The 60,948-nt window shown below is 39.5% G+C and overlaps 2 protein-coding genes across 2 annotated transcripts; both read right to left on the reverse strand.

Annotated features, from left to right (window-relative positions):
• Positions 1 to 32,843: 32,843 nt before the first annotated feature.
• On the reverse strand, positions 32,844 to 40,528 carry LOC124282249 (phospholipase A(2)-like). Its single transcript, XM_046718200.1, has 5 exons — positions 40,317 to 40,528; positions 37,424 to 37,578; positions 35,611 to 35,770; positions 35,071 to 35,214; positions 32,844 to 32,934 (listed from the first exon to the last, which is right to left on the reverse strand). Exons 1-5 carry the CDS (start codon positions 40,496 to 40,498, stop codon positions 32,856 to 32,858), a joined length of 720 nt encoding a protein of 239 aa, XP_046574156.1. The 5' UTR covers positions 40,499 to 40,528; the 3' UTR covers positions 32,844 to 32,855.
• Positions 40,529 to 53,550: 13,022 nt separating this feature from the next.
• On the reverse strand, positions 53,551 to 54,231 carry LOC124282209 (ras-related protein Rap-1A-like). The gene has a single exon (XM_046718168.1). It carries the CDS (start codon positions 54,229 to 54,231, stop codon positions 53,551 to 53,553), a length of 681 nt encoding a protein of 226 aa, XP_046574124.1.
• Positions 54,232 to 60,948: the final 6,717 nt, after the last annotated feature.

A 60,948-nucleotide genomic window follows, 5' to 3' on the forward strand; every position in this document is an offset into this window, starting at 1 on the left:
TACGTCAACCCAGTGAGCTCTAAAGATTTGATTTAGTTTGATGGAATTGTTAACTCCTTAATTGTGACATTTTGGTCATAATAATATCCAAGTTCATTGAAAAATGTGAACTTTTAAGTATTGTAATGTTTGAATAAATTCCTTGACGGTTTCGTAACGCTTTGACTATAACCTGGTGGATTGGTGTAGATACGGACATGATCATCCATTCTTGCAGTTCCAGGGAGACGCACAGACCTGCGGTGCCTTCCCGTGCGACGACCAGGACGTGTGTATAGCCAATCATAACCGACGTTTAGTGTGTGTCGGTAAGTTGTTGAAATACTGTAATTGTTATGGACTATGTTTGAGATAGTCGTAAGATCGTGGTTGTGTGGTGCCGTTTGGGGGTTTCATTTGTGGATGGCAGTTAAAACGTTACGGTGGAGAGTCACTTCAATGTACAACAATGTTGCGCGCACGTGAGTGGAATGGAGTTTGCGGAGAACGAAACGTCGAAAGTGTGTGTTTTTGATATGTGACAAGGAATGTTTTGTGATCATATTTATACGAACATTATTTATATGTGGAACGTAGCAGTTTATACGAAATCACACAAGGCCTCATGTGTGCCAGAAGTTCCAGTATTAAATATACCATGCTCATGCTGTCAATGTGTCATCGGACGAATAAGAACTAAACTATGAAATATGCCTGATTCTCAGCGGTCAAACGCTACAGTAATCGAGACAATATTACACTTTAAAATTGTGTTGAAGTCCCAGAATCATACTAGTTTGAAACGATGTATTTGTAGGGTGCCATTTGAGCTACATTGCATTTGTTTCAAATCGACATGGGTACGTTGGTTTTGCGACACACCTGTTGAATAACATTTTCATTCGTCGTCCGTTTCCGCCGGTCGAGCTGGTCATTGCAACATACATGCGTTGCCAGATGGTTTGCTTCAAACTTGTAAGGTCACGTCGTGTTTGCTTTAGACCATGTATTTGCGAGGGAAAAAGAAGAGACAATGAATTAATTAATTAATTAACGTGATTAAAAGCAGACAAACATTATTGTGTTCAATTAATATCTTTCACAGTGTAAAGCGGTATTGTCATAACTATGAAACAGGTAACCACACATTGCTAGCCTAATGATAAACTAAGAACATGTATATTCATCATATTATTTCAGATCCAACGCACATTAAGAGCTTCGAACAGAAAAAACTTGAACGTAAGTAGTATTCTCTTTGTTTGCACATTATGGGGAAACATTGGAAAAGAGGTGAGATAAGGTGAGGTGAAATGGAGTTTAACGTCGTACTAGAGAATATTTCGCTCAAATGACGTCGTGCGTGTGTATGTGTGGCTGCTTGTACTAGCCTAGACTTAAGCTGGTTTATAGTGCCAGCTCACTGAGAAGCATGAATACCCCACTCAAACACATTGTACTGGCTCCGATTCGACCAGTCCCTGTTGTATCCATTAATGCCGAGCGCCAGGCAGAGACCAACAAGTACCATATTTACACGTCTTTTGGTATGACGCGGTCGGGGATCGAACCCGCAGGGATCCGGACGGACGCTCTAACCACTACACCACGAGGCGGTTATTGGAAAAGAGACCTCAGTACCAAGTTCAATTGTATACAGGAATATATACTCTCTCAAAAAAGAAACGCATACAGGAATTTCTATATTTTTATGTTTATTTTGAAGCATCTTGTGGGCTTTATGAGTCAGTGAAATATAGCGAAATTGCACACTGGGAATGTAGACTTATCCGAGGAAAGCCAGTTTGAGTGTCACATGGAGACGTGTGACCACCGTGCAGTTCTGGATCTAATAAATGCCATGCACCTATGAAGAACCGGGTCAGAAGTAGTCTTCAGTAAGCCATGCTTGTCGTGAGAGGCGACTATCGGGATCGGGTGACTACCCAATCCCGTCGATTCTTACGACACGCGGGGCGGTGGGGTAGCCTGGTGGTCAAAGCGTTTGCTCGTCAAGCTGAAAACCCGAGTTCGATTCCCCACGTGGGTACTATGTGTGAAGCTCATCTCTGGTGTCCCCCGCCGAGATATTGCTGGAATATTGCTAAAAGCGGCGTACAACTAAACTCACTCACTCACTCTTACGACACGCATCGGATCTTCACGGCTACCGTGACAGTGTCTACTAAATCATATGGCAACTATGCAGAGAACTACAGTTGGTTGCAACTCCTTGAGCTGTGGCCTTCCAGACTCGGTGTTACAGTCTCTTAAATAATCAGTGCAAAATAATATAATGGCAGGAAAAAAATAATACACGCTTCCAAAAATTCTAACCAATTCTAGCCCCGATCTTCAAGGGTCATTGTATCTGACATGGAAGTTATGATGAGGTAATGTTAGACATTTGCAACGTGACACTGCGCAACAAAATCTTCAGCGACTTAGCCAACTACTTGCAAGCAGTCTGCGTTATGCTGTTTATTTTGTTGACAGTTACATAGACAGATTCTTTAATACAAATGCATAAAATCGGTGATTTACAATGTGATTAGGTTGTCTGACAAAACATCCACTTGCACAGTTTGAGATCAATTGGATCATTGGATGAAGAGATATTTACAAAAAAACGGGTCCACATGCATTTCATGCCAAACTATAGGTGTAATAGGTAAAAGGGTGATAACAATGGGGTAGGACCTTACTGAAATTGTTTTCCTGAAATATAACCTCATTTGAATTCACCGCTGACGATCCTCACTAGATTTGCAAGAATTTGCAATTAGTGAGTCATACAGCGAGACACTGATACGTCTGACTGGATGAATGAGTTTAGTTTTACGGCGCTGTTAGCAATATTCCAGCAATATCACGGCGGCCTACACCAAAAATGGGCTTCACCCATTATACCCTTGTGGGGAATCGAACCCGGACCTTCGGCGTGACGAGCGACCGCTTTAACCACTAGGCTACCCCACCGCCCCAATAAGTCTGAATTTCATTGTATCTTTTTATAAATGAAATGGTGTATGCTGTATACTCTTTCAGGTCCAGCTGTAAAATTCAGCAAGTACAAAACTGAAAGCTGCACTGTGCTTGAAAAGAAGTTCTACTATGACAACAGTGGCAGTGAGAGCAGTTGTCTTGTGTGCACTAGTGGAGGTTTCAACGATGAGGGTAATTACTACTGGACCATATCTTTCAAAGTAGGGAGAGCTGCAGTAAATCACAGTGTCGGGGAAACCAAGAAGTGTCATTTTCAGATAGGTCAGCTGAACAGCACCGTTGGAAACGGATTTAGTTTCCTGTTTGAAAAAATGAATGAAACGTCCAATAAGGTCAGGTTGTTTCACTTTCGCTCGAATACATTCCTTCTGTCTTACGAAACATCAACGGAACGGGTATACCTCGGATTTTACATCGATGTGGCGGGTAGGCAGTTCTTTGTGGTTGACCCACAAAGGAATAAAATCACAGGGTCTGTGGATGTACCCACGTCTACGGACATTCACTTCACGGGGGATATGACTTTTCCTTCTGTGGAATCATGTGAGCTTTTGACAGGGACACATGCTTTAAATAAGCCACCACCGGCTCTGTTGAAAAGGACACATCTAACGCTTGAAAAAGAAGTCTGACTGACTGACTGAGTTTGGTTTTACGCCGCTTTTAGCAATATTCCAGCAACATCACGGCGGGGCTTGAATAAGAAGAAGCTTTAAGGCATGCCGACTACACCGAGCTCATGTGGGTGAGTAGGGGCGATGGGGTAGCCTAGTGGTTAAAGCGTTCGCTTGTCAAGCCAAAGACCCAGGTTCGATTCCCCACATGGGTACAATGTGTGAAGCCCATTTCTGGTGTGCCCCGCCGTGATATTGCTGGAATATTGATAAAGGCGGCTTAAAACTAAAACTCACTTCTGTGGGTTATGTCAAACGATGGGAAAGAAGAAATAATGTATACAAAATGAGAATATACACGCAGGTTGTAGTCCCATAAGTGGTTTTATCTTTTACCTTTTTGACAGCCTCCGGGAGTTACAGGTTGGTTGTTGCAATATTACATCTATATGGCTGTAGGCAGTTAATGAAGAAAAGAGAAGCAGCCCAATCGTTTCCGATATTGTGTTGGTTTGGTACAGGAAACATATGTCCAATGCAATGCTGCTCGCGTATGATGTATCGACGTTCATGTCATCTCCTAACACCGGATATTGTGGTCGAGCCCCAGATTACCCACCATTAATATTCTCCTAAGAATCTTTAAATTGTGATGTATGGCTCAGCTCCTACACATTGGAATAATTTAAAGCCGTTCTGTCTTCTCAAATGAATGACTGACTGACTAAGTTTGGTTTTACGCCGCTTTTAGCAATATTCCAGCAACATCACGGCGGGAACACCAGAATTAGGCTTCTCATATTGTACCCATGTGGGGATTCGAACCCGGGTCTTCGGTCTTCAAGCCAACGCTTTAACCATTAGGCTACCCCACCGCCCCTCAAATGCATGAAGAAATGTAACTACAATAATGTTGTATTCTTGTACGTACGTCACTGCCTCGCTGTGCAGATGTGTGATCCTACATTCAGCACCAAAACCCCTTAAATGCCTCTGATAACAGGCATTTTATTGAATAAATGAACCTTACAAGAATGAGTTGGGTTTTACACCGCGTTTAGCAATATTCCAGCAACATCACGGCGAGGGACACAAGTAATGGGCTTCACACAGCGTACCCATGTGGGGAATCGAACCCGGGCCTTAGCGCAGGGGCTTATGTAGCAAAAATGCTTTCCTTGGGAAGTATATGTAAATTTTTGGAACCACTGATAATTGTAATGAGTATTGCATATGGATCCAGAAAATCCATGGTTCCATTTTTCCTGATGATTATAAGTGTCATTCTGGGGTAACTGAACATCGGTACCCATAATCGAGCTGCAACACCAATGTGAGAAAAACATATTTTTATAAACCTGTCACAACATAGGCATGTAGTATATCAAAATGTACCTTGTGATGGGTGTTTTACAACTACCATTATATTCCATGAATCTCAATATATGTATGCATAATAATCAATATGATCACAATTCCTTCTGCCAAAACGGAAGGTTTATTTTAGTTGCAGAGGGTATGCATTCAACCCTGTTTGTGTTTGTGTATGTGTTAGCATCTTTACCCAAACACTACAAGATGGATTTCAATGAAACTTACTGGATCTCTTGGGTATGTCCCCAGGACAAATCGATTAGATGTTAAAGAAAGTATACTCTTCAAAAAAAAGAAACGCAAAAGCAAAATATTATTCAGCTATGTGAATTAACGAAATTAAACGGTACAACACTGGAATTATGTAGAGTAATACACTGGTATCTCGTGCAAATTTCACAAGACTGATAGTAATCATAGTCGTTACTGCTGTCCATGAGGTGACGCTGACGTTACTACCTTGTATGACCACCTCTTACTGCTAGAACTGCACGACACCTCCATGACACAGATGTTGGATGTTTCGTTGTGGAATCCTTCTCCATTCCCCCTGCAGCATGTGCTCTGTAGACACGTTGTCTTCTATCACGTCGCTTGAGGGGATACCGCGATTCATCACTGAACCATATGTGCCTCCAGTTTCCAATGTGCCATGGCTGCACCGCGTTACACCTTACTCGCGGACGTTGATGTAATCACTCCAGAGAGGTGGCAACTTTTGGACGTCTGGCACGCAGGAACCGTCTCCTACCTCTCGGAGACGGTTCCTGATTGTCTTGTTGGACATTCTCCGAGCTCCAAACCGTTCTTGTGCTGTGTCCCAGGCGGAACGATGGCAGTTACGTAGGTGGGTTACCCGGATGTAGCGATCCTGGGCTGGTGTGGTGACTCACGGTCTTGCTGGTTTGGGATGGTAATTTGTCGAAATGGAACGATCTGACAAACGAGTTAATGTGCTGGGATGAATGCTGAATGTCCTCGCCACGACACTCTTGGATCCACCAGCTTGTAATTGTACAATAGCAATATTTCCGCGGGCACCGTTGAGACGTCCCATTTTTTTCATCCAGTATTTGCAAGGGTCTTGGATGAATTGCGAGATGCATTTGAGTCTTTTACAGTCATAGGTTGTACTCATGCTTTGCACGTGAAAAGCAATAATTGTGACTTTTGGTTGTGTTTCATAACAGTCAAGCTCATCATGACAATCATGATCGATACAACCATTCCAAATCAATCGTTTATGTGCTTGATTGGCATTTTAGAAGATGCTTTTTGATGAACATGGAGATTTTTCTGGGTTACATGTTCTTTTTATTCTTCAGTACAACGTTTCAGGGCTTGTTCTGGCCCCATGTTCAGTTTTTCCTGATGATTGGGCCAGAACGAGCCCTGCTGTTCAGTTTTACCTGATGATGGGGCCACAACAAACCCTGAAACGTTGTACTCAAGAATAGAAGGAAGATGTAACCCAGAAAATTCTCTATGTTCATCAGTCGTTTATGGTTGCATTCGCTCACGCATGTTCTTCTAAACCATACCAACAACAATATTCAACCCTCAAAGCATGCTTAATGTGACATATGTGTACAAACTTTCGATCATTATTTTCAAATTTTGTTTTGGGTTTCCTTTTTTGAAGAGAGTATGTTAAAGCACATATACAAAGAAGTACGTTGAAGATAGTCACAATGTTAAATAGATGGATAATATGAATAATATCTCAAAACGTTATGGATGGATTTGAATGAATCTTGGTGGTTATGTTAGGTATGACACAAGGACCATCTGCGTACGGTTTGGTGAAAGTACAAGTACAAGTACACAGTAGTACTTTAAAATATATAATAGTGAAAGGAGATTGCTGTGTAGGGCGGAGGCATGCTCTATAACGAGGGCCCATCTAGTTTCCAAATTAAGAAAAACATATGCGTAGAATTCATAATAATGTCGCAGCTTGTATTTCAACAGCATATTTTGTTCTTGCAGGTTAATGTCGGATTGATCGATTATGTAAGTTACTTAACAATGGGAAAGTTAAAATAAATATACTAGTGCACATTATATACTACCCATCAAAAGGTTAGACTCACTTAAAATACTCTGTGTGTGTGTATGTGTCTGTCTGTGTGTCTGTGTGTGTGTCTATCTGTGTGTGTGTCTCTCTCTCTCTCTGTGTGTGTGTGTGTGTGTGTGTGCAGCGAATATGAATTTCTCCACTTACTTTGGGGAACCACTTGCAAACGTTATGCAGATAAATCGCACGAGAATCATGATGCATCAAATTGTTGTAAGGCATGTGCAAATATAGTACAAGTGAACAGCTGCGTTTTGGTGTAAAGGTTTGTTAAGAATTTGCCAATTTCCACTGAGTTTCATCTTTTATTGAACTCATCACAATAATCTTTTCAACGTTGCGAATTTGTTTGACAATACATCAGTTCATGTGTAAACAGTACCTTTAAAAAGTATTGACTATTTTGCCAAATCTTATTTAGAACAGTTGACTGAAGTAAGTGGCTACATTTATACTAGTGAGTCTAAACTTTCGATGGGTAGGATGTATTGCACTTGCATACCCCACTTGTAATATGTAGGTATCTGTTCACTGTGATATAATTTGCGAATTCTGTTTTAAAACATTCAGTTTATATTGACTGCAGATTTGGCTTTATGTCATTTGTCATTTAATTACCCAGACACGAGTGTCAGTGTGTCAATTCTGACTGTACTGGTAGGCATGATTTGACACTTGTACATGATTATATGATAGTCACAATAACCTTACCTGGGTACTATTATTACTACATAAGTGTGTCATGGTAGTATATATTACGGAATGGGAGAATACATTAATTGAATAAATGGTTTCCATTAATACAGGTCAATACTTACAGTGTTGGAGTTGATGAAGGAAAGGCAATATTTGATTAATTTATGTGATTATGTTATATTTTGGAACCATGTTTTTCCTGAGTCCATGCACAATAGTGATTACAATTAGTATTGGTTCCAAAAATTAACATGAAATTCCCACGGAATTACACAAGCCCCTGCACTACCTTCGCGAACGCTTAAACCACGAGGCTACCCCTCCGCCCCGAACCTTACAAGAAATGATATCAAATATATTTGGTGTATTCTTGTACGTAATTCGCCAATGGCCTTGCCTCGATGTGCATATGTGTGATCCTTCATTCAGCAGATGTTAACTTTGGAAATGAAGCCATGTATTTGTCACTAAAGCTGTCTCTGACGGCAAGTGAGTGAGAGAGTTGAGATTTTATGTCACATGGGCAATATGTCAGCCATATCGTGACTAGATCAGTTTTTAGATTTATAATGATTACAAATAAATCATCAACACCTGCCAACGAAGGACAGTAAAACAACTACATTATTACCGATATTAATTTAAAACTAGTAATTAGATTAAAACACTTCAACTATACAGTCCGTTTGAGTCAGAAACGGACCGATGAATTGCAAATTTTATCATTGTACAAAATTGCCACATAAATATCAATAGTACACATGTTTATCATTTACTAATACCCAACAGCTTTCTCATATTTGAAAATTTTCCGGACTCCACCAAAAAAGTTGTTTAAGAAACTATCATTAAAATATTGACAAAGTTCACTATTTGTTACGAGGGAGGAGTGCAGAGAAAGGGACAGCCAGGTGTGCGAGAAAGGATGGAGACGGCACAGCACAGGTTAATGAATCAATAACTTTGTGGGCACTTGTGCACGTGCTTCGCGAACACCTGGCTGGATCCTTTTCACTGCACTCCTCCCTCGTAACAAATAGTGAACTGTGTCAAAATTTTAATGATAGTTTCTTAAACAACTTTTTTAATTTTAGGACAGAAATTCTGTAAACAAATCACAGAGTTGGTCTGATGTTTTGATTATGATCAGCTTTTCATTGAGTATTATATGTTTATTAGTTTTCGAGTTAGATTGCAATTCATCGGTCCGCTTTTGAGCCAAACGGACTATAGATGACAATACAATATAATAGATTGCCACCAACTGAAGATAGATCACGATACTAGGAACCACGGGGACTTACAGTACATTTGTTTCCTGCGTGGACCCTAGCTGGATTTACACTATCCCTTCAGCCGTTAGCAATTTTTTGACAATCCGGCCATATACGGTTAGAATTGTAGTAGGTTTGAACTCTGACACCAAGGATTTTCCTGGATGAATGAACTTTATAAACACATTCTTGTATTTTGTTGATATCCACTTTGTCCCATAAGGATATTCCCCTATTTAAATACATCCCTGTTTTAACACTTGTAGACATTGAAAAAATATATACTAGTATTCTTTGCATCCTGTGTTTGTTTTGTGTGATTTTTGATGCACATACACGCACGCAAGCACGCACAAACACATACACGTTTATCTAACGCGCCATATCTATACTACTCACACTTTGCTAAGGATCACAAAAATTCACAACTTTACTCATGCAACGAGTAATTGACAAATAAACAACACCTGTCAATAGGTGCATTGACATACTGAAACCTAGGATCCATGCTTCCAAAAAAGCTTAGGTATTTAAACCAAATTTGACCCTACATAATAGTTTTCTGTTGAATCCATGATTTGATTCTCAGCAAAGTGTGAATAGTATACATTCAAAAGCATGCTCATAGCATTACAATGTTACGCGAGTTAATTGGTCAATGTGCTTTCGTTTTAAATCAATTCCGCAAGCAATAGTTTCGATGAACAAGCAACATGTGTTCTAGCACCGTCAGCAAGGATGCCCCATCCATCAACTAAAGATCTTCCAAACCACATAAATGGTAACGTTTCAGATTATTGTTTAACGATGGGGAGAGTGAGTGAGTGAGTTAATAGTCACATTGGCAATATTTCAGCCATATCGTGAAGTTAAAAAGTTATCATAAACGCAATTAAATTGCAAAAACCTGTCCACGAAGGACAGTAAAACCAACTAGAATTTCACAGTATCAAGAATTAAAACTAAAATTCAAATTTGGACAATACAGTGTACAAATGGGCTATAGATTGCCATAAAATGAAGGTAGATCACCATATAGGGACCCGATGGAGAGAGGTATGCTATTAGCAACTGCAATTTCCTATTGCTCAACCCCTCGTTTCAAATCTGCCATCCATTTCCTTTCGCGTCGGTAATTTGGATGCTGTTTTAACTTTTCATGACACTGTAGCTGAAAACCTTGGAAATACGTTCAGAATCGCATTACGGGCGTTACGGCCTGAATGTCGATATTGGTGATTTCACCTACACACGTGTGTGAGAACTATGTTTAACATACCGCAACAGCGATAATCTAGTACTGCCAAATGTATGCTTTTTATCACTATAACATTGCCTGATATAGTCCGTTTGAATTCATTTTGGACCGATGAATTGCTCACTAAGACAAAATCTAATAATTATTTTGTTGTCACTTTTCGCTATTTCATACGAGGGAGAAACACTTGCTAGTAGAACAGCCAAGTGTGCGAGATGTACATTGAAAATTGAAATTGCACTGCACACCCTTGTTGATTGCCTGGCTGTTCTACCAGCAATTGGTCCTCCCTCGTAAGAAATAGCGAAAAGGAACAACAAAATAATGATCGTTTGTAAAACAACTTTTTTATTCGGGTGTCCAAAATTATGAGACAAATCATCAGAGTTGGAATGTCGATTTCATGTGACCATGGCCGGATACAGCTTATTGAGAAGGGGGGTGGGGGTGGGTGGTGGTGGTGGTGCACCCCTGCACCCCCCTTTCTCAAAAAGCTGTATCCGGCCATGTGTGACTGTGCAAAATTCGGTTTTGTTACAAGTATTATATTTTGTGTTAGTGAGCAAATTATCGGTCCAAAATGAAGTCAAAGGGACTATAACATAGATGACACTACAGCGATATTTACTGACAGTTAATATTTAACACATCGGCAATATATCAGCCATATCGTGACGAAAACAATTTATACAATAAAAATGAAAACATTTTGAATTGAAAACATTTTGACGATGGACAGTAAATATATAAAACAAGCCTGTAAATCGAAAACATCTTAATTGAAGAAGACAATACCATATAAAACACGGGTTATAGATCGCCACAAGTGAAGGTAGATCACCATGCCGAATGTATGAAGAATATGTGGACCATCCCAAGAGTGTGTGAGTGAGTGAGTTGGGTTTTACATTTACGCCGCTTTTATCAATATTCCAGCACGGCGGGGGATACCAGAAATGGGTTTCACACATTGTACCCACGTGGGGAATCGAACCCGGGTCTTCAGCGTGACAAGCGAACGCTTTAACCATTATGCTACCCCACCGCCCCTGGACAATACCAAGATGTCATATGTATTTGCATATATGCAGTTATTGATAACAATCATATTGCAAACATATGTGCACAATATATACAATTTTGCGTCATGTACGACCCTAATATTTGATTACATAAGTACTCTGCAGGGAAAGACACATTTGGTCCTATGCAAGAAGTCTGCAGTCCCGTTAGACTTGTGTATTAATATACTAGCCTGTCTACACTTTCAATCACAGTATATGGTGTGAATGTACACCGCCAATGCAGAACAATACATGTATTCCGTAACCATTATTTTAGGTTGTGTTTACCGTAATTGTCTTATTGTTATTGCAACGGTAAATGCGTATTCCTCTCTTCTCAAACATTCATCATTAACACCTTTTTTCTATAGAACATGCACATGCTTCACCATTTAATACATCACTGCCTTTCTGTAATTTACAAGTGAACACCCATGCAGTTAAATGTCACTCCCAATATAAAAACCTTTACATGAAAACATATGCAGTGGAGACCTTTCACTGACACATAGTTGTTAAGGCATAAGAAAATTGGTGAAAATTACCTAAGTTTCAAATCGCTAAATCACCATATACATACAGATTTTGTTTAATCAGATCATTGGTACATGAATATAATTGAACACCCTTATCACAACATTCCAAAGGGCCATATCATATTTGAGAAATGAACTAAGGAATTGGTGAAGACGAGCACGATCCAGGTGAAGTGTCAGCAAGATGATGAAGTGAACACCCTTATCACAACATTCCAAAGGGCCATATCATATTTGAGAAATGAACTAAGGAATTGGTGAAGACGAGCACGATCCAGGTGAAGTGTCAGCAAGATGATGAAGTGAACACCCTTATCACAACATTCCAAAGGGCCATATCATATTTGAGAAATAAACTAAGGAATTGGTGAAGACCAGCACGATCCAGGTGAAATGTCAGCAAGACACGAAATAAAATCCAAGTCATGTTGAAGTTCATTGAATTGTTGTTTTAATTGTTTGATTTCAGTTTGAGCTGTTCATTAGATTGTTGAAGTTCTTTTGCAGATGAGGAAGCAAGACGTTTTGATAGAGAAGGATCAGCCGATGATGCAAATGATAAAACTGTAAAGGTGTCAATGTCCTTTTTTATGATTTTTATTTTTTCTGTTTGGATTTTATGAACACTATGAAGATGATGCAAGCAAAGCTGTGGAGAAATTTAATTTCCCTCAGATTTACATATTTATGGACAGTGTCACATGTGAGGGATCCTTTTGATGCATGATAGTGCAGTTCCATGCCTATTTGAGTTCTTAATGTCATGCTTTGAATTTGCTAAATTTTGTTTTGATGAGAAAATCCAATTCCTTTCAGTTTAAAGGCATTTCCAATGATGTCTGGATCTTGTGGTTCAGTGAACCATTCAACTGCTTTGGGATGTTTTTTAATTTTTTTTATCTTGCTTTTTATGTTTGTGATGCCTATTCCCAAACTTTAAAATGTATTTATCTTAATTTATAAATTGTTCTCGTCATGGTATTCCTGAAATATTGCCGATGTGACGATAAATAGTAACTAATTCAACTCACTCACTCACTCACTCACTCACTCACTCACTCACTCACACTGAATTAGTTACTATTTATCGTCACATCGGCAATATTTCAGGCATACTATGACGAGAACAATTTATAAATTAAGATAAATACATTTTAAAGTTTAAAACATGACAGCGATGGACAGTAAAACGGCTAGAGTATCACAGATTGTATTTTAAAACAAGCATGTTATTGTAGGAAAATGTTGTTTTTTTCATGTGTTTCCAAGTGTTATTTTCCATGTTATCGGGCGTCAGCTTCGTAATGTAAACTTAGTGGGAAGTTTGAAGTGTCAGTTACCGGAACTAACTGATTTCTGAAAGAGGTTGCTTGTTGTTATGCCCATTCGTGACTAACTCCTGTTATTCCGGGACAAGCCGAATAGCGATCTTCTCATTCGTCACCACTCGCCCCTTTCCGTAACCTCCAAGGAGATTCGTCCCCGCCTCGGTGCTATGTGGGGAAATACGACAAACCAATCAGAAGTTGTTTAATGACTGCGGTGCTTTGATTAAAATAAGCCCGACTACTTAAATCGTTTATGGCAATATGTTATATCTTTGATGGGCATTTTAGAAGTTGAGTTGATGAAGAATAATGACAATTATTAAGGATATACAACCTCTTATATATAAAAGAAGTTGTATATCCATAACAATAATCATTATTCTATATATCGTCATCATGAAAAAAACTAAGAACGGAGCTAACAGAATTGTGCTCTTTAATGTGAAGTTTTTGATAGGAATTATGCGATTGACGGTGAGAGATTCAAATACCCACACGTGCGTTTGTTGACATAACGGCTCTCAATGGTCCAACTGAGCGTACTGCTGACGATCTTGCGGCTTGTTGTGGAGATTGTACGTGCGCTTCCAACAGTTTTGTGAAACGTAATAATAAATCGCTACGTGTTTCAAAACAATAATTTCACTTGGGGTATGACAGCAAGGACACACGTATGTTCAGTTTGAGAAATATTTTAAAGTTACTTTTGAGTTTCTGCTTTGGGATTTAATGTACCTGGTTTTTTAAATAAAATTTATTTGCATGTTCAATAAAACAAATCCCATTTGTGATCATTAAACGTTTCAGAAATAATTGGAGTGAGTGAGTTATGGTTTTAAGTTACATCGGCAATATTTCAGCCATATAGTGACTAAATCAAGTTATAAATATATTAACAGTTAAAAGTAAATGATAAAATTCTGTCAACGAAGGACAGTAAAACAACTAGATAATCACAGGTATAAATATAGAACTAGAAATTGCATCTAAAATATGTTAACTATACATGACAATACAATATGAAAACAGACTATAGATTGCCAACAACTGAAGGTAGATCACCATACTAGGGACCATGGGGACTTACAGTACATTTGCTTCCTGCATGGCCCTAGCAGGATTTACACCATCCCCTCAGCCCTTAGCAATTTAGACACATCTAGCCATACATTTAAAAAGACACATATATTACGATTAAAAATAGTGGAGAGTTTGAATTTACTTTGAATGTTTGTGGACTTACGTACCCTCTCAGGAGGACAATAATTTTACAGTACTTTAACCCCCTTTGAGGATCTGTTTACAAATCATTTAACAAATCTAATTCTCTTAGAAATGCAATAATTAAATGAGAACTTACATTATTAAAAAGATCCTTCATAGTTCGTGATTTGAAATAGTTATCCCTTGTGATGGAATATTCAACACAGTCAAACAAAGACATGCTTTCGATAGGTATTCATGAGTATATCTTCTTGTTTCCAACACGACATCGTCGCATGATGACCTCTTCAAATCTGGACTAACAACGCAAGTATTAGTTATACTTCATGTAACTTATTGATACCTACTTGGGTGTCCCATTTCGTCTGCATTAGATCACGGATGTAAGTTCTAAAACTAGCTTTGTATGGAATAAGAAGTGGTGTTGTAGATTTGTTGAGCGCTGCCTTGGCAGCAAGATTGGCCATTGTGTTCCCAAAAATGCCAACGTGGCTGGTAACCAACAAAAGATAATGTCGTATTGGCCAGTCGCCAGATCATTATATAATTCAATAAGTTCAATTAAAAGTGGGTGTTTGCAAGAAAGATTTTTAATAGCCTGAAGGTACGAAAGAGAGTCTGAAAAGATGATATATTGTTTATATTTAGGGTGTTTATTAATATATTTTCAGGCTGTTAATATGGCATTTGCTTCTGCTGTGAAAATAGAGCTATTATCAGGCAATCGAGAATATATTGTTCTGGATCCAATGACAGTGGCAAAAGCAACTGTGCTACCGTCTTTGGTTGAATCTGTAAATAAGGATTTATATGTATTATATTTATTTCTTATTAAACTAAATTCTTTTTTTTTTATAAAGATAGTTTTATACGGCGTTGTGCAAGAGATGGCTCATCTGCCTCTCGACGTAGAGACTTTCAACTGAGAAGTTCTAAAGACCCAAAACAAAGTCTTAGGCCTTGTGGTGGACAGAATCAAGTCATATTTGCAGTCATATTTATGTACTTTGTTTTAATAGCGTTTTTAGGTCAGGTAAATTTCCAGATCAGTGGTCACTTAGTATTATATTTCCATTGCATGAAAAGGAAGTATTCATGAAGTAAATAATTATCGTGGTATCTCTCTTATGGATATTTGTGGCAAAGTTTTTACTTCCATTTTGAACAGGGGTTTGAAAGAGGTTGTTGACGTGTTAGATCTGTACCCTGAGTGTCAAAGGTGGCTTCCGTAAGGGCTATTCTACGGTCGATAACATTTTACACTCCAAAGTGTTATACAGAAATATTTGTCAAAAACAGGAGGTAGATTTTATTGTTTATTTGTTGATTTTCGTAAGGCGTTTGATTCAGTTAATAGAGATCTTCTTTGGTTTGTTCTGTTATCTAATAGTGTCCATGGTCCTATGTTCAATATCATTAGAGATATGTATTCAAAGACAAAGGCTAGTGTTAAGCTAAACAATTTAAATGTTTCGGAATATTTTGATTCTTTGAGTGGGGTTCGGCAAGGTTGTATTTTAAGTCCTCTTCTATTTGCGTTGTTTGTTAACCAGTTGTATACGGAAATAATTACTTGTGGTGACAGGGGCGTATTTATTGATCCAGAGTTTATGGAATTGTATATGCTACTGTATGCAGATGATTTATGTTTGTTTGCAGATTCTGCCATTAGTCTTCAGAGGAAGATCAATGTATTACTACAGTTTTGCAAAAAATGGGGCTTGTCTGTAAATTTTGAGAAAACAGAGGTGCTAGTGTTTAGAAATGGTGGTAAATTAAGGCGGTATGAATCATGGTACTTTGATGATCATAAGCTAAACGTTTCTACATATTATAATTATTTGGGTTTATTGTTTTCAAATAGACTTTCATGGTCTAAATCGGTTCAAAATCTGGTAAATAAAGCGAATAACGCCTTGTGTTCAGTTAAGGTTTTTGGTAGGAGACTTAAAAATATTTCTCCAATTATTTTGTTCAAAATCTTTGACGTTCAGATAAAGCCGATAATTTTGTACGCTTCGGAAATATGGGGTTTTCGGAAATGGCATGTTATTGAACAGTTTCACATCAGATTTTGTAAGTATGTGTTGGGCGTAAGTTATACATGCTCTAATGCTGCTGTATTGGCGGAATGTGGTAGAAATTATATTTATGTTGATAGTTTATTACGTGTTATGAAGTATTGGTTCAAACTTTTACGCTTACCAAAGGATAGAAATCCAAAGCAGTGCTATATTATGTTGCACAATTTAGACAAAGTTGGTAGGAAAACGTGGGTATATTTTGTCCGAAATACTTTGTTCAATTATGGTTTTGGTTTTGTGTGGGAAGCTCAAGGAGTTGGCAACGAGGAACAATTTTTGAAAGATTTTCATGCAAGAGTTGGTGATTGTCAGAAGCAATTCATATTTTCAGAAATGCACAAATGTTCATCGCTTGATGTCTATTCCAGTATCAAAAGTGTATTTTGCATTGAGCCATATTTAACATTATTGAAATCTAAAGATGCGAGGCGTCGAATAACAATGTTACGAATCGGTGCACTTCCAATATATAAAATACCGGTAGATTTGATGGAGTTCCGAGGCACCAAAGACTATGTAATATTTGTAATGATAATTTTGTAGAAAATGAATTTCATTTCCTATTTGAATGTAAAATTTATCATGATTTGCGCTATAAGTACTTTAAAGCATTACCAAATTACATAGATCAGCAATACTTTCTAAACACATTATCCTGTACAAAGTTTTCAACACTAACAAATTGTTCTTCTTACATTAAGGAAGCATTGTCATTGCGTTCTTTATACACATAAACCTGATTGTCAAATGCCACTATCTTATAATTACACATGCTTATTTGTATTGTACGTGGGCCTAAGGCCTTGTTACGAAATAAACTTGATGGATAGCTTGGTCGTTCGGACCAGTGATCTATATAGGTGTAGGAGGGTAGCTTGCTCCCTCGGATCAGTGATCTATATGGGTGTAGGAGGATAGCTTGGTCCCCTCCCCTCTTTGAGTTGGAAACAACTTTTAACAAATTCAGAGCATTCAGGCATTTATTTTTTAGGTATTTAATATGTGGAAGAAAAGTTAAATGGAGTCGAAAATAAGACCCACGAACTTGGCCTCCTTGACAACCATTTAGAGATTGTTCAGGGTCTTTATGCGGTTTGTATTTACGGCAGAAATGTATACAATAAGTTTTGGTTTTAGAAAATTTAAAGCCGTTTTCAATACACCATTTATGTATTTTGTTTAAGCACAACTGCAGTTGCCATTCAATAGTATGCATATTTTTACCACGACAAGAAATATTCAAATCATCCACAAAAAGTGATCCATCGATTGAATCAATTAAACCTTTGATAAACTGTTAATCTTAATGCTAAATAATGTGGCAGACAAAATACTGCCTTGTGGAACACCCTGATCCTCATTGTAATGATCAGACAGGGTTGAATCCACTCGGACTTGAAACTGTCTGTATATATGTGGGATTACACTTTCTTAGTAAAGTACAATTTCTAGTCCTTTTATCCCTTTGTTTTGTGGAAGTCCGGGTGGCTGAGCGAGTTAGGCGGCTGACTTTGTGTGTGGCAATTTGGTGCCTGTCTTTGAGGGTGTGGGTTCGAATCCCTGAGGGGACTCAACAAAAAAAGTACTAGAATTTGTACTTTACTAAGAATGTGTAATCCAAAATATAACGTATGTAGTAATTTCTTCTTTACTATCTGTTATTGTCACAGAATTTTTGGAAAATTAAACCTCACATGATGGTATGGGAAAGATAATTTGTTTATGTATGCCTCATCTCGTACATACAAAGAATACATACATATGCTGATAAAATATAAATGTACAAACCGTCAAAGTGCTATAAAAGACACACGCAATAAAATGACATAAAATGTTGTAGTGCATGATATGTATTCACACCTGCTTTCGTTCTGTCAACCAAGGACTGTAAAACAACAAGAATATCACAGATATAAATGTTAAACTAGTGATCCAATCTAAAACATTTTAACTATACATGGCAAGACAACATACAAAACAGGCTGTAGATTGCCAACAACTGAAGGTAGAGCACCATACTAGGGACCATGGGGACGTTTCGACGTAGATTCTAATGTTGTTGTCAAGCAATTGTTTGTATGACTAGACAGTTTCCTGTCATTCCCGAAACCTGCTAGGGCAATCAGGTGTGAATAGCACAAATAGTCTCACCACAGCGAGCTGGGCAGTTAGTGAGGGGATCCAGGTCTCTCTTGGGCTTTATGAGTTTAGGGGGAGAGTGTTATGAGGACGTGTTTTTGTTGATTATAATGTCACATTAATTAACTTTTAGTTGTTATGGGTCACAATAGTTTAAAGGGCTGAATGTGGATTTGAACCCGTAAGCTTGAACTTTGGCTATGTATTTTCACCTGTTAAGAGTTAGTTACCTCCCTTTGTTTTGTTTCCTGTTTCGATAGGATGATATAAGCTACGAGAACATCGTAGTGTGGCATGGTCTTTGCTAGAAAAATCAAGAACTGTATAATAGGTATATAAGGGATGGTTGCTGAGATGTATGAGAGAGTGACTACTTTGGATTTACAATCATCTGTCTGTTAACATTGACGTTTCAAGAGGCCTCGTCTACATTGAACTTTCAACATGGACGTGCTGTCAACAATCTTCTTTCAGTGCATCTGTTGCTACTGGGGGTATATATAAAACTTTGGTGATTTAATATATAGTTTGGTGACCAAATAGGTCAGATTAAAGCTTTTGCTGCCCGCTTACGGAATTTATTAATGGCATAAAATGGTTTGCCCCTTTCGGCTTCAGCACGGAAAAAATCGTACACTTTAATCATCAACTGTTTCACGTCAGCATTCAACTTTATTTTTCATCAGGCATGTGTATCCCGTGCACGACGAGATAGTGGCTGTTCCGTTTCTGCGGTTTCACCCCGCCGCGACAGATAACAACTTTTGCGTTTTCAATGATGATAGTTTCTTAAACAACTTTTTTGGTGGAGTCCGGAAAATTTTCAAATATGAGAAAGCTGTTGGGTATTAGTAAATGATAAACATGTGTACTATTTATATTTATGTGGCAGTTTTGTACAATGATAAAATTTGCAATTCATCAGGTCCGTTTCTGACTCAAACGGACTGTAGTCAGCACAGTATTTCACTGGCACTGAAACAATAATATCGTTTCTGATCAATGGAAGAATCAGTGTTGTAACTGATCTAAGATTGCTGATTTTTGTGCCCTGTCAGTTTGATGATTTCGTGTGCCTCAACACCCGCATGCGAGAGAAGAGTGACCGTGGTGGCACGCATAGGGGCGTGTCTCGCTTAGAAACAGCGTTAGAAAGACATATAGGTGTATAGACCCTACCATATAACTATATAATAGAAAAGGGATGTAACGACGAATCCACCCTCTCCTCAATCAAAGTTACATTTCACAACGTAAAAAAGGCCCCGCCGAGGCCTACGAAGAGAAACTAGATGATTTCCCTACAATATGAGCTATAAATGGTCACAATCGGATCATTATTTCAAAAGTTATACGCCACAACTCACCGAAAACAGCTACCTGCACAATTCCAAGCCAAAATCATGGATCAGCCAAGACAGCGACAACTCACCTTTTAAATTCGTTTATTAATTCCAGCCACGTTGACAGAACCTATGTGGGGCTAGATTCGATCGGCGGCCATATTCCACGGGTCTAAAAACTTATTGCAACATCTACATATAATTTCCTCGACAGTAAGCAGGCATTTTCTACAAAATCATCGGCAATCATAATCACTTGTAGGCCATAGATGACCTTGACATTCAAGTGATCTGAGCAGATCCGATCCGCAAAACTAACTTGGGCCCTCCGATTGGTGGAAAATATATATCCTGTAAGATTTCGTCTGTTTGCTAATGGGCGCGAAATATGAACTTTGCAATATTCCTTCTACATGTATTTTGGATGATGTACGGAACGCTAAATTGGTAAGAATAATTTTAGCGGTTATAAAAATGCATTTAATATTGATTCATTTTTAGGAAATTATATTTATAAATATTTAACCTCTAAAATTATTATTGATATCATATCACCTTTTCGACTGTTGGATGTCGGGGCTTTACTGTAGGGGTGCACGCCGTGGTATGGGGCATTGTCCATTACGATAAAAGACTTCTCTGGTAGAGCTGGTACCAATTTGTTTTTAACCCAATGGAGGAAAACCGCACCATTCATCTCGGAATGGTAGTCTCTGTTATCTGTGGACTTTTCCCTGAATACCAAGCCGCAGCCAGGGAGAAAGCCTTTGCTGGAGCAACCAGCATGGAGAATGATTAGTCTCTCTCCTTTCCCTAGAGGCAGCTTTCTACGTGACCCCTTATCACCCCCATCGGGTACCCACAGACTGCTGGCAGTGTGCGAGGCATTGACCCAGGTCTCGTCCAAGTACACTGGCTCAAACCCTTCCTCGCGCTTCTTCTTTATAACCCTGAGAAAATTATTTCTCAAGCGAACAATATCAGGGCGTTCACAGAGTACTGACCTATTCTCCCCCGAAATTTTCTTATAACGATACCCGAAAGAGTGTAAGAGTCGCCAGAGTGTGTACCTTGATACTCTGAGGTTGTGTTCTTGCTTCAAATGCTTTTTAAAAGATTTCAGCGACATGTATTTGTTTTCAGAATAGAGCTTGTTGATAGACTGCCTTACAAGGTTCTTTTGAAAGTTGTCCAAATGTTTTAATTTGTGTGATTTTGACACGACCCCTACCTGCTTCGCATCACCCTCACAATGTTTGTGTTCCAGAACATTTGTCAGTACCCTTGCTGATACTCCTAAAGCTTTTGCTGCCCGCTTACGGAATTTATTAATGGCATAAAATGGTTTGCCCCTTTCGGCTTCAGCACGGAAAAAATCGTACACTTTAATCATCAACTGTTTCACGTCAGCATTCAACTTCATTTTTCATCAGGCATGTGTATCCCGTGCACGACGAGGTAGTGGATGTTCCGTTTCTGCGGTTTCACCCCGCCGCGACAGATAACAACTTTTGCGTTTTCAATGATGATAGTTTCATAAACAACTTTTTTGGTGGAGTCCGGAAAATTTTCAAATATAAGAAAGCTGTTGGGTATTAGTACATGATCAATATATGTACTTTTTATATTTATGTGGCAGTTTTGTACAATGATAAAATTTGCAAATCATCGGTCCGTTTCTGACTCAAACGGACTGTAGAATGTATAGGAAATCTCTACTGGCATTCATTGTAACTTCTAATTCTATATATTATTGAATATTACAGACATGCCTGTGTTCTATTTTGCTGGTTCAAAGGGACTCACAGGCCTTTTATCTGAGTAATTTCTCATCCGCAACCGTGTTTACATTTCACAACTTTTGAGGTATAATCGAGCGTGCTCTTTTTATCAGGATTTCAAATAGCGTCATGCAACATTTGCTCAGAAGTTGTTTGATCAAGGTTGCAACATTCAAAGCCTCAGTAAAGCTTTAAATAGATTTTATAGTAGATATATCGAGGAAATTTCATGCAGTGACAAAAATTATATCCGATGCAATTTCTTATTTTGACTTACACCATACGTTGCCGAATTTGTTCAGCTGAACAGTGACCGCCTCCGTGGTGTAGTGGTTAGAGCGTCCGCCCGGAGAGCGGAAGGTCGCGAGTTCGACCCCCGACCGCGTCATACCAAAATACGTTAAAATATGGTACTTGTTGGTCCCTGCCTGGCGCTCGGCGTTAATGGGTACAACAAGGACTGGTCGGCTCGGAGTCAGTATAATTTGTCTGAGTGGGGTATTCATGCTTCACTGCGGCATGGTATCTCAGTGGGCTAGCACTGTAAAACCAAGTCTGGGCTAGTACAAGCAGCTGCACATACACATACACACGCATGCACGTCGTCATATGAGCGAAATACTCTCAAGCACGACGTTAAACCCCATTTCACCTCAATTCACCTCAGCTGAACAGTTGACTAGACTTAGCATATGTTTATGATGGGTGCCACCGGTGGAGCAGGATATGCTCACCTTTTCGCGAATACCTAGTATCATCACTATGTCATAGTGATTCATGGACACATGCTCTGTCAACCTATCGCATGGTGACAATCACTGGAGTGTCTGGTCCAGACTCGATTTGTTTACAACAGCGTATGGCTGTGGTACTGCTGAAACAAATATCTGCTCATGATATAGTCACAGCTGTACAATCGATTTTGCTTTTAGCAGAGATTTCCTATGAATGTGGAAAGGGTTTTGACGCTACTGTTATCAAATACATCTGTTGCAGAGCTTTCTGACTTCTTCGTCTTTATAAGTCTTTGACATTTGAAGTCTAAATGAAACTAACAGCTTTAAACGTGATAAATGGTCGCTACAAGGCTGTTAAATAACATGTTTATTACTCACACACAAATAAAGGCCTCACTTACGTTGATGTGCTGAATACGTTGTGATCGCCTGATACCTTTGAAGATCACGGTTAGAATTGATCTTCAGTAACCCATGCTTATCGAATAACGGGATCGGGTGGTCAGGCTCGCTGACTTGGTAGACTCATGTCATCGTATCCCAATTGCGTAGATCGTTGCTCATGCCGTTGATCACTGTATTGTCTGTTCCAGACTTGATTATTTACTGACCGCCGCCATATATGGCGTGAAATATTGCAAAGTGCGGCGTAAAACGTTCTTTAATTGTTGTGTTCACTCACTCAAACGAATGAAAACGATGACATAAGAAAGTTTTTCTCTGTTACGTTTGACAACAAAACGTTCTTTAATTGTTGCTCATGACCAACTTGATTCGTATTGATTCAAAAAGTTGTTTGTTACACTCGCACTGAAGCCCTTACAAATGTCAGGCCAGTCTGACCACTGTCGTATACACAACCGAGGGGAGTCGGTGTAACACATTTGTACAACAATATTTGGGACTATTTCCAGCTCACTAAAAACCCAAATATTTAGCTAGCAATGTTGTAATTGGGTACGAAATCTGTGGTGTTTGGAAACACTTGCACAATGTTTGTGACAAGGCAGAATCGGTAATAAGTCTTGAGTAGAAAATGAGGAACTGCTTTCACTGAGAAAAAACACCCCTGTAGCAATCCACTATGTAATAACAACGCAATATGTAATAAGATCTTCAAAGTCCAAAAACAATTTTATTACAAAGCCCGTTGGTACTTTTGCGTAAGCCTGGAAAATGACTGAAACTCAAAGTTGAAGATATTCCTTCAGTGAGGACAATATGTGTTCTACACCCTTAACTAAGTGTAAACTTAAGCTTAAACCCGTTCCATGATATGAACTGTTAATATTTCTGAGTTTTCTGATAGTTTATTACAAAACGCGTTGGTATTACATACCGGGTTGAGTAGCGATATGTAATAAGATTTTGCACATCTTAACTCATTATGTAATAGAACTTACAAAGTGTCAAACGTCAGCCGTAAGCCTGGAAAATGACTGAAAATCAAAGTTGAAGATATTCCTTCAGGTGAAGACAATACGTGTTCTACACCCTTAACTAAGTGTAAACTTAAGCTTAAACCCGTTCCATGATATGAACTGTAAACATCTCTGATAGTTAATTGGTGGGAGAGGGCGCACTTGCCGCCCCGCCAATAAAAAAACATACCGTACATAAAAGTGTTTTTTTTTTCTTCGTGGGCGTTGTTACGCCGCATAGAGCTTACGTCGTATGGAGCTTACGTGTAAGCTGTATACGGTGGTTGACAACGTATAGAGCTTACGGTGAGCTATATTCGTTGGTCGAAAACGCATACCAGAACGTCATACAGGGTTCACGTAAGGCCTAATGACGTCGTCAATGACGTCAAAGAGTATGTCATTTCAGCATAATCAGCCATTTTCAAGTAAAGAAACATACCATATAATGTCATAGATGACGTCATAGACGTTACGTTAATGTCACATCACTTTTTGACACACTTTACACAAAACTTTAACCTTTCAGCTTCAAACTGATATATAGGACATGATACATTTAATTCCTAACTATTACAATATTTTTCTTTATTAGTGGGACATATATTTTGGGACACACTGTACAGCTGACGTAAGCTCTATACATTGGATATATACATACATTTTTTAAAATATGTCTTTTGTCTTAACGTATAGAGCTCACATCGTAGGTGAACAGTATCGTAGCAGTAGTAAAAGAATATATAATGGCAGTAACAGTAACTGTTGTAGACGTAGTAGCCTTAACAGTAGTAGAGCAGCAGCAGCAGCAACAGCAGTAGCTGTAGCAGTAGAAGTTGCAGCAGTATCAGCAGCAGTTGCAGCAGGAGTGGTGGTGGTGTTGGCTGGTGGTCACCGTCGTAGTAATAGTAGCCGTAGTGGTAGTCGTAGTGGTCGTCGTAGTAGTAGTCATAGTGGTAGTTGTAATCGTCGTCGTAATCGGTCTAGTAGTCGTTGTGGTAGTCGAAATGGAAGTGGATGTCGTAGTGGTAGTCGTGGTGGTCTTTGGTAGTCGTGGTAGAAGTCGCGGTGGTCTTAGTGGTGGCCGTAGTGGTAGTCTAAGTGAATTGATAAGATCATTTATATAACTCGACCATAAAATGACCCGAACCATACTTGGGCTTGCGAGTGGTTTATCTTTATTGTATCGCTTGTTTTTGTCTCCGTTACATGTCAATTTCTCTCTGCTTCCGGGGGGCATTGAACCGCACTACGTGCACCCCCGGCAAGGGCCTTGTCGTTGATCCCCCCACGGGAACTGTTACAATCCCCTGACACCCGCTTAAATGTTACGCCCCCTGCCTTTCAAAGGCATGGCGAGTGTTTGTACATCTAGCTTTGGTTTCCGTAACACATCTGTAACCAGTATGCTACGCTGCTGTCGGGGGACTGCGGCCCATACTGTACACCGGAAAAGACTGCCGAGGGTCGACTGGGGCGGCCGTCGTTACAGACGTGCACCCTCTCTCCTATAAACCTAGCGGACCATACTTGAACTCCAGAATACTTTTTTGTTTGTTATGCCCCCTTATCGAAGATTGAGGGGGCATACATTGTTTTTGTCCCGTCCGGGTCTGTCTGTCCGTCCGTCAGTCCGTCCATACCAAACTTTAACATTGGCTATAACCTTTCACTAACCCAAGGTAGAAAGTTTATATTTGGCATGCATGTTCCTTGAGTCAAGGCCTTTCACGGCATGCCATGGGGATAACTCTGTGGCCTTCAATCAAGAGCTATTGCCCTTTGTTTGATTTTTGTACCCTGACGGGGGCATAGTGTTTCACAAACACAGCTTGTTTTTTCAGGGAAGTGCTTACTTTGGTTTTCGTAGTGTGCTAATTTCTCGCTGCTTCAGGGACCCAGTATAGCCGAGTATAAAACGTATGGCATAAGCGAGCTCCTTGTGTAACAGCTCGTCTTAATAGACTTTATTTAGGGTAAGTAAATATAAATATCGACACGTACAGTATAATTGTACAGCTTGTAAAGGTTACTTATCAAAAGCCGGTGAAAGAGAGATCAAAGAATGAAAGAAGTGCAATTGTTTTGTTTCGGCGAAACCGAGAGAGTCTTACTTTGAAGACTGTAAAAGGAGAAGATGTTTTGTTCCACGAAAACAAACGTGTATTGACAAAGGGCAATTTTGAAAAGCAGGTTCCAAAAAAGGTTTGACAGACAAAGGTGCCAGGGCCAGAGTAGTAGCATATGCTCTAAAGAGAAAATTCGGTGGATGTAGTGAATGGAAGGTGCTGAATGTTCTGAAAAGAGACCAAAAAACATGGCCTATTTACCAATTAAAGCTGTTACTGCCAAATGCATATTTGATAGGGTTCAGATCGATCTGATAACAATGAAGGAACAAGCTGTTGTACACAATTCGAAAACGTACAGATACATTTTAACGGTTGTAGATGTATTTTCAAGGTTTCTGTTCTTATGAGCCTTAGAACGTAAAACTGCGGATGATGTCGCTAAAGCGTTACAGTCTATCTTCATAGAACACGAGTTTCCCAGGGTAGCACAGTCGGACAATGGGACGTAATTCAGAAAGGAGGTTCAAAGATGTTAGACCGCAAAGGAATCAAGGTAGTGAAGGGAAGGCCCTACCACCCACAGTCACAGGGCAAGGTTGAGAGGCAAAGCCGCCTTGTCAAAAGTAAATAAAGATATAATTCACTAAGGAAGGGTAGACACGGTTACAACTGGGTGGAGGCCTTACCCAGCATAGCCAAATCCCTCAACAAACAACAGGAAGAAGTACTTGTGTACCAGTCACCATTTTGCGTTTACTTCGGTGGTTGAGGTCCGGTATCAGCAAATGAGATAAGACGAAAAGCTATGCTGTCATCTGAGAGATGTGTTCTCACAGCATCGCTTCAATTTGCAAAACAACACGGCTGTTCGATTTATAAGAAGGGTGACAGGGTCCTTGTGAAATACCTAGACAAGGATAGAGTGCCACACAAAAGGCAAGTGCTGAAAGGGACAGTGCTGAAAAGGAGCAAACTTTTTGACAGGTATCTAGTACATGTGAGAAAATGCAATGGGGACTTGGTGAAGCAATGGCTAGGCGTGGAATCATTAACAAGTAGGACTGTTGAAGAAGAGGCTATTCGTAGAGAAAATTTAAAATGCAGGTTTGAGAGAATGCATAGAAGGCGTTCGCACCGAGACAAGTACTATATATTGCAGAATGAGTTTGAAACAGAACACGAGATACTCGGATCTCCACGAGATGGAAACGACCAACAAAGAGAAGTGATCACAAAGCAGCCACAACATCCGAAGAGATCTGCACAGCGGTTCTTCTGCAAGAACAGAAATGTAATGGTCTCAAAAGACCCAAAAGGATCTGGCAATTGCCAGTTCGAGGCAGTCGCAGACCAAATAAAAAAAATTGGAATCTGCCAGGATCCTAAAACTCGAAGAACGGCTTGTGAGCATATACAACAACACTCTGAACATTATCAGAACTTTGTTCCTCAAGATTTCAACACTTACATAAGAAACATGAGAAAAGAATCAACTTATGGTGATAACATTACCTTGCAGGCTCTTGCGCGGACATACAATTGCCAGTTTCTGGTATTTCATGCACAAGGCGATCTCTACCACTGTGTGGTTTAGAACACAAACACTTACGACGAAAATGTCCCCTTACTCACTTTAGGATAATTTTCAGAGGAGCAAGGTGAACACTATGTATCTGTCAAAATACAACACGCTTATCTAGCGCGGTTATTGCAAACGTTTCTTTCTAGTGAATCTAAAGCCAGTTGCGAAACTGATGGCACCAGGAAACATGTACAGAGCAGCTATAGAGAAGCAAGGTACACAGACAACCATGAGGATAGAGAATATTTGAGAGATAGCCTCGGACAACGAGTTCAATCATCATTACAGTGATCGAGACATCGAAAGAGAAACTGATAGATATAACAAGAGAAACCCTGGACGAAATATAGACAGACACAGGCAGACTGATCAGGATACAAATACAGTTGGAAATACAGATGAAGATAGAGAAACTGAGCTAACTACAGATGAAAAAAGAGAGACAGATCAAAGCTCATATGGAGATAGAGACATAGATCGAGATACAGATGATGATGTAGACAGATAAAAGTTCAGACTCGGTTCGAAAAACTGATGAAGATAGAGACATAGATCGGAATACAGAGGAAAACAGCGACTCAGATCAAAATACTGATGAAGATAGAGACACAGATCAAAGTACAGATGAGGACAGAGAATTAGATCAAGGTACAGGCGAGGACATAGACTCAGGTAGAGGCATAAATCGAAGTACAGATGAAGACAGAGACTCGGATCAAGATACAGATGAAGATAGAGAAATAGATCTATGTAGAGATGAGGACAGAGACACAGGTACAGATAAAGATAGAGACATAGATCAAGATACAGATGAAGATAGAGACGTAGATCAAGGTACAGATGACGACAGAGACTCAGATCAAAACACGGACAAATATAAAGTTGCAGATCGAAATATAGACGAAGGTAGACACACTGATCGAAAACCTGATGAAGAAAGAGACTCAGAGCAAAAAACAAACGGAGATATAGACAAATATCGAAATGCGGATGAAAACGATGGCGACAAAGGTAGAGATTCAAACAGCGACAGCACACACGATCGAGCAAATAGGAATGGTGCAAGACAAGTAGATGAATTAGATTCAATGGAGTCAGGTAATGGAAACAGTGGGGAGGATTACTCTTTTCTTCCCGATTTAGTTCTAGATAGAATTATAAGGACAACTGTTCAAAGGTATCCTTTCATGGTATTTACATTGAGGCAAGTGTGCACTTTCTTCAGAAATACAGTAGAAGCAATAGGATACCCAATGATCCACTTGAATCCCGCTGTAATTAGTCATGTTCCTAGACGTATAAGTGTACGTAGATTGTACGTCAGATATGGCAGAGGAAGTGAATAAGTCATGTGTATAAGAAGTGTCTGTTCTGCTTCAAATAGACCATGGATTCATGCATGGCTTACACTTCGTGAGCTTAACCATGACTGGTACGAAATAACGGTAATTCATTGGCGCTGATTGCGTTCACTCGAAACACTGAAACTTACTTTTCGACTACATTCATGGGAATGTTTGCTTTGGATCTTAGTTTTGTTGCAAGGCAGCAACGTACAGTAGAGAAGTTTTATGTAGATTAACATTTGAAATACTCTATCTAGTGGAAATAATTTTCACACATGAACATTACATTAAATTTCGCTGACTCAGTTTTTTCCAAATAACACGCACTCGTACTGTTGAAAAGCAAAACATTTTTTTGTAATTATTTAGCTAGACTTTAGATGTCTTATTTAAACAGTGGAACACATCACCATGCTGGCTGCTCTGAAGAAAGCTGTGTCTGGACAAAAGACAAATCTCTTACATTCTTGAAAATGAAGTTAATAAATCTGCCCAAACAATGCGATGCCTGGATGAAAACTTTCAAAGTTACATAAAAAAATAAAATACCTTTTGTCGAGCATGTTTGATTAGATATTGCAAAATCCAATTACGGTATATATGTGTTATTTAAAATTCATAGATATAATATTATGATTGTATTGTAACTTTAATATGTTTGTGATAAACGTTATTTGTATGTTCTATACGATGACATAATTTTACTGTTTGTCTCCTTCCGAACAATTGATAAGATCATTTATATAACACAATCGGCGCTATATGACCTTTTTGGTCTCGGTGCGCTCTAAAATCCAACAAACAAAGACATAAGTTTTCGCTTTCCACCTCTCGTTTATATGGGGAAGAATGGCATATTACTGGTTAGGAATTCCAGGAACAGTGTTAGGATATCTGACCGCCTTTATGTAACTTAAATCCCATTGGAAAGGGCGTTAAATGCAACAAAGATAGAAATAGAATGAAGGAAGATGAAACATAAAACGAAGGAAGATGTTATTTAAACAGACCCATCCCGAATGTCGTCCAAGCTTTTAACATTAAATTAAATTAGGTCCTTTATCACATATCTTGAAAACATATCCGTAGCTGCTATTGTATCATATTCATATCAATGCTCAGCATGCAATACAAGATATCAGTTTGAAAAATGTACACATAACTTTACCACATTGAAATTGGATTAAACAATACAATACAATACGTGAGAGGTCGTTCACAAAAAAATGATAACCCCAGATATTGACCCGATAATCAACCCACGTGGTATATGTGAAAGAAAACTGCTACCGGTATTAAACACACAATATGCATTTGTCTTTCCAGAAAAGGGGCGGCGGGGTAGCCTAGTGGTTAAAGCGTTCGCTCGTCACGCCAAAGGCCCTGGTTCGATTCCCCACATGGGTGCAATGTGTGAAGCCAAGTTCTGGTGATATTGCTGGAATATTTTGCTAAAGCGGCGTAAAACTAACCTCACTCACTCACTCTTTCCAGAAACAGATGTTTGTCTTATCTTGTGACATTAAAGCATGTGAAACAAGCATGACGAAAGTTTTATTTATTGCTCTGTCTCAGTACTGAAGTGTCTGTGGAGACAGCACAATGTTTGGCTGTCCGAAAGGCAAAAATAGTACATCTTACACGAACACAGGCTATACTTCAAAGTCAATTTATGCTCCACGGATGATCAAAACGACTGCGTTTTAAATTGAAGCCATGGACAGATACAATTTGACAACAGACATCTCTTTAGCACAGTTTGATTCACTACGCTTTGACAATACTGTACAGTAGCTTTGTAATCTCCTTTTGAACGTAATTGCAATATATTTGCGAAAATGTAATTGAATTTCTGTTGTGTTCTCCTGCATTCTGATAAGCAGCTCTGTTCACGTGTTAATGCATTCATTTACACTTAACATAATTATCTAAGCCTTGCCCAACTACATTTTAACCTCATGGAATGTCATTGATTCCCTGTTACTCTGAGAGCATTCATACACTTTCAGGATCTTCAACGCCAACACCACCTCATGAAGCCGAAGTCCGATATGGGTGCAGGTTCTGTCGGCTCGCTCATCTGCATTTTTACCCTCTCGTCTTGCCTACACAAATTATATTTTTGACATGAATTTTCCAACTGTGCTTACTCGTTCTCAAGCAGACAATATAAATTCAAACGGCCGCCTTCTCTGGGCATGTTTTTCAAGTTATTTTTTCTTGTCCTGCGTTGGTTAATCAAGCTTATCAATTTTCAAATTCTTTGATATTTTTAATCGTGTAAACTAGATGCCATATGTTGCGGTTGTACAGTTTGATTATATGGAATGACTGGAAACTTTTGTTTCCGGTTCGTTGAGTATGAGTAAAAATCGATCTGCAAACTTTTGAAATAATCCTCAAAGCGGGTTTATACAGTTTGAACATAGGTATAGTACTCTCTCACAGGTTGCACGTTGGTTTTCCAATTCATACACTAAAGGTCCGAAAAAGCTATAGTCTATCCTTTATTGAAGAAATCAAACCTTTCGGAAATATTGTAACATGAGCAAAGGATACATTAAACCAGCTCCGATTTTTATCATGTTTACCGTTGTATGAGGACATAATTAATAAAATATTCACTTCTCGTATATTTTTTATTATTATAGGATATTTATATAGCGCACATATACACGCAACTAGTACAAGGCGCTGGTATTTTCCCCTCGATCACCTGATGTCAATCTCAACGGCACATCTTATTATCAATCTCAACTCCCCGGGGATCATACAACTCTTGCAGCCACTAGGCGCACCGAGTCATTGCGGCTTTCTCATCCTTACGATGTATCGTATACATGCAATATTAATGGTCTCACATTTTATGTCATCTCTGATATCTTTCATCTCTCTTTGGCATTGAAAGTAAAGGTGTCATAAACCTTAGAATGTGTTGAAAACTTTGAAACAGGGAAGACGCTGTATTAGCATATCAACGTACCCCTAATAACACCTATGTTATTCCATGACTGTTTCAAGTGGTAAACACCCGTACCACATAGAGATTTCCTCTTACACTAACTTGAAACGCCTGGATATCCCTTAAAATGCAATGTGTATTTATATGTACGTACAATGTTATGTATAGGACATTGTCAATACACACACGCACACACTTGAAGACGCATAAAATGCATGGGGGGTGGGGTTGGGGACTGGGGTTGATGTATTAAATATATGTATAGATACAAATCCGTGACGTGTCATGATCATTTACAGAAATATAATGCCTCACTGGGGAATCTAACGGGTTTAGGTAGTCTCTGACAGTGTTCTGATGTACTTTGCACAAATTCGCCAACCTGCAGTATGCCTAAAGAAATCTCAACCATAACCCACGCAGGAGACACAGACAGGTAGGTGGAGTCACTTCATAATAAGGCTACGATGGGGAAACAACCTTGTGTTAACAGTCCTTGTGTTTGGCTGTGTGAGGTCAGTCAACGCTATAGTTTACGTACGTCTTCTTGCCATGGACATCATGGGTTACTGAAGGTTTGTCTCCATTCTCTCACGAAACACTATGTTAAATACGTAGCATGAATATGTGAATTTGGAACATTCACCTCGTCTTATCACAAATACATGGAATATGGTGATACCACAATCTCATTTTAAGACCTGAACACATGTTTTGTCATGAAGAAGGGAGGCATTTGAAGCGAGGCTAAATTAGCATTACATTTGGAACTTTTGTCATTCAACTGTCTTAATGTTCAGGCAAGAAGAGGCCGAAGCATAGCATGTCAGGTGTGTTATATCAGACATGCGTATGTGACATTCTATGACTCAAGATTTTTTGACATTTGTGCAGTGTTTTATTTTTCTAAAGTAATAAAGAAATTAAAACACATATTTCAACGCCGACATGGCCCGCATCAAAAACGGGAACTATTGGTGAACTTCCTGACAATCCTTGACTTGTCTTCGGCATACTCCAAACAGATTAACCACCCCCTGGAACACAACAAAAGAAGGTGTTTAAAAGTGGAGTGTGGAGCACAAAAACGACACCAACAACAGCTGATGGTTGCACTGACTGAGTGACTGAGTTTAGTTTTACGCCGCTTTTAGCAATATTCCAGCAACATCACGGCGGGGGACACCAGAAATGGGCTTCACACATTGTACCCATGTGGGAATTCGAACCCGGGACTTCGGCGTGACGAGCCAACGCTTTAACCATTAGGCTACCCCACCGCCCCGCTGATGGTTACAAGTGGTCACGGGAACACATTAGCTACACCAGCATATGTGATGGTTACAAGTGGAGACTTGAACACATTAGCTACACCAACACAGCTGGTGTTTACCAAGGGAGTCTGGAACACATAAGCGACATCAACAAGAGTCGATGATTACAATGCGAGTCTCATAATGGTCATCTGGATTGCTTTACCTATCTCTCCAGTTGCAGTTACAAACAGATTTATACAATATCAGACACCGTTTAGAAATTCTTTGGAGACCTACATCTGTGCCAGTCACAGTGTCAGAGCCATGTAATATTCTCTTTCAAGTAACGTGACTGGTGAGACTCCAGGCGAGTTGTAAATGAACCTGAGGTGATAAGGAATATTCGACATCCTTTATCAATCAACATGGTCGATCAGAGATAATTGTGAAGGTTTGTTAAGAACAAACTGAGTAAGTCACAGTGACAAATAACATTCCTCCAGTACAAGACGTTCAAATGGCGTCATTACCTACGAGTAGTTAATGTGACGATTAGGTCTTTGGCATCACTGATGAGTAGACTGATAGGTTACATATGATATAAAGATGATTTAAATTAATTCTGAAGTAAATTCATATTTTGGTAAAGAATACAGTCAGTCCAGCCTTTTTGAGCATATCTTTCTATCTTTTGGTTATTGGCATGAAATCAAACTCCTTCTGTGTTTGAAAAAACGGAGTTTTGGTATTTTTTTATTTGTCTTTGGAAATTCCTACCCGTCAGTGTATACGTCATTGTATATAAGTACAAATGTAATAATATAATGACTTTCGACTTAAATAATAAGGTAGAGAAACAAAAAACCTTTGAGTTCCGAATAGATGTAACTTGTCACCGCCAGAGAATCATTCTCGATTACTTGCCAAAACAGTTTTCCTTGGGAGTCAAAGGTATAAGATCGGTGAAATAGCAAAGGGAGAGACCTATCATGTACGATGCATCCATATACAATAAAATAAGTACTTGATACAATCTGGGCATGTTATACATTGTCAACGACATGTATCCGAATGTGTCAACAGGCGAGTTCGTTCGCATTTAAAGAGGACAGTATGGTGACTGTAGACTGTATAAACGAGAAAGGAGCGACACTGTATCTAATCTACACTGATGGCAAAGTGCAATGTCAGCCTTTGAGACAGGCGCAATCCGTTCTCCAGCGCTGTCATACTTTAGCTAACTAACAGGTATTAGTTTCTAATGTCGCAGAAATTATGGCACTGGTAACATCCGTATTACTTGAATCATTACATCAACAGGTATCACTTAATAATAATAAATAATGAGGGTACTTATACTGCGCAATACTCCACACCACAAAGGGGCATGCTCGAAGCGCGCACAACACGCACAGCATTATTACCCTGGATAACCCAAGCTGCGTGTTGGGCGCTAGAAGGTTGTAGTCATATGACTTTATCCCACCGGGTACCCATTTTCTGCTGTGTGAGGCAATTTTTGAACAAACTGACTTGCCCAAGGTGAGACCACATGTATATCACATGTGCTTCGTTGTGGGGCAGGACGGAATTCCTAGAAACTCTCAGGAGTCAATCTGCCAAACACGTTCACCCATCCAAGGACTCTCAGAGGTCAACGTTGCTTAACTTCAACTGATTTGTGACCTGAGCTCTATGCGCAGAACCACGCGTGTTCCTTTTATCCTTGATTGTCAACCAAAAGCTGACATCATTGTCTCAGATCTTGTCATATACTCGTGCAGTGGTTTGCTCAAATTCAAACTCAGCTGAAAAGAAATGAAGTCGAAGATCAAGTGCAGCAAAGATTGCTGTCTGGTGGTTTTTGTAAGTTGTTTATAATTACTTAACAGGATATCAGTTCCCGTGTGTCCCTACCTTTTAATACACTTCAGGGCATGTCCGTACCCTATGCACTTCATGCTCAGCAGATTAAAGTATATTCCGCCTACGTCGTCAGCAGCATCGTCCGGAGACGCCTTCAGACACTGGAAGAACTCCTTGTCGCAGGCACAGTCAAACCTTAAACGACAAGACACACTGTAAGTATTTTAATTGTGTAAGTGACCTTTGTAATTTGCCAAAAGAGTTGATATCAGTATTTTCTATATTAGTTTTTTCTTCCATGTTTCTCCTATATCAAGATGGTAAAGATGGTGCTCAGGGATGAGACCTATCGTTCCCTTTTTGCAGCCTCTAAAGTAATAATAATCTGTCCATGGGCGTTTATATTTGTCTCTATAGTCTAACATTCTTGTTTGATATGAATAATGAAAACGTTTCGGGAAATTAACACATGCCATGTTGAACTCAGCTTTCCCTTGAAACATAGCCCTGATAACTGAAATTGGTTCCAAAGACGTTCCAAAATACTCTGCTCTGCTCTGCTCTGCTCTGCTCTGCTTACTCTAACTGTACCTGGTATACAGGGCGAAGTTGAAGAGGCCATACTTCGACGTGAAGGGGAGTATGTAGTCTGGGCAGTGGTCGTGCTGACGGCAGCAGGCGTCGGTGTAGTTGTGAACACCCAGCTCGGTGGAATGACTGGAGATGTTGCCAACGCCGCACCACTTGGTTCCTGGTGAAGAGAGACGTGGACATTTGAAATAAATTGATTACTTGACCGTCACATGATAAACAAAACATGCGAGCTACAAAACATACAGTCATGTCATCGGTCAGTGTTGCACTCAGAGATTCGTCAGTTACCTGGCATACACATAAAATATTGACTAACGATATGGCTGAAATATTGCCGATGTGGCTGTAAATCTTAGCTCACTCACTCATAAAATATTGCCCTCTTATGGTTTTTATTTATTTATATCATAACATGAATGAACTAATATAATGAGTAGTTCGAGGCATGATTTCGAGTTTGAGCGCTGAATCCATCTCTTCTGTCTCCCATTGTGTGTCTGAATTAAAAAGTAGCTCTACCAAAATGTCTTTTCGGTAGTGAGCTGTGGAACTCTCTCAGCCAAACTGAGATTCTTATGATTAAATGTGCCTACAGGCATATCATACAGACGACCCAAGGCCATCCAAAGAGAACTAAGACTGATGTGTGTCTCGGTCTCCTGGGGCTTCAACCTCTGAATGCAGCGATAGATAAAACGAAGCTGTTGTTTGCCGGACTCCAATAAACATGAACACATCCTACCTTACTCAGCAGGTGTTTTACAAGGCTAGTGTCCTTTGTTTATGGTGTGTTTGCACAACCGAGAGGTTTCATTCCTGATTTGATTACACTCCTTATCAGTTGACAAATGTGCTCGACAACTACTTGTCAACTACTTGGCATATTTCCACATAAGGCTTCGTGGAAACAACGTGTGAAAGCCACTGGAAGGTTCCATTCCTCCTCTTGGACTGATAGAGTAACAGTTAATCCAGTTCTCCAGAGATCTGTGTGTTCATTCAGCATGGACTTTGCCTCAGGAAGACCACCTGTATTGAACCTTGTCCAAGTTCCAGGTGTAGGTATTTTCCAGCATCATAGGCATAATTGACCCCAAAGTGCAGCAAAAATGCACCGTTGAATGTCTGGTTTATTCGATGTCGCCCAATGGTGACACTCTTGGCATCCAAGGACATGGTGACCTAACCTTTCAAGCCTTTATCTACTTTGGTGGTTGTGCTGGTGGTGGCGCTATGCGCGTTTGGACTTGGGTTGTCCTGGTGACTACAACGTTCATCCATAGACACAAATCGTTGCTTGAACCTTTGTCTGCCAGTGCCGAAGTAAATTCATCACGTTATATCAGGATGCGTTTCCCATCATATGTCAGAAGCTCGGAACCAAACGAGCTGACACTTTCCTTCTTTCCTTCTTGTCTTGTCCCACTTCTCAACCTCATAACAGTAACATAGGAAGGGGCTTACTTCCCTCGTTTTGGCCTCATATCTTCACGGATGACTTTTGGTATGAAGCCCATTTCCTGGATAATTGTGCATTACTGTTCGTTTTTGAAGCTCGACTATTTCCTTCAGTTCTAATGTTCAGATACCTGCCTACTTTACCGAGAAAGCATCTATAACATATAATGTCCGCGATAATATTTTTAACCATAATGCAATTTCGTGTGTGTGTGCGTGCGTGCGTGCGTGTGTGTGTGTGTGTGTGTGTGTGTGTGTGTGTGTGTGTGTGTGTGTGTGTGTGTGAGTAAGTGAGTGAGAGAGTTCTCATGAATCCTGGTATGACTTATACTGTTATCACATGTTATCTTACCTGGGAATATGGCATATCTCTTCCTTCTCAGGGGACTATCGTTCAGGGTCAGGTGAAACTCATGACATTTTTCAATATGCAGGTCAAGGTCACTTTTATTGATCTCCTCTATCTTTTCTGTTGAGACTTCTTTCAAAATATTTCCAACCACGTGCCTAGAATACAAATACATTGCATTTATTGAATGGAACCTCAGTGCAGCACTTATGCATCAAGATCTGCTTATCTTGTCTTCATATAGCGCGTGGATGGATGTGTATGATCGGGTGTGTATTGTTGAGTTGGGGGTATATGCCAGTGGTTCGGAGTATAATGTAAAACGGAAAATAAATATTATGGAAATAGCTTTGAAAGAAATGGAAAAAATCATGTTGACGCTGATCGTAAACCTGCTACATTAACCACACATACGTCACGTTGAATACTAGTCATTGTTTGGTTAAAGGTGCCTTTCAAGAATATTTCGGATACATCACAACATGCCTTTGATGTTGGATGTACAAACAAACATCGAAACTTAATCAAGGCAGCTCTTGGATGAGAACACGCAAATATATCACTCACTCACTGCACAGCCGGTGAATTACAGCAGGTTCAGACAACGCAGCCCCCAACACCAACCCACCGATATATCCATGTTTCACTGCAGCGTGGTAATATCAAAGAGCTGGCACTATAAACCCGGCACAAGCCCGCACCGGCGAACAGACCCATCTCACCCTTTATACGTTTGTAACTAAATGGCTTTATACCTGACAAGAATCTATCGTATTTTGGATGATAGCGTACTTCATTTATGTGAAAGAAACCGCCTTGTTTTTGAAAAGTGCTACCGGTATTAAACACACAATATGCATTTGTCTTTCCAGAAAGGGGCGGTGGGGTAGCCTAGTGGTTAAAGCGTTCGCTCGTCATGCCAAACGCCCTGGTTCGATTTTGCTATAGCGACGTAAAACTAACCTCACTCACTCACTCTTTTCTGAAACAGATGTTTGTCTTATCTTGTGACATTAAAGCATGTGAAACAAGCATGACGAAAGTTTTATTTATTGCTCTGTCTCAGTACTGAAGTGTCTGTGGAGACAGCACAATGTTTGGCTGTCCGAAAGGCAAAAATATTACATCTTACACGAACACAGGGTATACTTCAGAGTCACTTTATGCTCCACGGATGATATAAACGACTTTTAAATTGAAGCCATGGACAGATACAATTTGACAACAGACATCTCTTTAGCACAGTTTGATTCACCCGACTACGCTTTGACAATACTGTACAGTAGCTTTGTGGTTTTCTTTCTGATCTTATATTTTGGAACCTTTGATTTCTGGAGGAGTCATATTATTTACTTTTGAACGTTATTGCAATATATTTGCGAAAATGTAATTGAATTGCTGTTGTGTTCTCCTGCATTCTGATAAGCAGCTCTGTTCACGTGTTAATGCATTCATTTACACTTAACATAATTATCTAAGCCTTGCCCAACTACATTTTAACCTCATGGCATGTCATTGATTCCCTGTTACTCTGAGAGAATTTATACTCTTTCAGGATCTTCAAAACCAACACCACCCAATGAAGCCGAGTCCGATAAAGGAAAGGAACAACATGGGTGCAGGTTCTGTCGTCTCGCTCATCTGCATTTTTACTCTCTCGTCTTGCCCACACAATTTACATTTTTGACATGAATTTTCCAACTGTGCTTACTCGTTCTCAAGCAGACAATATAAATTCAAACGGCCGCCTTCTCTGGGCATGTTTTTCCAGTTATTTTTTCTTGTCCTGCGTTGGTTAATCAAGCTATCATTTTTCAAATTCTTTGATATTTTTAATCGTGTAAACTAGATGCCATATGTTGCCGTTGTACATTTTGATCATATGGTTTGACTGGAATCTTTTGTTTCCGGTTCGTTGAGTATGAGTTAAATCGATCTTCAAACTTTTGAAATAATCCTCAAAGCGGAATTATACAGTTTGAACATCGGTAACGTACTCTCTCACAGGTTGCACGTTGGTTTTCCAATTCATACACTAAAGGACCGAAAAAGCTTTGCACAAATTCGCCAACCCGCAGTATGCCTAAAGGAATCTCTACCATAACCCCACGCAGGAGACACACACAGGTAGGTGGAGTCGCTTCGTAATAAGGCTACAATGGGGAACAACCTTGTGTTAACAGTCCTTGTCTTTGGCTGTGTGAGGTCAGTCAACGCTATAGTTTACGTACGTCTTGTTGACACGGACTTCAACATTAATGTGATACCAGGCAATGCTGTGACTTCGGAATGTACACATATATAAAATATTGAGTGGAAGGAAGATGTCGTTGAACGCATGTTGTATTAATTGGTTTAATGACATTGAAATTGTCTCAGTATACGAGCGTGAAAGCTGTGAGTCACAGTGTGTACAATACACATTGCAGTAATAGTGTCTAGAGATGGTATACTGTATACGTATTGTTCAAGAGCACATAAGGTACGAATTTATGGCAAGACGACCTGTCAGAAAGGAATAACACAGAATAGTCACGGATTGAGACTTTGAGTGTTATCTCAATGAACACATGTAGACAAGAATACAGAATATATTTGATTACTTGTGTTGTGTTTATGGCTTAATTATTTACGTGAACAAAATCATCCAGGAACAATGTAATGCTTATGACGAGCAAAGCATATATATATTTGAATCATACGGATTCCTATTCACAAATGGAACAGAAATGAATTACTTAAGCTTCTATATGCTGAATTATAATAAACATAAATAAACATTCCAGGTTACAATATTATGATTTATGCATAACCATTTAAAAAAAAATTGGTATTAAGGTAGGACGAACCTACGAGGGACATAACTAACAATAACAATGAACATTTTGTTTCTTACCTGTCCCCAAAGACCGCGCAGTCAGCATAGCCTCTGTCTCCGTCAAACAAGGCCTCCACAAGCTGGTCTCTCCCCTGGGTTGTAAAATATTTGAAGACATCAATTGAGAAACATGGATTGATGAGACAGAGGAGAAACACGACATGCAGGTTACCTGCATTTTCCAACATCTTCATTATCATAGCTTGAGCCACATGTAACGCTGGGGCCAGGTGGAGTGATTGTTGGCAGTGGACATACGTCGTTGTAGTTATAGCAAACGCTGGCTAAATACGATTGGGCAAATAAAAATCTTTATTGCATAAGTGAAGGGGAGGGCGTTTCATATATGACAGAGGTAAATGCAAAGGTATTTTCAGTCGTTCACGTACAGGTAACATCTAACCATACAGCGGTTAGGTATTATTGTGTAACGACAAACAAGTGACGTGGTACGCCTACATTGTTGAGACATATAAGAAATTTAAGCTTTAATAGTGCAAGTATGAAGGAGAAAGATGAAATAATGCTTATTTTCTTTAACTGCAATCTTTGGGTTTATTTTGTGAATATTATTATTATTGTTTGTGTGTTTCTTGTTTAACTCCGCATTCAGCAATATACCAGCTAGATGAAGGCGGTCTGGAACTAATAGTGCAGTGGCTTGTGTAATTCCGTGGGAATTACATGTGAATTGTTGGAACCAATACTAAATGTAATCAATATTGTCTGTAGATTAAGAAAAAGACATGGCTCCATGTTTTCTGTTTGCTATAAGTGACATTTTGGGATGATTGAATATGAGTTCCAAAATTGCTTGCGACACCAATTCGGGACAAAAATATCTTCATACATTTATCACAACATAGTCATGTGGCATATCAAAAGGTAGCTTATGATGCATGATGTAGAAATAACTATATCATATGCTTCTAATTTCAGTAAATATGACACTATCGTATAAATTAACGAAATATTTTCTTTCCTTCATCGGACATCACCATTGTAAGCATTGGCCTATATTAATGGAAACAATTTACTCAATTAATTATTGTCCCATTTCATAATAATTATATACTACCATGAAGCACTTATGTAGTAATAATAGTACCCAGGAAAGGTTAATGTGACCATCACATAGTCATGCCTACCAGTACAGTCAGAATTGAAACACTGACACTCGTGTCTGGGTAATTAAATAACAAATAACATAAAACCAAATGTGAAGTCAATATAAACTGAATGTATGAGAACACGAGTGACAAATTATACTAATAGGAACGAACAAGGGAACACATAAAACTACAAGTGTTCCTCTATTTATTTCCAGAATTTCACTCACAGTGCAATACAGACCATGTGAAGAAACCTGGAAAAGAATAAAATTGTACTTTCATGTGTTGCTATATTCGTTTCCATGAGTATATATTATAGTGAACAGATAACTACAAATTACAAGTGGGGTATGCAAGTGCAATATATAATGGTGATATATAGTGATTCAATGGGTGACCTAGCCACTGTCAGGAATCACCTCCAAGCGAGAGGAATTTCTGCCTCAGTTGCAGACACAATTCTGACTTCGCAGAGGGATACGAAAAACGTTCAATATGAGGATAGATGAGGATGCCCCGCCAGAGCTGACGGTCTGTCATAAGGAAAGAGTCAGTATTAGACTGTCAGAGTCTTAACATCCTAAGATATAGACGGCGCCTTCCACGTAACGGTTTCTATCGAGCTCCCTGCTCTCCCTCAGCCTTCCTCGTCAGGAAACGTGTTCACGTCTTGGATGTCCGTAAGACTCTCAAGGTCTTTATCAAACGAACACAAGATATCCAAAAGATAATCAGTTGTTCTGCTGTTACGGCGGTGGGAAGGCTGTCTTCCGGCGACCATATCTCGGTGGCTTGTCTCTGCCATTTGCATGGGCTATATCCAAAAGGACATATCTCCCCCGGAGGGTTTGAAAGCTCATTCCGTTAGGGCAGTAACGACATTTAAGGCGTATGCTGCAGCCCTGCCCATTGAAGAGATCTGCTCTTTGGAGCCGACCGAGCATGTTCATAAGCACTTACTCGACAGACACTCTGGCCATCGTGCTCGGTTTGGTAAGTTCTCCGCACTGGGCAAAGTCGTAACTCTCTAGCCGATTGAGCTTTCAAGATGAGACTGTTCATTAAGTATATTTATTTTAACTTTCACAATGATTTAGCATTGTTAAGTAGCATGTATAATTTATGAATTCATTGAATCACTATCCTCATCGTCATCAGATTCATTACCATCGAGGACAATTTCATGTGAAACGTGAGACGGACATGGAAAGATGTGTTCGCCTCATTTCAGTGCATGCCAATTTGTTTTCCTACATGAACATGATGATGTGGCACATTTGCTGGTACTACAACCATATTTGACGTTAGAGAACACGCCTCCGCCTTGCACAACAATCTCCATTCACTATTACATTTTATTGTACTGCTGTGTACTTGTACTTTAATGTACTTTCACCAAACCGGACGGAGATAACCCTTGTGTCATGGCCAACATAACCACCAAGTTTCATCCAAATCCATTCATAACTTTTTGAGATATTATTCCTATTCCCCATTTACTAAATAGTGTGTACTAAATATTATTTTCAAAGTACCTTTGCATACTTGTACTTTAACATACTTTCTTCAACATCTAATTGAGTTACCATAGGGACACACCAAAAACATCCAGTAAGTTTCATTTAAGTTCATCAAGTAGTTTTTAAGTAGAGGTGCTAAAACATTACACACACACACGCACACACACACACACACACACACACACACACACACACACACACACACACACACACACCAAGAAACAAGCATGCATTCGGAAAATCATGAAACCAAAGAGAATGAAGTGATTTATAGAAACTACCTCCACGCCAACAGCCACACCCACGACATTATGTGCATGAAAGTGAGTGAGTGAATTTAGTTTTACGCCGCTTTTAGCAATATTCCAGCAATATCACGACGGGGAACACATCGTACCTATGTGGGGAAACGAACCCCAGTCTTCAGCGTGACGAGCGAACGCTTTACACCAGGATATCCCACCGTTCACTTGCCTGAAAGAAAACCTCTGTTCGGACTCACCCTCAACTGGTGGTCATGGCATTTAGAAAACGTAATGGCTCCGAAAGTATGAGGTTTAAAGTACGAGCAAATTTCTGACTACTGCCTCAGCCTACACATCTTCGTCACATAGGGTTCAGTAAGTGCGGCGAGGGACTACCCGGCCTGACGCCAAGACAGAAAGGGCATGTTTATTATTATTATTATTATTATTATTATTATTATTGGATATTTATATAGCGCACATATCCACGCACTAGTGCATGCTCAAGGCGCTGGCAGTTTTTCCCTCGATCATTGGATGTCAATCTCAACAGCACATCTTATTATCAATCTCAACTCCCTAGGGATCATACAACTCTTGCAGCCACTAGGCGCACCGAGTTATTGCGGCTTTCTCATCCTTACGAGGTACCCATTCACAGCTGGGTGGACTGGGACACATAGTCACAGTATTTTGTCAAAGTTTACTGCACGTTGCTATACCCGCAACTAGGTGTTTGAACGATGGGTGTTCATGGGTGAGTGAGTTAAGATTTCTAGTCATACTATGTGGCTGAAATACTACCGATGACTAAAACAAGTTATAAATTCATGACACATAAATCAAGAAAATAGAAACCTGTGGATAAACTACATTAAAAAACAACCACATATACGGATTTGCAACAGCATGTACATCTAAAACTATAGACGTTGCATCTATTGCGGTTTCAAGCTCAGATATTACACTATCATACTCAGTCAAGGATCTGGGAATACTCTTAGATCCCAGTCTGTCCATGGAAGCCCAGATAAATAACCTGTGCAGAACATGCTATTCTCATCTTAGAGTGATCGGCAGTATACGTCCTCTAATTACCACAGAATCTGCTCATTCCCTTGTCCGTGCTTTAATTCTCAGCAGTCTAGTATCATTATTGTAACAGTCTCTATATTGGCCTCCCTGACACCAAAATACAGCCGCCCGCATCGTCAGCCGTACTTCCAAACACAGTCACATTACCCCAGTTCTAAAGCAGCTCGACTGGTTACCCGTGAGAGCCAGGATTCAATTCAAGACACTCTGCCTCACATACAAGTCCCTTCACGGCCAGGCTCAACCCTACATTGGAGATGCGATCAACCCCTACAGTCCATCGCGCGAACTTCGCTCACAGCAGCAAAACCTTCTGACAGTGCCGAACTACAAACTTAAAACCTTTGGATACAGAACTTTCTCCTACACTTCCCCTGTCTTGTGGAACTCTATCCCATTTGACCTCAAACACTCTGAATCTCTGGACTCTTTTAAATCAAATCTCGAAACCTACCTCTTTGCTAAATATTATCCTCAATAGCCTTTATTGTTTATGTATTATGCACCTATTCATTGTAGTTTTCTTGCTTTGTATATATAATGTATTTATTTTTAGGTACTTATGTAGCGCAAGAGCATGCTTCTGAGCGTGGATATGTGCGCGTTATAAATATGCACTATTATTATTATTATTATTTAAAACTATAGACAATACAACATATAAACCATGATACAAACCGTCAACAACTGAAGGTAGATCGCCACACTTAGGACTACTGGGTCTTACGGTACGTTTGCTACCTGCATGGATCCTAGCTGGAGTTTCATCATCGATTCAGCCGCTGTCAACTGTGCTATTTATATTTTTACAAAACATATTCAACAACACTATTAAAAAAATCAATTTCTTTCAAATTCAAATTTCAAATTGATATTTGACCTGTATATGTGACTCAACATGCTGTAGCCAAGGCATTGCACAAACTGACTGAGCACATGACTACGTAATGTAGGCAGTATTACAGCTGTATCGCGTCGGACGGTAATGTCGGCGTAAGAGCCTATCAATCCAGTGATTGACAAATGAGCAAGATCAAACGTCTTCACGTTCGACGCACATTTGTTTCCTTTCGCCTAAGATGGTTGGTTTGTTGTTTAACGCCGCACTCGGCAATATTCCAGTTATATGCCGGCGGTCTGTAAATAATCAAGTCTGGACCAGACTATCCAGTGATCAGCATCACGAGCATCGATCTACGCTAGATTTTGCTGACAAGAAAAACAGATTTAGAGCTATCTCCCTTCCATTGATTTGCATTCGCAAAACATCGGTAATTTCCGTACATCATACGTGATTCAATGTAATTCGAGATAAAGAATTACTACCACGAAGTACCAAATTAGTTGCCATTGACAGCGGGGTACACTGAAATGTTACTCGCTTGTTAGCGGGGTACATCGAAAATAATAGAAGAGCGCTCAGCCAATCAGAAAGCGACATTTATGTGTGAGGTAAGATAATGAAAAATATTGATAAAGCGGTGTTAATTGTGTAGCTTTAAGACATTACTGGGATATTTTCCGATTTGTTTAATAGTCTTCGGTAGAAATCAGGTTTATGAACTTGTTGAGTGTCGGTGGATAGCAGTTGTTATCAGGGAAGCAGAGTTGTCGTTCTTGGCTGTACTTGTTGAGGTTTAACTTCATGCCTGTGGCATCACAAAATTCTTCAACTACATGTATTTTTGGGGGTAACTCATTGGCAGAATCCGAAACAGCTGAAACATCATCTGCATGCATGAGGCCAACAATATCCGGAGAGTCGGTTCTTAAGAATATACCTCTTCCACCGGTTTCTTCCATTCTTGTAATAAGCTGATTAATGAAGATAATGAATATCTGTGGGCTTACTGTACATCCTTGTCGGGTTCCAACATTGCAAATAAAATAATTTGACAGATCGCGGTCAGTCCTGATGCAGGCCGATAGGTTAGAATACAATCAAGTTAAAAAAAATTCACCCTTAATTCCAATTTGTTGGAGACTTCGGAACAGGACATCATGGTTTACACAGTCAAATACTTTGGAGAAATCGATAAAGAGGCAGTCAAGTTTACGTCTCTTCTTCACAAGATATTTCTGAATCATGGCTTGCAGTGTAAATATATGATCTATGGTGGAATGTTTGGGCCTAAATCCAGCTTGAGACTCAGATATAATGTTATTATCACCACACCACTGTTTGAGTCTGTTATTTATCACACTTGTCAGAACTTTGCACAACGAATCAATGAGAGATATTCCCCTGTAGTTATTGGGGTCAGTTAGACTTCCAGATTTATGGAGAGGACATATAACACTCTTTCCCGAGGGTGGTGGAAATGACTTGTTAGTAAACATTTTATGTAATAACATTGTCAGCATTGGTGTTATATAAACTCTTGTTGATATGAAGAATTCATTCACTATTCCATCAGGTCCAGGTGATTTATTGTGTTTCAGATTCTTAATACATTTATGGATTTCATTCTCTGTAAAAGGTCTGTTCTTCATTACATATTTCACATGAAACACCTGACTGTTCATTGTGAGTGTTAGCAGTATTTTCAGGTATGTTAATGCTCAGTAAATCTTGAAAATGATCAAACCACTGTTTTGTAGGAATATGTTGGGTTGAAGTGTTTACAATCATATGTTTCTTCAATAATTTCCAGAATTGCTTTGGCTTAGATTTTGCTTTTGAAAGTAAATTTCTCTGCTTCTCAAAATAACCTGATTTTTTGTTTGCATATAACTTTTTAAACTGTTTCCTTTTCATTCTGTAGATGTTGATATCATGTCCACAGTCCTGTCACAGTGATTCCTCAATGCTGCATATTTCAGGTGTTTAAGGTTTTCTAGGTCCTCATCCCACCAGGGGGGCTGCTGTTTATCAGTAAATGAATATTTCTCGTATAGCTTAACACAATCATTACCTGCTCTGTGATAGAGATTAACAATTTTCTCAATTGCATCATCAACATTTGAGTCAATTAATGAGAAGATTTGATCACATTTTTTCAGGAAAGGCCTCTTGAAATTTCTTGTGAAATTTTGCACTCTTTTCTTCACACCAAGTAAAATTCAACCATTTCCCAACTGGAACGTCTAGATGTTTAGGCAGAAATTGATCATGAGAGGCAGGTTGCCGGTTGCCTTTGAGGTTTCATCACGTTCATTGAAGTTGAGAGTACAACACAAAGGGAAGTGACATGAATCATCTCTATCAAGAACCTCAAAATGGCTTATATGTGGGAAAAGATCAGTTGATGCTAGCATATAGTCCACAATGCTTGATCCATTATGTTTGACACATGTGAAGTTACCATCTTTATCACCAGATAGTCGACCAGTTTGGGTGTGAATACCAAATATCGAGCATAGTTCAGCAAGTTTTCTTCCATAATTGTTATATTTATCATTATCTCTGCTCATTCTAGCATTAAGATCTCCAGATAAAAGATAGTGATGGTCATTATGTGAGCTTACAATTGTTTCAAGATATGTATCTAAGCAATCCATACCATCGTAGTCCAATGACTGAAAGACAGGGGAGTTTTCAGGTGAAATGTAGGTGAAGATTAGAATGGTATCTTTTATAAAACCAAGTTCTGTTGTTCTAAAGAGAAGCACGATCGTATCCTCGAATGAACTAAACAAGCGCTTGATAGTGTTACTTTCCACTAGCCATTCACGTACGAACACTGTGACACAGGGGTGTGTCACCCTTAGAAACAGCGTTAGAAAGACATATAGGTATATAGACCCTACCCTAGTACTATATAAAAGGAAAGGGATGTAACGACAGAACCACCCCCTCCTCAATCAAAGTTAGATTTCACCACGTAAACTATTTTTAAGCCTACGGATCGAAACCGAGATGATTTCCCCTAGAAAATGAGCTATAAATGGTCACAATCAGATCATTATTTCAAAAGTTATACGCCACGACTCACCGAAAACAGCTACCTCCGCCATTCCAAGCCAAAATCATGGATCACCCAAGACAGCGAAAACTCACCTTTTAAATTCGTTTATTAATTCCAGCCACGTTGACAGCACCTATGTAGGGCAAGATTCGATCGGCAGCGGCAGTCCACCGGTCTAAAACTTATTGCAACATCTACAAATCATTTCCTTGACAGTAAGCAGGCATTTGCACTGTGACACCCCCGCTATATCTACCAAGAGTAAAACCGGACAGAAAGTTTTCAAAATCTAGTTCACTTCTCACAAAGGATTCACAAAACGCAATTATGTCAAATACGGAGCAATACGGTTTAAGACCAGTATATTCAGATGAACTTACATATTTATATAGTCCCTCAATATTCCAGGATAAGATACGACACGATTGAGCTCGGCCATCATTTCATTCGCGATCTTTGTTTACATGTGGAGTGCTCTCCCTTGGATTAGTGTTACTTCGGGGTCCAGATGTAAACAAAGCCACGTGGTTTGAGGCTGATGAGCCATCTCTTACCCAACGATGAATTAAATCACCTTTGCAGTATATAACAAAACTATATTCTAACGAGTCTAACCCTGCATTTAACTGTGCTTTTAATCGTCTTTGTGAGGATCTTTACAGCAAGAAGTCACCTATTATTCCCCTCTAGGAATAAGGATCAAACCTTTCCTTTCTGCAGCTGGCATTAACCTCGAAAATATATGTCTTTTTTTTATCTTCCTTGGCAATTGGTTAGGCCACAAGTAGACCTGACACTGACAGCATTTAAAACATCTGAAATTATTGAATTACAATACATACAAGAATTTACTCAATTACAAAGTAAATATAATACATATAAATCCTTATTTACAGATGGATCGAAGAATGGTGGCGCGGTGGATAGTGCCACTGTCATTGGATCAAGAACAATATCTTCTTGATAACCGGATAACAGCTCTATTTTCACAGCAGAAGCTAATCTTTCTTGCAAACATCCACTTTTAATTGAAATTATTGAATTATATAATGATCCTGCTACTGGCCAATACGACATCGTCCTCTGTTGGTTACCCAGCCATGTTTGAATTTCTGGTAGCACATTGGCTGATGTCGCTGCCAAGGCAGCACTCAACAAATCTGTGACACCACTTCTTATTCCATACTCTAATTAATTCAGATATTTTATCCGTGAGGACACCCAAGTAGGTATCAATAAATTACATCAAATAAAGCCAAATATCGGTTACACCTACTTGAGCTGTCGGTCCAGATTTGTGGAGGACATTTTGCGACGATGTCGCATTGGCCATAGTAGATATATTCATGACTATTTGTCTAAAAGCGAAGATCCTCCATTTTGCATTCCTTGTGATGAAAGAATCACGATCAAGCATGTCCTGCTTGACTGTATTGATTTTTCCATCACAAGGGATACATATTTCAGTGTCAAAACGATTAAGGATCATCTTAATAATGTAAATTATCATTTAATGATTGTTTTTCTTTAAAAGAAATAGAATTATTTTATAAATTTTGAATAACTTGTTTTGTAAATAGATAAATGTCATCTTATCAATGGTAGTATAAATTAGCAACTGCGATTGTTAGTGGCTTTATCCTCAAAGGGGGGTTGAAGTATCGTAAGATTGTTGTCCTCCTGAGAGGGTACGTAAGTCCCAAAACTTTCAAAGTCAATTTAGCTCAACCATGCCTTTTAATCGTAGAATTTTTGTTATTAAATTATGGCTAAATTTCTCTACCATCGCCAGCGGCTGAAGGGATGGTGTAAATCCAGCTATGGTCCATGCAGGTAGCAAAGGCATTGTACCTTCAGTAGCTTTAGCCCATTTTATGTTGTAATGTCCTAAATTGTATATACTTTCAAGTCACACGCTAGTTTCAAACCTTTAACTGTGATATTCTAGTTCTTTTACTGTCCTTCACAGACAGATTTGAAGATATAACGTCATAAAGTATTTCAACATGACCCTTTTAGTCACGATATGGCTGAAATATTGCAAGTGACTATAAATTTTAACTCACTCAGTGGACCAGTCACCTCCCACTCGCAATGGCCTGAATATGATTCTTAAAGACAATATTGACATGAAATGTTGATTGTGTAATGAATTTGCAGGGACAGTCCAACACCTTGTCAGTGGATGCCCATCCTTGGCAAAAACAGCATATCGTAAACAACATAATGGCATGGCCCGTTGCTTCTACTACCGTCTTCGCCATGCATGTGGCTTTGACTGAGAGGTCCATCTATGGTACAGAGGTTTGACCCTGAACATGTCCAGGGTGTCATGGAAAATGATGCTTTTAAACTTCTTTGGAATAGGCCCAAATGCAGCCTCTGAAGAATTCCAGCCAACAAACCTGATCTTGTCCTTTTTGTAAAGCCAATGAATATATTTATATCATTGACTTTTATGTCCCTTTTGACAGCAATGTGATTGGCAAGATTCACGAAAAGTATGATAAATATGCGGGCCTTGTCAGGCTTCCCATTGTTCTCGGTGCCATTGGTTTGGTACCTCCTGATCTCTTGGCACAGATCAGGAGAATGCCCGGGTTCTCCGGTGGGAGCACAGCCCTTTTGACACTCCGGGTAATGCAGAAGACTGCAGTGTTGGGCAGTCTACATATTCTCTAAAACTTTCTTGGTGGGTTCGACTAGGCAGCGTTTCCTATTCGCCGTCTTTGTTGCGTGTAGAGGGGGCAAGTGCCCTGAGCCGATGATGAGTCTTACCACCCTGACTGTGCCCGAACCTTCTCTGCTACATACTATTTTTAATCTGTAAATCATAAAAATAATCAATTTGTATAGCGCCTTTTTTCCAAGTTCGAGATGAGCTGTTGTACAAGGTGAGCGCATTTTGGGAGAAGGCACGGCCAGCAAGTTTAGTGGATGTTGAGGGAACCGAGACACTGTACATATTCTGAGATCGGAGATGTCATCCTGGTATATACATCTGAATAAGATCCTTTAGGTAGAGAGCGGAGTTATCTTTGTGAAGAGCAGCATATGTCACTGATAAAACCTCGTACACCATCGTTTGCTGAACTTGGAGACAATGAAATTGTTTTAAAACAGATGTTATATGCTCACGTGGTTTAGTCCTTGTGATAATGCGAGCTGCTTTGTTATTGATCTTCTGCAGATGGGTGATAGAACTAGATCGAGCCCACATCGCATTGCAATAATCCAACCCTAAGGTCAGGTAGGCAGGGACGAGGAGTCTGCTCGTCTCAAGGTTAAGATACTTTCTTATTTTCCCAGATTATTCCCAGGTTTATTTCACTTGCTTCGCTGTGGAAACACTGTGCCCTCCTGCATCAATAATAGAATTGCCAAGTTTGAAAAGCTGTTTTTTGGTGCCATTTAACGATGAATTCTGTTTTGTTATTATTAAACTTTAGTTTGTTAGGTGTCATCCACTTTTGAACGCCTTGACTTGTGTCAAATATCCCATTATATTGTGTTCATTATGGGAGATGTCTTTCTCTTCAACAATAACCTAGAACTGATACTGATAAGTTATGTCATAACTGGACAACCGTCCAGACACGCTAGTTTTTCGTGCTTTGAGCACAATCTTTAGTCAAGGCAACTTCCAGCTTCTGTAATTCGTGATATGAGTGAGTTTAGTTTTACGCCGCACTCAACACTATTCCAGCTTTAAGGCGACGGTCAGTAAATAATCGAGCCTGGACCAGACAATCCAGTGATTAACGGCATGAACCTCGATCTACGCAATTGGGATACGATGACATGTGTCGACAAAGTCAGCGAGCCTGACCACCCGATCCCGGTGGTCGCCTCTTACGACAAGCATGGGTTACTGAAGACCAATTCTAACCCGGATCTTCACGGGTACTTCGTGATATAAGAATTACAAAGAAAATAAATAGGTTTAATGTTGATTTAAGTTTTGGCTCGGCCGACAGGCCTATATTCCAGTAACAGAGTGGCGGCTACTGTTGGACAGTAACTACCGCAGCTCTCCAAGCGGGCAAGGGGGTGCAACTCCAGGAATGTTCCCCTTTCAGCAGGTCGATGCTCATGATGGCAATCAATTGATCGTCTGGTCCAGATCCGATTATTAACAAACCGTCTTCATACAGAAGTGATAAGAAGCAAGCTCACACACTTGAAAGAAAATTTGTGAAATGGGAGAGTTAATCAGTTTTATTCACATTAGTATCCTTAGAGTTTACAACGACAATGTTACTAACAATACACAATGTTGCTACAGTAATCCAGGTTTACAATATCTGGTAACAACAGCTTCATTTAAACGTTTGTGATACGTGGAAAATTGAGGCAGGCGTGTCTTGAGACAAATACAGACAAATCTCACCTCGTAATAGAGCAGCATCTCACGTGGTGTCATTTTTACATTTGTGTCTCATCTTATAACAATAATAGAAATAGTCAAAGTAGCCCGTTGCATAACTGTGACCCCTTACATAAGATCATTGATTACAAGTGCTGGTGCTGACGTACATAGACTCATGGTAATCCTTGGATTCGAACCCACATACGTTTCTGGCTCTGTAAGCTAGCTGGGGTACGTTTGACCCTGGATCCGCCCATGGCACTCTGGATTTCAACAGGGTCCATGCAGGTAGCAAAAGCACTGTAAGTCCCCATTGTCCCTAGTATGGTGATCTACCTTCAGTTGTTTGCTACCTATAGCTCGTTTTTATATCGTATTGTCTTCGTAAATAAAATAGTTTTACATGTTCATGCTAGTTTTAGACTCCATCTGTGATACTCTAGTTATCTTACAGTCCTTCGATGACTGTTTATTTAGCAACTTACATTTATTGTTTATGTAAAGCATTTCTCGTCACTATATGGCTGAAATATTGCCGAGGTGACGTTAAATTTTAACTCACTCTCTCACTCACTCACTCACTGGATTTCAACAAGGGGACAAATTGCACATACATCAAACTGTAGAGCCTTTCATAAACAAACGACTACTTCACCATGGTATAACTTAAAAGATCAAAACTAGCTGTTTCTGTTGATTAGACTTAAATACATGATGACCAAGAACTAGTAAATACACTCAACATGGCATAAATAATGCCAAAACAATTTACGACATTTATCTCTTCATAAAACATAGTGAACTGGGCGGAGTTTAAAGGTAAATACGTAACACTCAGACATGAAATATAATGGACAAAAATAGTTAAGGATATATGTAAATTTTGAAATTATGAATAATAACCTATTTATTTATTGACACACTGACAAAATATCAATCATAAACATACCAATATCCCTAACTTACTTTGTCTTGGAACATGTCTGATTACTATGTGAACACGCTACACATCCCTTTTCTTCAAGAGCCCACGTAGGAATGTGATGAAAGAGCTCCGCTGTGGTCCTGGTGCTGGGCCTGCTACAGATGGACTCCGTCTCTTTAGAACCGGAGTGAGTGAAACATTGCGAGTCAACTGTCTGACAATTTGTTTGAACGCTTCACAAACCTGATCGTAGTTGAAGGACGATGCCTCGACGTAGCCATGTCTCCATTTCCTTCTGATCAAATACTCGGCTGCGTTGCACGGCACAGCCTTCTCGTCGTCAGGGAGGTCCTGCTTATTGGCAACAACTACGATAGGAACGTCTTTATCCATCTTCAACTCAATGATTTCGTGACGAAGCCGTTGCATCATTTCAAAAGATTCCTGATCGTCCACCGAATACACCAACATAAACGCATCACTTTTACATATTGAAAATTCCAGCATGGGAAACGCTCTATGAATGCCTGCGGTATCAACTATGTCTAAGCTGAGTAATGCATTGTGGGTTTTGAAGACGGCTCTTTCAATGTTGTAGGTGGACTCGTCTTCCTTCAACTCTCGCTGTCGGAACTGAGATATGATGGCAGTTTTTCCAACGCCAGTTTTACCAAGCACTACCATCCTATAGGCCAAGACGGACCTGGTAGAGTGGCGCCTGGTGGTGAGACGTCGGAGTGCAGATCTCAGAGAAGCCATGCTGTGTCGTCGTTAGTCAGGCCCCAAATGATGAGTTTAAACGGTGAATCGAACTGTTGAAACTTTCATCAGGCTACTGAAGAATGTCTTCAGTGTCGCATCAGAAATAGTCTCCTCGCTGGACCGCCAGGTGTTGTGTGCACGTACAACACACCACACCAGCTTTCGATTGGCTGAGACGCTTCTGCAGACGTTCTGTCGAACGATTTGTCATCATCTACTTTTATGGTTTTCTAAATGGCGTCAGAGAAAACAGCTGTTTTGGTCCTCAAGTCATTTTATTTGGTGAGATTCCCTACGTCTTGTTTTGTTTCTCTCCATATTATCACATTTTGAGTTGAGTCAGCAGTTGTGAAGACAGATCAGATTGGTCTTGTCGATCTTATTAGATACAAGTCTGATTTCTGAGAACAGTCCTTCAAAATATGTTTTATCCGTTTCTGTCCCGGTTGCGGACTTCCTTGCTCAGTAGTTTGTGTGTAAGGACCAAGATTCGGTTTTATACCGGAGCGTAATAGCAAAGTATGCACCACACATAACAGTCGATGACCAATAGTCGTGAGGTCTTTCGTACAGCTGAATAACCCTACATCCTGTGAAGGTCTGGGTTATAATTGGACTCCAGCAACCCATGCTTGTCGTAAGAGTCTACTAACGGGATCGGATGGTCAGACTCGCTGATTTTGTCCTCGCTTGACATTGTATTCCATCTTCCAGTTTCGCGAAATAAGTTCGTTTAGAGTGATGTCCTTTTACAAAACCAAGTGACCGCGGGCAAACTGTCAAAACTTTTAACGTGTTTGACCGTATTACTATCTAACGTTTTTACCGAAAGAAACTGAAGATGCTTTACCACCACTGTTGTTATGGCTTGTGTAAGTCTGATAACAGGTACAAGGAATGCCATGAGATGGGAAACGTATGTTTTTATTCCTTTTTCCGAAGCTGAAGAGTCAACCGGGGAAATGTTTGAGATGGACGAGGGCCTGTGGTCGAGGGGGATTTGATGTCAAAAGCATCACGAGGCATACCTATATTTGTTCCAAACACTTCGTAGGTGATTGAATATGCAACAATGTATGGTAGCAACATAATGGAACTGTGCACACTGAAAATTCCTTCAGAATTGGAATACAACACAGAAAAGACCAAATGATGTAGACACTTTATAAGCTGAAGTATCGGGCCTCAACAACATGTCAAAAGAACATGAACAATATCCGTAACGATGACGTTAGAAGTTCAAAATTGAGTCGGAGGTCACACGTCGAAGTCACTAAGTCAATAACGGGTATGACCATCATGCGCGTGAAGCACAGCGGTGCATAGAGGCTACCAAATTTTCCAAATGAAGGCCTAGGGAATGGTTTGGACGTGGTCACTGCCGTCTGGAACCTGTGTCTGAGATGAGTCACCCGAATCCATCTGTTCTGTCTTGGCGTCGTTACTCGGGGACGCCTACAACGTTGGTGGCCGGCGACGTCATTACTGTTTCCATAACGCCTGACCAATGCAGATATCGTGTTACGATGGCATTGGAAATGTGCTGCCACTTGTTCTTGGCTCATGCCTGCTCGAACCATTCCAATGGCTTCATGACATTGAGCAGATGTTAATCTTTGCATGATGTGCATGTGACTTCTCATGTGAATTTGTGAACGTTTGAATGACCAAAGATCAAGCTTTCGACAGTGACAGCAATTTCTGAGTTTCATATGCTGTGTGCAGCTGCACAGGCTGCACGTGCAGTAACACATTGCAAGTCCATACGCCACCATCAATGACGTCACGTCGTCTGGCACCTGCATGAGCGTTTAAATGTCTCCAATACTTGTTATGTTCACACCTATATTTATGTATAAAGGCGCTGTTTGCCTATCTTTATATTTTCTGTGTGCACAGTTTCTTTATGTGGCCAGTATATGTTTCCCTGGGGTGATATTTGAAAATTGTAAATATCGTTAATGTCATATGACTAATTTCTCAGACAATGATGAAAAAACACCTGAGTCACACATTTATAAGTGTTAATACATAGTGTAACGTCCAATTATAATAATATATCTTTCTACAATACATACGAATCAAAATGTGTCGATAAGGTATATTTCCTTAATAAAAGATAATTAGGATTACTAAAAAGATCCTTCGGTGTTTTGACAATGAAACACTTCTTCCTTGTGTATTAACAATGGATGACATCACCAGAAACAACAAAAGCAGCAAGTTTTACACTGGTACATTTAATACATTGTATATTGTATAACGTATATACATACAAGATACCAGCATATCTAAAAGAATCAAAGTATTACATTGATGAATCCTTTGGGATGGTGCATTGTAACCAAAAGCATCAGATTCATATTTGATTTATGGTGGTGGTTATCATTCAATATCACATAGTCAATGATGACTGAAGATCAGTTTTACACTTTTACAACAGGGGTCAGTATTGTCATGTTCATGCTGGTGTTCAACCAGCTGAAGGACAAGGGTGCCAAAATACCTACTGGAGAGGTCAAAGGGAGACAAAGCAAGATGGGGTGTGTTTTGTCATTAGTGTTCATGTCAGTTAGTACATATCAAATGACATAACATGTTATGTGAAACACTCCATTGCTGGGTAATCCTTCAGAAATATTCCGTTTGTTATTATCAGAACAGTGATACATATTATTGAAAATATGAAAGTTCCCAATTAATACAACTCTGAATTGTAGCAGGTAACCTATGCATTATTTCCTACACAGTTTCTGACAATATCAGTTGAGAATGTAAACGATGCAGCACTGTAAATGTTATAAATTAGTTGTATATAATGTCATGCGTGTGTATTGCAGCAAATACAATGACATCTGTCAACCAAATCAGCGAGCCTTACCACCCGACCCCTAATAAATCTACCAATCCTTGACCTTCAAATGTCAATCGATATTCCCATTTTAAGTTTATGTGTAGTTTCGGAGGTATGAATTTTTAATGTAGTAGAAAAGTCAGTAAATATTTCAACAAATATATTGCTCCCTGCCCCTCTGGATCCGCCTATCCTATTAATTTACGAAAGGACTGAAAGAGGTCAAGTTCATGGGTATTTTGCCAAAGTGTGACCGTTTGGTCGCATAGAGAAAATTTGAAAAAGATCAATTCCCGAGGGCTCTCAGATAGTATATATTGGAATAAACCAAAATTATGGACGGCTTAACCCGTGGTGTTAACAGGTGAAACATGCATTTGGACAAGGTCTGATGTTCGGGTGATAAACGTCCAGTTTTTTTTGTATATTATTTGAGATTTCTCAGTTTGACAAAAGCGATATTTTTACAGCAGTGAAATTATCACTTTGCCCAAAACAACTTCAATGCACAAAAAAAGCATTCGCTCGTCACGCCGATCGTTGACCGGCAGCGAAGGGAGACGAAGCAATTATCGCAATATAGCAAGACAGCACAAAGCGAAGTAGCGCTATAAAGCGCTATAGCGCGACAGTTGCTCCGCAACGAGCCGTGCGGGGTGCGGCTGCTAAAGTGCACTCTTGCCAAGAAATACACCCATCACTATACTGAATCCGAATCCGGCTCGTTTCAATGTGTTAGACTTGTTCAGAAGTGCCACTACCGGGCCAGTATCCATAAGCTCGCGGGTTCGCACAGTGATTACTAAGGGGTATAACCATGATGTATGCTCAGTGCTCAGCACTCGCGGTACTGCTACTGAACACGGCTCTCGAACCAATTCTTGGAAACTGTGTCTGGATCTCAGACTGAAAGTCGGCCTGAGACACCATCACAAACATCTGGCAAACAGCCCGACACTGTCGAAAAAAGAAAAAGACTGTCGTCGAAAAAGAAAGGTAAAAAATAAATAGGAAACAGACACCTTCAGAGGTTTCTCTAGAGAACCCATTTCTACCTCTAAACATGGCCCTCGCAGGTCAGAAGGAGGAATAGTTCCTCCTCACATTCACGAGAAACGTTACTGAACATGGCTCTCGAACCAATTCTTGGAAACTAAATCTGACTCTCAGACTGAAAGTCGGCCGGAGACACCATCACAAACATCTAGCAAACAGCCCGACACTGTTCATTCGTCGAAAAAGAAAGGTAAAAACTAAATAGGAAACAGACACCTTCAGAGGTTCCTCTAGAGAACCCCTTTCTACCTCTAGACATAACCCTCGCGGGACAGAAGGAGAAATAGTTCCTCCTCACATTCACGAGCAACGTTACTGAACACGGCTCTCGAACCAATTCTTGGAAACTAAGTCTGGATCTCAGACCGAAAGTCGGCCTGAGACACCATCTCAAACATCTAGCAAACAGCCCGACACTGTTCATTCGTCAAAACGAAAGGAGGAACACAAACAGGAAACAGACACCTTCAGAGGTTCCTCTAGAGAACCCGTTTCTACCTCCAGACATAGCCCTCGCAGGACAGAAAGGGGAATAGTTCCTCCTCACATTCACGAGACCCATCTCCAATTGAGCCACTATGACTCAATTGTCCCATATAATGCAGTGGAATTGCAGAAGACTTAAACATAACTCCCAAGGAAATAAATTATTGAGACTGGATTTTCAGTGCAGTGATTATCATTCCCTTTCTCCTCCAGATGATAATGCAAATAGAGGAACTCCCATTTTAGTGCGACAGGCTATTATGCACAACCCAGTCTCTCTTATAGTCTGTTTGCAGTGAATTTCACTTTAAACAAAAAAGTAAATCAAATTGAGTGAAATTAAGATTGCGAATCCTCACAATTTTACCTTGCCAAATAAACATTTAAAGCTCAGAATTTTAATCAACTTTGATCATAGATTCAAATCGCTATTATTGATTTGCATTACAAGGGGATAAGCCCAGTAGATTGAACAGTGAAACAAATGCACGTACGGTACGTGATGAGCGTTAACTTAAACCAACACTACTTGTTCTCGGTGTTTCATTTAAAGTGCATACCCCCTTGTAATACAAACCAATGATAGCGATTTGAAACTATGATCGTTTGTTAAACAACTTTTATCCTAAGTTGAATAAAATTCTGAGATTTGAATGTTTAATTGGCAAGGTAAAATTTTGAGGATTCGCAATCGTTTAGAGTGAAATTCGTCGGTACGTTTTCACTGCAAACAGACTATAATAGAAGTCAAACTGTTGCTGCACATTGTATATCCCTCCTTCATTGTATCCCTCTCCTTCAAAATCTGTATGGTCAGCTTCCAAAGCTATATATTATCATGGGGTGATCACAACGGAAAGAACCCGCTTTTGGGAAGTGTCCGTACTAATAAAAAGGATAAAATCCTTGCAGTTATTTCAGAGAATAACCTTTGTGTATTTAGTGATGATTCAACCACATATCTACGTCCACCTACTGGAACATATTCTGACCTAGGTCTGGCACTTGCCGATTCCACCTTATACAATGAATTTGAATGGATGGTCCATAATGTGGGACTGAGCACTTCCCTACCATTCTCAAAACCCTGGTGATGATCCACCTTTGTCAAGAAGAAACTTCACCAAGACTGACTGATCATTATATGAAACACTATGTATTGAACACTTACAGCATAACTTTTTCAGGAATATTAAAGATCCTGTGCAGTCGTTTTTGGATATACTTAATGACATTGCTAACAAACCAATTCCTATGTTCTCTGCAACTTCTCATATTCGTAAGATATGGTTTTACAACATATGGCCAGAAAGTAAAGGAAGAACGAAGAAATAAATTAATTAATGTTCAAATCTAATGCCAAGGCTCGATGCGCATTTTAAAAGAATAAGCGTCAGTCTTAGAGGAACGATGTTTCCAAACTACATTCTCGTACATCTATGTCGAAGGTGTGGAACATGACACAAAGGATACAAGACAAAGACTCACAATCGTCTGTTCACGATGTGAAGGGCGGTGACAATTCAGTTACTGATAAAGCTGACATTGCAAATACACTTGGCAAAACTCTCGCCAAGCATTCATCATCATCAAATTAGGTCAAATTATTTTAAAAGTATCAGAACAGGAGATGAAAAGAATAAATCAACTCAGACAATGGTGAAGACTATTATGAATTATTCCATTATATGAGCTGTAAATCCTTTAGAACCTGTCCTGTTGATAGCCTTTAACTCGAAGCCGATTATCCATCTTATAATATCGCCGTATCAAATGTCCTTTGCAATGTCACTAAAGACATATTCTAATGAATCCAACCCTGCATCCTCTTTTTGCGGATCTGTATAATACAAAATCTTAGAACACGAATTAAACCTTTCCTTTCCACTGCTAACATTGACCACATTCAAGAATGAGTTCCAGTAAAGACAAGAATTTAATCAGTTAAGAAGTAAATATGATACGTACAAATCTATACTTACAGATGGTTCCAAGGATGATGACACAGTTGCTTGTGCCACTGTCACTGGATCCAGAATAATGTCTTCTCGATTAAAAGAAAACAGCTCTATGTTTACAGTTGAAACAACCAACATACTAATATTTCCTAAACATATAAAAAAATACCCCAAATATAATTTATTTATAAAATGTTTTCGTCAGATATGACTGAAATATTGTCGATGTCACGTTAATAGTCAGTATACTCACTCACTCACTGTTTGGTATTTAAAATGCACCCCCAAACCTGGTTGAAACATTCACATTACAACGTCAGCAAGATGCCACGACTCACGACAGCTCAGAGGAACCAGGCG

This window comes from Haliotis rubra, unplaced genomic scaffold (assembly GCF_003918875.1).
Source record: "Haliotis rubra isolate DU_JTF1 unplaced genomic scaffold, ASM391887v1 Scf296, whole genome shotgun sequence".
NCBI lineage: Eukaryota > Metazoa > Mollusca > Gastropoda > Lepetellida > Haliotidae > Haliotis > Haliotis rubra.

What these genes read in the sequence shown, in the direction of transcription:
- LOC124282249 (XM_046718200.1), bottom strand. Translation starts at nt 40,498, where the DNA reads ATGATAATGAAGATGTTGGAAAATGCAGGTAACCTGCATGTCGTGTTT. An exon ending in TGCGCGGTCTTTGGGGACAG is followed by an intron (nt 37,579 to 40,316) that starts GTAAGAAACAAA and finishes TTTGTATTCTAG; the next exon opens with GCACGTGGTTGGAAATATTT. An exon ending in GCCCTGAAGTGTATTAAAAG is followed by an intron (nt 32,935 to 35,070) that starts GTAGGGACACAC and finishes GTTGTGTTCCAG; the next exon opens with GGGGTGGTTAATCTGTTTGG.
- LOC124282209 (XM_046718168.1), bottom strand. Translation starts at nt 54,231, where the DNA reads ATGGCTTCTCTGAGATCTGCACTCCGACGTCTCACCACCAGGCGCCAC.